The 71,677-nt window shown below is 45.1% G+C and overlaps 3 protein-coding genes across 5 annotated transcripts; 2 read left to right on the forward strand and 1 right to left on the reverse strand.

The window, feature by feature from the left end:
- The first annotated feature begins 2,323 nt into the window (after positions 1-2,323).
- Positions 2,324-9,462, forward strand: FICD (FIC domain protein adenylyltransferase). Its single transcript, XM_003832530.5, has 3 exons — positions 2,324-3,620; positions 5,174-5,532; positions 6,653-9,462. The coding sequence occupies exons 2-3, from the start codon at positions 5,232-5,234 to the stop codon at positions 7,726-7,728; spliced, it is 1,377 nt and encodes a 458-aa protein (XP_003832578.2). The 5' UTR covers positions 2,324-3,620; positions 5,174-5,231; the 3' UTR covers positions 7,729-9,462.
- Positions 9,463-10,438: 976 nt separating this feature from the next.
- SART3 (spliceosome associated factor 3, U4/U6 recycling protein) lies at positions 10,439-49,392 on the reverse strand. 3 transcript variants are annotated; one of them, XM_003832528.6, is made up of 19 exons: positions 49,064-49,392; positions 37,323-37,449; positions 36,117-36,221; positions 33,365-33,549; positions 32,653-32,704; positions 31,254-31,378; positions 27,139-27,294; positions 26,273-26,411; positions 25,696-25,803; positions 24,915-24,992; positions 24,721-24,779; positions 23,566-23,675; positions 20,429-20,541; positions 19,411-19,487; positions 18,346-18,514; positions 14,314-14,768; positions 13,673-13,825; positions 12,534-12,724; positions 10,439-11,853 (listed from the first exon to the last, which is right to left on the reverse strand). In XM_003832528.6, exons 1-19 carry the CDS (start codon positions 49,373-49,375, stop codon positions 11,676-11,678), a joined length of 2,892 nt encoding a protein of 963 aa, XP_003832576.2. In that variant the 5' UTR covers positions 49,376-49,392; the 3' UTR covers positions 10,439-11,675. The 3 variants fall into 3 exon arrangements, with proteins under 3 accessions (XP_003832576.2, XP_034790301.1, XP_008956208.2); XM_034934410.3 differs by having other exon boundaries at positions 32,653-32,725; positions 49,064-49,376; XM_008957960.6 differs by having other exon boundaries at positions 32,653-32,758; positions 49,064-49,376.
- Positions 49,393-50,817: 1,425 nt separating this feature from the next.
- Positions 50,818-57,583, forward strand: ISCU (iron-sulfur cluster assembly enzyme). The gene is made up of 5 exons (XM_003832526.5): positions 50,818-50,949; positions 52,495-52,608; positions 53,536-53,646; positions 55,405-55,483; positions 57,039-57,583. The coding sequence occupies exons 1-5, from the start codon at positions 50,836-50,838 to the stop codon at positions 57,122-57,124; spliced, it is 504 nt and encodes a 167-aa protein (XP_003832574.1). The 5' UTR covers positions 50,818-50,835; the 3' UTR covers positions 57,125-57,583.
- Positions 57,584-71,677: the final 14,094 nt, after the last annotated feature.

A 71,677-nucleotide genomic window follows, 5' to 3' on the forward strand; every position in this document is an offset into this window, starting at 1 on the left:
AGCAATAGAATCCGACTCTGCCAGCAAGAAGCGCTTGACTGCTGTTCCTTAAACATGCAGAAGGGTTTTTTGTCTTGTTTTGTTTTGCATAATGGACATATTTCCCATGCAGCCACTTTCTGGGTTCTTTGTCATGTGTCAAGGTAAGCGTTTAGAAAACTCCTCCGTGGGCCACGGGGAGGCAATTTTCACCTAATACAGAATGCTTAAGATGGAGAAAGCCAACTTTTCAATATCGCTTCAGGGACCATATTTTGTGCATTCAACACAGCTGAATGCAGACAAAGTCGAGAGTTAAAATTGAGTGTAAACTCCTGACAAGGAGATTGAAGGAGGTAAGTGATGTCAGGTGAATTACTGCCCCCTGGTGGCCAGACACAGTAATGGGCTCATTTTGCTGTAATAGTCCTTTGAGTCTTTTCTTCCTGCGTTCCCCTGCCGTCTTCCACTACCGGCTACAAAGGGGTTACAATCTGGCAGCCCTGGAAAGCCAGCCGGCAGCCATGCCAACTGCCTTAAAATCTGGAGATACTGCTTAAAAAATCTAGGCCTCACATTTATTTTGAAAAATTGAAAACTCTATCCACTTTTAGACTGCATCCCAGCTAATAAATACGGGTTCGAGCTGAGAAGCTGCTGCCCACTTTAGACAAGGCATGTGCTCTCAAATCTGCCACGCTCCCCACCTCTACCTATTGTCTCATGGCCAGGAAGTTTTGCTCATTAGCAGTTCCTGCATAGCCTCTGGATTTACTACTGGTAGCCTAAGCTAATTAAAGAGCTAACAAAGAGAGGAGGGTGCCTTTAGAAGCAGAGGATTACAGTGCTTTATACCTGGGTGTGGACAGGGGTCCACTAGTCCCGTAATACCCAGCTCAGTGAGGATAAGTGACTTGTTCAAGGTCACCCAGCTAGCAAGCAGTGGGCCTTGCATTTCAACGCACATCTGTCTGACCCCAGAGCTTCACTGTTTTCTAACATACTAACTGTCACCCATAAGCTGACTGCCTACCAGGCCCTCCTCTGGGGAAGGTTTTTACAATGACATTACTACTTGGGCCATCAGGAAGTGCAATTCAGAGGACTCCAAGAGAAAAATGTTTATGACCTTGGTTGAAAAGATTAAAAACGAGAAGCCACCAAAATAATCACCACCCTGATTTTGTTCCTTAAAAACTATGGATCTTCTGGCCAGGCGCGGTGGCTCAAGCCTGTAATCCCAGCACTTTGGGAGGCCAAGGCAGGTGGATCACTTGAGGTCAGGAGTTGAAGACCAGCCTGGCCAACAGAATGAAACCCCGTGTCTATTAAAATACAAAAAAATTAGCTGGGTGGGGTGGCACACGCCTGTAATCCCAGCTACTCAGGAGGCTGACGCAGGAGAATCGCTTGAACCCAGAAGGTAGAGATTGCAGTGAGCCAAGATCACACCACTGCACTCCAGCCTGGGTGACAGAGCAAGACTCTGTCTCAAAAACAAACAAACAAACAAAACAATTAGCCTGTGTGTGCCTGTAGTCCCAGCTACTAGGGAAGCTGAGATGGGAGGATCACTTAAACCCAGGACATGGAGGTTGCAGTGAGCCAAGATCACGCCACTGCACTCCAGCCTGGGCAACAGAGTGAGATCCTATTTCAAAAAAGATAGATAGGTGTTAGATAGGTAGGTAGGTAGATAGATAGATAGATAGATAGATAGATAGATAGATAGATAGTTTGCTCTGTGCCAGATGTATAGAATCTCATTTCACCCTCACATAAAACCCTGTGAAGTGGTAATATCATCACACTGTGCACAGTTTACAGAAAAGCCTAGACAGATGATCAACAAGATCAAGTCACTTGCTGAATGTGATTCAGTTTGCAAGTGGCAGAGCTGGGATTTGAACCCAGGGCTGTGTGACTCCCAACAGTGACACCCCACAACCACCACCTAGCCCTGCCTCCAAGAGCAATACACGTCACAGAGGAGGTCAGATCTTGAAGCATCAAGCCTTCTGCAAATCCTGAACTGGATGCCAAAAGCAAGGTAGGCTGTTTGTCCCCATTTTACAAGTGGGGAAAGTGAGGCTAGGAGTAACGTGCCCAAGGTGACACGGAGAGTAAATGGCAAAGTCTGAATTTGAGCTCAGGTCTCTTTGACTCCCCAGAATCTGAACTGCTAACTTCTAAATGCTTAGCGTTTCTGGGGCACCTCCCTAGATGTTTAATTTCAGTATTTGTGGATTAAGATGGAGGTTTCCATTCTCTGCTTCAAAGAAAAAATTTCTCTATGGGAAGCCAAAAGAACTAGCCAGCTCCTTCTGGAGAGGATACAAATTAAAAAGTCAGGGAGAACCGAGGGGGTGGCTTGCGCCTGTAATCTTAGCGCTTTGGGAAGCCGAGATGGAGGGAGAGCTTGAGGTCAAGAGTTCGAGACCAGCCCGGGCGACATAGCGAGACCCTGTCTCTAAAGAAAATAAAAAATCAGAAATAGGTCGGGCGCGATGGCTCACGCCTGTAATCCCAGCACTTCGGGAGGCCGAGGCAGGCAAATCTTCTGAGGTCAGGAGCTCGAGACCAGCCTGGCCAACATGGTGAAACCCCATCTCTACTAAAAATACACAAATTAGGCGGGCGTGGTGATGCGCGCCTGTAATCCCAGCTACTCGGGAGGCTGAGGCAGGAGAATCGCTTCAACCTGGGAGGCGGAGGTTGCAGTGGGCCAAGATCGTGCCACTTCCCTCCAGCCTGGGCAACAGAGTGCGATTCTGTCTCAAAAAAAAAGAAAGAAAGAGAGAGAGAGAGAGAGAAAAAGAAAGAAAGAAAGAAAAGAAAAGAAAAGAAAAGAAAAGAAAAGAAAATTCGCCGGGCATGGTGGCATGCACCTGTAGTCCCAGCTACTCGGGAGGCTGAGGTGGGAGGATTGCTTGAGCCCAGGAGGTGGAGGCTGCAGTGAGCTGCAATTGCTCCACTGCACTCCAGCCTGGGGACACAACGAGACCCTGTATTTTATAAGAAAAAAAAAAGTTGTTTAAGTCAGGGAGGAAAAGACACAGAGAGGAAAAGCGTAAAGAAGAAGGCGGCAAACTCAGCAGCATGGGGTGGAGGCTAAGAACAGGGGCTGCGCAGTCAATGAGGCTAACCGGGTGAAAGGGTGAAAAGCATCAGCATCTTCATTTCACAACCGGGAAAAATGAGGCACACGACAGCGGCTCCAGGACGAGGAGACCCGAGGAAAAGCCGCCGTGGAACTTCCAGTTTCCGGGCCCGCCACCTAGTGTGCCCCAAATCCGCACGCCCGTCGGGTTTCCAGCACCTGCTCCTCCTGCCTGTGGCCTAGGCCCCGCCCCTCCCGCTGCTTATTGGCTGCTACGTGAACGAGACAAACGCAAGCAACAACCAATGGGAGTGGCCCACGGCGCGTCTTTCTCGGGGAAGCCGACGCGGACGCGGGAACCCGGAAATGCGAGGGAAGGACAAGTGGGGAAAGCCAATCCGCCGCGACGAGGGCTGCGGGCGGTTCAATGGCAAGTCGCCGGGGGCGGGGCCAGAGGCCGGCGGAGAAGGAGGACCCGGGAGCCGGCGGCCCGGAGCTGGGAGCGCGGGGAAGGCGGTTGGGGTTCTGACAGCTGCGCGCGGTGAGAAGGGGGCAAGCCCTAGGGGCTCGAGAGGATGAAGCCGGGAAGGGTGCGACGGGGCCGCGAGCCCTGGGCGGGGTTCGGGAAGGGAGGCTCTGCAGTCTTGGAGGGGACTCAGAACGGTCCCCTCCCATCTCCGGGCCTCAGTTCTCCCTTTCTAGGGAAGTGTAGGGGAGAGATTCGCGCCTCCCAGAACGCACTCCTTCCCCGCACACACCCCTGGCACCGGCGAACTGCCCCCTTTCCTTTACCGCCCCGCCCAGGAGCCTGTCCCCTCGGGAAGCCCGCCCAGACCCCTGGACCCGCGCAGCACTCCAGGCGCACCCCTATTAAAGCGCACCCCAAGCCATTTCACATGTTCTGTGGCAATGGGCCAGGATCCCCATGAGACTCAGAACCCCGTGATCCATCAGTCATTCCCGGGTCAGGACCAGCCCAGAGCAGGTGCACAGGCCCTGCTTAGTAATAAGGTAGAAATCGAGACCTGGGGACCGGGTTCAGAGGCCCTGGGGTTTCCTTCCGGATGCCTCTATTTACCTCCTGTGGGCCTTCTGGAATTTAACTTATGCTCTCTGTGTCTTGGTTTCCCTTGTCTGTAAAATGGAGCTAGGGGTAGCTCTTCCTTCATAGGGTGGCATGAGGGTGAAACGAGGCAATGCGTGGCCAGTACACTGCTCAGCACCTAGGACACCATAGTTGCTTAATAAGTGCTTATTGTCAGCATAGTGTTTGCATGCCTGGCCCCACCTCCACTCCCACTGCCAGCCTCAAGCACATACAAGCCGTGTTGTCACTGAGGCCAAGCACTGTGGCCCACAGCCTGAGTTCCTTTCGAGATGCTCGAACTGCTCATCCTCTTGATGGGGTCCCTTCTGGACAGGCCAGAAACGGAAGGCCAGAGAGGGGAAGGGCACTGTGGGAGCTGTGGCTGAATATCAGGGTGAGGGCAATAAATGAGGCCACCCAACAATTGTGCTTATCAAAGATTGGGCGTCAGAACTGCTGTGGCTGATCTGCCTGGGTGTCTGTCAGTCATTTATGTCCCAAATGTTTGACATATGTCCACAAATCCAGTGTTTGTGGTCAGAAGCCACAGGGATATATGGGAAGGAGGGACACTTTAGAGCCGTGGGGTTCCTGAGTTCAAGTCCTAAGGCTGTCACTTGCTCCCGGCGAGACTTTCGGCAAGGGACTTCACCTCTCTGAACCTCAGTTCCCTCACCTGGAGAGGGGTGAAAACATCAGCTCAAGTCGTTGAAGATTGCAGGAGGTGACCCATGTGAGGCATTTGGTGCTTAGCACACGGCCTGGATTATGGCAGGTGCTCATTAATTGTTGGACCACAGCAGCGTTTTCACATTCATACTGCCCAGGAGGTGGCACCAGTCCTTCTAGGCTGGCCCCTCCTCTAGTGAGATCCAGTCCTTGACTTGCCCCCACCCCATCTCTCTAGTGAGCTAAAAGAGCAGAAGTCTCCAAACCCATCTTCCCAGCTGAAGTCACACTGTGTCCTGAACGTGTCTGTTTCTCCTGCAACTCTTGGCTCCTTGCAGATCCTGCTCTCTCTCAGCTGCCTGTGGACATGTGCAAAGGGCCCTCTCCTGAGTCCAGATGATGCTCATACCAATGGCTTCAGTGATGGCGGTGACTGAACCGAAATGGGTCTCGGTCTGGGGCCGCTTCCTCTGGGTGACGCTGCTGAGCATGGTGCTGGGGTCCCTGCTGGCCCTGCTGCTGCCGCTGGGGGCTGTGGAGGAGCAGTGCTTGGCTGTGCTCAAAGGCCTCTACCTGCTCAGGAGCAAACCGGACAGGGCGCAGCATGCCGCCACCAAGTGCACCAGCCCATCCACGGAGCTCAGCATCACCTCCAGGGGCGCGACGCTGCTGGTGGCCAAGACCAAGGCCTCTCCAGGTAAGACAGACTGGCCGTCTTCCTCAATGCTTGTTAACTGGACAGACAGACATAGAATGTGTCATGTCCTGTATGTGGGGCATCGGGGTATTGTGAACAAGTCAGCCCAGAGCTCCTAGTATAGACAAGGTGACGTGACTGAGACAGTGTCACAAGTGTGGTGATGGGGAAGCATAAAGGGCTGTAGGAGCATACCAGGAAGGCTCCCTGGAGGAAGTGACACCTGAGCTGGGACCCAGTTGTTAAGTAGGAGTCATCCAGGGTGAAGGGCATCCAAGGAAAAGGACTCCAGGCAGAGACCAGAGGTTAGTTGTCATAACTGACATAACTGTCGTAAGAGAGCCTGGGGGCATTCGAGGAACTAAAGGAAGTTGAATGTGTGGGGCTGATCCTCAGGTGGCCGAGAGGGGCCAGGACAGGAGGGCTAGGGCTAGAGCAGGCTCCCCACCTCCACCAGTCCTCTGTGGTGGGGACTGAAAGTACATTGTTAGATGGTGGTGGCATCCCTGGCCTCTCCCCATGAGATGCCTGTAGCACTCCCTCCACCTCCTCAGTTACGACAACTAACCAGGTCTCCAGACGTCACCAAATGTCCCCTGGGGCACACAATCAAACCACTGGGTTAAAAGAGTTAAAGAACAGTCCCGGGATGGTGAAGCCCCCAGGGTCTAGGAAGAGTGGGGAGTTGTTAACGCCTTTGGGCCTCCAGGGGCAGGAACCTGTGTCACCAGCACAAGATGAGCTGGAGATGTAGGAGAGGGCCTACATTGGGAGCCCACAGGAAAGGCCCAGCAGAGAGGGCCCAGGCAGAGTAAATGCCTAGAACTTTCTATGTCCAGAAAGCAGGAGGCTAGGAAGCCAAGGAGGTGCCTCCCAGAATATAAGAGAGTGGTTCTGGGGACACACGGATAGTGACTGCATACCACCACACGGCTGGGGGAACAGAGTGGTACTGGGCATGTTGAGTACACACGATGCGGCTGCAACAAGCTCCCCAAGGCCAGGGACACAGGCTGGTCATCATGGTTTCCTGCGGAGACCAGCACAGGGGACAGCCCCCCTGAATGTCCTCTGCCCCCTAGCCTCCCTCCCTCACAGCGCTTCTTTGGCTCTCTTCCAGCGGGTAAGTTGGAAGCCAGAGCTGCCCTGAACCAGGCCCTGGAGATGAAGCGCCAGGGCAAGCGGGAAAAAGCCCAAAAGCTCTTCATGCACGCCCTCAAGATGGACCCGGACTTCGTGGACGCGCTCACCGAGTTTGGCATCTTCTCGGAAGAAGACAAGGACATCATCCAGGCGGACTACTTGTACACCAGAGCATTGACCATCTCACCCTACCATGAGAAAGCACTGGTCAACCGCGATCGGACACTGCCTCTCGTGGAAGAGATCGACCAGAGGTATTTCAGCATCATCGACAGCAAAGTGAAGAAGGTCATGTCCATCCCCAAGGGGAACTCGGCTCTGCGCAGGGTCATGGAGGAGACCTACTACCATCACATCTACCACACAGTGGCCATCGAGGGCAACACCCTCACCCTCTCGGAAATCAGGCACATCCTGGAGACCCGCTACGCCGTGCCCGGGAAGAGCCTGGAGGAGCAGAACGAGGTCATAGGCATGCATGCGGCCATGAAGTACATCAACACGACTCTGGTTTCGCGCATTGGCTCCGTCACCATCAGCGATGTGCTGGAGATCCACAGGCGGGTGCTGGGCTACGTGGACCCCGTGGAAGCCGGCAGGTTTCGGACAACACAGGTCCTGGTCGGACACCACATCCCTCCCCATCCGCAGGATGTGGAAAAGCAGATGCAGGAGTTTGTACAGTGGCTCAACTCCGAGGATGCCATGAACCTGCACCCGGTGGAGTTTGCAGCCTTAGCCCATTATAAACTCGTTTACATCCACCCTTTCATTGATGGCAACGGGAGGACCTCCCGTCTGCTCATGAACCTCATCCTCATGCAGGCGGGCTACCCGCCCATCACCATCCGCAAGGAGCAGCGGTCCGAGTACTACCACGTGTTGGAAGCTGCCAACGAGGGCGACGTGAGGCCTTTCATTCGCTTCATCGCCAAGTGTACTGAGACCACCCTGGACACCCTGCTTTTTGCCACAACTGAGTACTCGGTGGCACTGCCAGAAGCTCAACCCAACCACTCTGGGTTCAAGGAGACGCTTCCTGTGAAGCCCTAACCCTAGAAATCCTCAGTGACAAAGGCTGTCCTGAGGTAGGAAAAAAAAAAAAACAGCATTTCTAGAAACCTAGTCACTTCCTAAAGCAAAAGGAGAAACATTCTTTACCTCCAAATGTTTTAGTTTAAAAAAAAAAAAAAAAAAACTAAGTTATGAAGCCTTGTCTCTAAAATAACTTATAATTCAACCAAGCTATTTATTTTCTTCTTTGGAGCAAGCTAGTCAGTATTGTATGGTGTCTGCTGTGTCTTGCCAGTGGCCGTGCTTTAGGGGCAACAGTGCCACCGTGTGACCAGAACAAAGGTTCTGGAGCAGAATTTGCACTAAGGTGGAGGAGCGGCCAAGAGGTGTGGGACGGGGCCCAGAGCCACTGACATAACTCCTCCAAGTGCTTCTCTGAAACAGGCTGAGAGGTTCTGTGACTGCAACTGGGAAGTCAGACCCAAGTCGCAGCTGAGAGAAATGGTTGAAAGCTCACTTTCTCAAGGTTTAGTAGTGGTGACTAACTTCCAAGCAAACTTCATAGAAGAGAAAATGAATGCTGACATTCCTTACTTACCTGCAGGAAGACTTTTTGAGCCATAGTTTGCAAACTTTAGTGCCAGCAGCTGTTTTTTTTTTTTTTCATATTGAGACTATTTTTCTAATTAAGAATAGGGGGTAGCCATAAAGAGCTGTTTGTTGGAGGGGGAAACATGGTGGGCGGGCAGTTTGGTTTTCTTTGTGTATCCGCGTTTCTCTCACACTTCATTTGTAGCAACTCAGGCCAGATGTTTTCGTCTGAAATTCTCTGGGCTTGTCATTCCACCCGTATCGTGCTGCAAACCAGGTGTTATGCTAGTAGGCATCTGCCCTCACCCCTCTGCCTGAGTTTTCTGTAGGCAGATGTTAACCTGAGAAAACAAGTGCCATGTGGACACCAAGTAAGCATTTTTCATAATGAATTAGAGCACCAGTTTCTACTGAATGGAGCAAAAACCTTCAGCCATGGCCAGGCTGCATCCCTTTGGTCCTGGAGTTTCATCTACTTACTGCCTGGACCCCCACCTTCCATGGTCTTTGCACTGTCCTGTGTCCCATCCCCCTGGGAGGCAGAAGAGATTGCCTCAGAGTGGCCTTATTTTTCTCGCAACTTGTGAAATGATGTAGTGCTCTATGTAATATGGCCGAGTTTCCAAGCTGTCATCCAATGGAAGTAGAATCTTCTCTTTGAATCATATGGTACAGGTGCCAATATGACTGCTGCTATTTAGAGTCAGAGTGGTGGAAGTCACTGGGTCCCTTTCCCAGTGACAGAGCCCATGATGTCTAACACTACTGCACTTTGTCAGTGTGTGAGTGATGGCGAATACGCAGTGTTGTCTCTTTGATTTGGTAATTCCGTTCCTGACAGTAATGAGGCCACTGCTCTAAAGTAGTTTATACAGTTCTTCAGTTGTATAAATAGCACAGAGTAGTTTTTGAAAGGTTAAGAAAAATAAGTGAAAAGACATATACGATATATGAAATGGCTCCAAATGATAATTATTCAAACCTTTATAAAATATGTTTTCATACTCTTATGCTGCCAGAGGTGGTACTTAAAACTCTTCTCGTCTTGGTTTTATAAGCACACCACGGAGGTCTGACAGATGTGCTTGCTTCTACTATAGAGCAAGAGAATTTGCACTTTAGCTATATGTGAAGGATATTATTTTAACAAATTCCTGATTCTAATAAAGTTATTTTATTACATGAATGCTTGAGACTGTCTTATTTGGGAGATGTTCCCATCTGTCATAAGGGCAGTGGGGGTATTCTGACCTTTAGCCCTATTCATAATACTGTTCTGGGAGAGCAACAGATCCAAGATGGTGATTTCCATGGGCAAGAGACCCAGAAGTTGGATAAACCGCCTACCTAGGTGGACAAGGATGAATTACTGATTTTTTTTTTTACTAACAGTCAAGTAACTGAAGTAGTTTTTCACATTTCTATTTATCATCAGTTCTGGATTTTCTGGGGAAAACACACAAACCCACTCATGTAGTCCTGGAAATCCATTTCTAGAACAGTCAACACCCGGAACCTAACTGGGTTCTGCTCAAGCCTGAAAAGGTTTGCCCCTGTACCAAGCCTGGGCTGACATCTGCAAGTGTGACATTAAGGTCAGAATACTGGCTGCAGGCAAAGCCAAACCGTTAATGTGAAGCAGCAAAAAGTAAGGCCACACTCACCCATAGTGATATTCAGGGCTCTTCATGTGTCAGGTCCCCAACCATGAGGGCTCTGAGCTACCCAAATCATCACACCAGCTGAACAGTCGATCAGCCTTCCAAGCAGCATCACAGAGAACACTGCAGGAGGAACGCGTGGGACAGCAAAGGTTGTTGCTGCTGTCAATAGCCGCCGCTTGAATTTAATTCAGAAGTAAAGCCTAGTAAAAAGTTGGTTTTGTATAAAAAAGAGATGGAGGGGAACCTACATTTTAAGACTTAAGAGGCTTACCAACCAATAATTTACAGGGAGGAGAGCTGATATTTGTAGGAAGGTGGAAATTTGAGTGGACAGTTGATGACATGAAGGGCCTTTCAGTCCTCCTGAGACACCTGCCGCAACATTACTGGATGAGCACAATGACATCTGGAACGTGCCTCAATATAACAGAGGGTGGAGGGGAAACAGACATGAAGGAAGAGGGGCTGGGAGTTGAGGAATGCTGGAAGCTGAATGGTAGGCACACAGGAGTTTATTTTACTGTTCTGTCTACTTTTTAATCGGTTATATTAAAAAATGTTAGGTTAAAAAAATACAGAAAACCCGACTGATGCACAAAAACTTAAACTTACACAACAGATAAATGAGGAGTTGATTCCCATGACATATACAAGGATTCCCTGACGTCTTTCTCCAGAGTGTCTTAATAAAGCAAGCTTCCCCTACTGAACTGGCCAATGCTGTTTTCAAAGCAGTAAATATTATTTGATAAAAGATGTGAGGTAAAAAAGCTCAAAAGCTCCAATGTCAAACTGCTATAAAATGAAGACACATCACAGCTGGAATAATTTAAATCAAAGTGACAATGGGATTTGACTTACAAAAGTTCTATTTACACATCTATTAGGTAAAGCAAGGTACACCCACTTCAAAACACATCTGTATGTGAATGCACATCTGAGTACCATTCAGCAAGAAGTTTTGAAGAGAACGTCAGTTTAATAAAGCTAAATGGGGAGAATTGAAGTTTGCATTTGACATGGTATTAAACAAAACCAAAGGGCTGAAACTCATGTTTAGACAACACAGGTCACTAGTCACTAGGCAAAGAAAACAGTCCACAGCAGGTGGCACAAATAATTCCTATACAAAACAAATGTTGCAAATATTCTGCTTTTAGGAAACATGAAACAATGGCTGACATGTCATTTACAAACACATAATATAAAAATGCACAGCCCCATTGAACAAAACTCCAGCAAATGTTTTATAGCTGACTTCCCTCAGACCCACCCCCACAAGAGGCCATTCTGTGAATTACTAGCATCTGCCATTTCATCTTTTAAAATTAAAAGAATGACGGGCACATGTGCTGTGCAGGGTGGAAGAGAAGTGTCATACAAAAAGGGGCCGGAGCTGGCCAGAAACATTTGGACAACTGTGTCTCAAAAACAGTGTGTTCTCGTTTCACTTCTGTGCCTCAGTCTTTAAGATACAAAACTATCTCAGGACACCACATCCTGGGCCCAGCCTGCAGAGTGGTCACTTTTCTGCCACTGCCCTCAATATGAGGGAGCACTGAAAGGCTCTTGACTTAGAACCCATTCCCCTTTCTGTCTAAAGCCGAGGAGCCATCTGTGGTTGCGAGCAGGCAGCACACCAGGCCTGTCCATCCCCAGTGCACTGCTGGGTGGTGGGAGGTCCGCCGGGCCAGAGTGAAGTAAGGCATTTCCTGTCTCCCAGCGTCCCGTTCACTTTCTCAGAAACAGCTTGGCAAAATCGGCATTGGACATCTTGGGTGCCTCGGTGGCTGCTGGGGCGGCAACTGCAGGAGCTGCGGCAGGGCCGTTCTCAGCCTGAGGAGCTGCAGCACTTGGGCGCTGCAGGGCACGAGGCAGTAGAGACAGCTGCGTCCTTCCCTTCCCCCTCCTAAAAGAGCAAACACTGAATGGACCTTTTGAAGCAACAATTCGTGGCCCCTCATTTATTTGTGAAAATAAGCCAAGACAGTTTTAATATAACCAGAAGTTAAAAGGTGAAAAAAAAAAGGATAAGATAATCCCTGCCTCCTTAATTCTGTTTATGAAGTAAAAACTGCTTCAACAGACTTGGCCTTGTTCAGTTTTGGCAAAGATCAACCCTGAGCACCAGTCACACTCAGAGGGGATCAGTGTGACTATCACCTCTCAGACCTCACCAGTCACCTGGCAATTCTGCTATCTCCTCCTCATCCCAAACCAGCGAACAGCACAGCTTATGTGGATCATAGCTAGGGCCGTAGACTGGCACACACATGGGTATGAGATTTCTTTGTAAACACACAGATCCAACTGGCAAAGGGGACTTTAAAATAATCACTACCTTATTTCTGTCTGAAATAAATGACAAGTGTAAATTGGCCAGTACCAGGCAGAGGTCAGTGCTTAGGCTTGCATCCTGCTCTGGACGCCTTGCTCCAGTGGAACCACAGTGATTACCACAAGGAACAGCACATCTTGGCTTTTCTGTCCTAACAGGAAGCTAATTCATCCCGGGTTAATCCCCCCGTGATCCATGAACTGGTGCCAGCCAGGACGAAGTTTGCACTAGTCTACCATGCAAGCACTTACGCTCCGTATGTCTGCGGCAAAAGCATGGGGCCACCTGGTGCCTTCCTGGTCTCCGGCTTCTCTGGAACTTTCCTCTGAGGAGGGTTGCTGATTGCCACTTTGATGATGTTCTCTTTGATAGTCATGCCGTCCATCTTCATCACAGCCTGCGATGCCTGGGATTCATTTTCATACTCCACGTAGGCCAGGCCCTGGAAGAGGCAAGATCCAGAACCAAGTCAGATCCCACAGACTGGGGACGCAACCTCCTCCCGCAGGGCAGGCACTGGGCTTCCTCCCGGAGACCAGCAGACCAGGCCACAGCAAACGACCCACCAACAGGTTACCTTTCCCACCACTGCATCCTCTGTCTACAGGCTTATTTCCCCACCCTACTCTCCTTCCCGAGTGCTGCTACGCACTGTAACTTCAGATAACCCTTCCAAGTTCAGTACACCTTGTACGTGCTGCAGAAGTAGAAAGAAGGAAAAAGACAGATGGACCAGTACAAATCCAGCAAATAAACCAAGAGGTGGATGGGACACAGGGCCAGCAGCCCAGGTGCCCAGGTGAGCCCTCGTGTTTCTGTGCCTTCACCCGCTCCCTCATTTCATCCTCTTTTTCTCTCCATTAACCTGGATAAAGGGGAGGGAGAGTGGGCAGTGGGTAGACAGTAATGAAACCACTTACTACTCAAAATGGGGCACAAAAGGACTTAGCAGGAGACTGAGGGGGCAAGAAGGAAAGGCAGGAGAAGAGGCACTGCAATGGAGGGACTCAAGGGGCCTGGTTGGAGGCCCCAGAGAAAGAGAGGCCTGGGACAGAGGGAGAAGGCTGCAGGAGGGCGCCCACCCCAAAGCCCGTATGCTGCTGGTCACAGGGCTTCCCCCAAGCCCCACAGCCAGGGGCCATAGTGTGGTGAATTCATGATCCTCTATTTCCAAGTGCCTTATTCTTTTTAGTACAATTAACTACAAACAGGTTAATCTGACTCCAAATATAAGTAGAGCTAAGTGTGCAGATCTTTCTGTGAAATTAACTTTTGTTTCTCAGCAGACAAACTAGGAACCCATTCTAGAGGTTAAATCATCTTTGAACAGATACAGAAACGAAGTTTGCCCAAGCCTTGAAGACAAGGCACAATCTGCTCTGACTCTGACCTTTGGTTTGCCAGCCCGGTTGGTGACCAGCCTGAGGTCCTTCACGGTGCCATGAGCCTTACAGATTTCTTCTAGTTCCTCTTTAGTACAGGAGAAAGGCAGGCCTGAGATGAACAGCTTGTGTTTCTCTAGGGAAGTGCTGTACCTGAACACCTATAGGAAGAAGGAAGACAGAGAAAAACCATGATTCGAGGCATGACCCAGCTCACCTGACTCCTCTGACACCAGCCTTGTCCCCATGAGCAGCCCAGCCAGGCAGACTAGAGCCAAGCCATGCTCTGAAACTTGTTAATGGGGCCACCGGAGCGAGTCACTTAACCTCTCCAGGCCTCCATGTCTTCCTCTGTAAAACGGCAAGAATAAAAGTAACCATTCACAGAGTCTCATGAGGAGTCAATGAGCTGACACACATAAAGCATTCAGCACAGTCCCTTGTCATTACTAAGCACCCGGCAAGAAGGAGCCATGCCATGACTCAGACCTCAGTCAACAGGCTTAGGATGGACCTTGGCTCACAAGGAAGTTTAGATCCAAACAGAGCGTAAAACTTCCATGTCTATCCTAAATATCACTGCTGCAGGAAGAAAGTGCCTGTCTAAAGCAACCACAGATGAAAGGCATTCTTTTTTTCCATAACCTACCTTAAAATCGGGGTTTTTGCTCTTATCCACACAGGGGGAAACAAACATTGGCCTCCCTTCTACACTTTTCCGGTCCATCTCCAGTGCCTGAAGGGCTGATTTCTCTTCTTTAAACTCCACATAGCAGTAGCCTCGGAAATCCCCACGGTTGCTGAAGATGGGTCGGATCTGGACCACCTCCCCACAGGCCTCGAAGAGTGGCCTGAGCTTCGCGTCCGGCTCCTGCATGCTGTAGGGCAGGTTGCTGACAAAGACGGTGATGCTGTCCTTGCTGCTGTCGTGCAGCACCTTGGGCATGTCCCTCTTCAGGGAGGCTGCCTTCTCCTTCTGCTTCGAAGGGGGCTCCACATCTACAGCAGCACATTTCCCAGCGGGCCCTGCTGCTACTTCTACATTTTGTGTTTCTCCAGCTGCAGGGATGCTGTTCTCGACCCTTCTGCGTTTGGAAGGCTGCTCTACAGGTTTTCAAAAGAAAAGTAGCCATGGTTAACTGTTACTTCTCTTCAGGGAGCTTGAACAGAGGTGTGAAGTGAAAGTGCTGTGACAGCTGCATGTGACACTCACTCCCTCACCAGATTCAGAGGGGCAAGCACCACCCTGAGAAGTCTTTTGTGATCCGCCTGACCTGTCCCACGACTTTCTGTGCCCCAATTACACTCGGGTAAGTGGGCTCAATCAAGTGGAAGTAATAACATAAATCCCCATTGTCCACTCTTAATTATACAAAAGGCCAGTGGATCTCAAAGTTCAGAAGGCAAATTCCAGGGCCCCTCTCCTACAAAGCCCAGATCAGCAGGGTTGGGATAGGACATGAGAATCTGCACTGGAAAAGCACCCTAGTGACTGATACCCGTGCCCCAGGGAGCACATTTTGGAAAGCACTACAAAGGATCTGTGGTTTCTAAAACACTTTCAATATGGCCTTGTGTCCTTAAGAGAGCTTAACCACAATCTTCTACTGCAGTCTGTCCTCACCACTGCCTCCAGAGGGCCAGTACTGAAGCTCAACAGACATCAGCCTCCGGCAAACAGACCTCCCCATCAGTTCACCCGCTGCCTTTCCAATGCAACGTAAGCCCTGCACACTGCTACTGTATTCAAGAGTGTCCCTGGGCTGGGTCCAGCTGACTGGCCCACCTACCACTCCAGCCTCCTCGACCACTGCCCCATCCCTCTCTAATGCATCTGAGGTCAAACCCAATTATCTGCTGCTCACAGAAAATGCCAGGCTGTGCTGTGCCTTCAGGCTGTACTAACATTGGCTCCCTGTCTAGCTCAGACCTTCCCTTCTCGCTGCCACAGTCACTCGGTCTTCCCCCTGGATGCCGCATCTCTTCCCCCACAGTCTTCCTGGTACGAAGTTGACCCACTAGTGCCTTCTTTGGCCTCCACCAGTATTAACAATGCCATCTCCCACAGTCCTGATCACACGCCACGCCCTGATCACACACCACTGCGGTCACACATCACATTTGTCTTATTCTGCTAAACTGGGAGGCCAGTGGAGCAATGAGCCATCCTCAGTCATTTAGGAAAGCCCAAACAAGGTGTGCGAGCAAGGTCAACTCAACGATGGATGACTCCATTCCCAGTTCTCTCTGGCTCACACATCTGTATTAAGAAAGTATACAGAGTCCTTTCAAGTCCAGAGACAATTCTTTTTTTTGTTTTGTTTTGTTTTTGAGACAGTGTCTTGCTCTCTCTCCCAGGCTGGAGTGCAACGGCATGATCTCTGCTCATTGCAACCTCTGCCTCCCGGGCTCAAGTGATTCTCCTGTCTCAGCCTCCCGAGTAGCTGGGAAAACAGGCACCCGCCACCACAGCCAGCTAATTTTTGTATTTTTAGTAGAGGCAGGTTTTCACCATGTTGGCCAGGTTGATCTTGAACCCCTGACCTCAGGTGATCCGCCCACCTCAGCCTCCCAGAGTGCTGGGATTACAGGCATGAGCTACCGCACCCAGCCACCAGAGACAATTCTTTACCTTGACTGACTCTCTGAAATAAATATGACCCAGAGCTGCCCGTCCCTGAAATTACAAGGGTGAAAGAAACACTGCTGGAAAATTCCACTAAGTCAGAACCATTAAAAGCAGGGCCAAGGCCAGGTGCAGTGTCTCATGCCTGTAATAACAGCACTTTGGGAGGCCAAGGCGGGAGGATCACTTGAGGTCAGGAGTTCAAGACCAGCCTGGCTAACATGGTGAAACCCCGTCTCTACTAAAATACAAAAATTAGCTGGGCATGGTGGCTGGCAAAGTGTAATCCCAGCTACTTGGGAGGCTGAAGGAAGAGAATCACTTGAACCCAGGAGGCGGAGGTTGCAGTGAGCCGAGATCACGCAACTGCACTCCAGCCTGGGCGACAGAGCGAGACTCCCTCTCAAAAAAAAAAGTAGGGCCAAGCCTGGCAGGTCTGTGCAGGGTTGGGGCTGCAGCAGTGGTGCGGGATGCTAGAGCCTGAATGGAAGGAAGAAGACGGGCAGGCATGGGGCAGTGACAGGGACCCAGCAGCCTAGATCTGGAAGCCTGAGTGAAAGAAGCAAGGGTGTCCGTGCAGGGCCGTGCCTGGCCCCGGGTGTGGGAGACCAAACAGGGTGGGGATGGCACATATGAGAAGGGGAGGCAGGCACAGGAAGTTGATTACATACCTACAGGGGCCAGGTGGAGTAACTGAGGATGCTGAGAATAGAGGGAGCCAAGTTTCTCAAGGTCAGAGAAGGGCGTGACACAGCTGGGCACAGTGGCTCACACCTGTAATCCCAGCACTTTGGGAGGCCGAGGCAGACAGATCACTTGAGGCCACAAGTTCAAGACCAGCCTGGCCAACATGGCGAAACCCGATCTCTACTAAAAATACAAAAAATTAGCCAGGTATGATGGTGCATGCCTGTAATCCCAGCTACTTGAGAGGCTGAGGCACAAGAATCATTTGAACCTGGGAAGCGGAGGTTGAAGTGAGCCAAGATCACCCCACTGCACTCCAGCCTGGGCAACAAAGCGAGACTCTGTCTCAAAAATAAATGAATAAATAAATTTTAAAAAGAGAGAGAAGGGCATTGCAAGTGTGAAGGGGAACCCTATGGTGTTAGACCGGACTGGAGGTATTGGTGTGAAATCATGACTTTCAGTATATACAAATAGTTACACAAGTAAATATGGTCATAAATATGTGTACACATGCACACGCACGCGCACACACACACACACTCCCTACCCTTGACCACTCAGGCCTGGGAACAATAACCAACAGCAGTGAGCACAACTAGCACCTTCTAAATACCACTCATCACTCAAAGGAACCTTGGAGAAATGATGGATTCCAGGGCTGAGTTATGGAAAGTATAAGATGACCCTTGGGTATTGTGTGCTAGAAGGTAAGGAACTGATGAAAGAACAAGGGGACAGGTCAAAGGGACATAGAAGCCTGTGTGAAGGAACTCTTGCTAGCCAAACCTGGGATAAGCAGAGAATCAGCATAAATAATTCTCAAAAGGGTCGTCACCAGCGATGGAACAAAGCGAATCACAGTCCACCTGATGGGACTCAATGGGCAGGCCACAGGAGCACTTGTGCACTATTCCTGCCCGAGATGCATGAGTGGAATCCAATGCTTAGGGAGCATCAGACACACCCAGGCTGAGGGGCACAACACAGCAACTGGCCTGCCTCCTTCCAAGACTGCAGGTCATCAGAGTAAAAAAAAAAAAAGCTGAGGAGTGCTCCAGACTCAAGGAGATCCAGGAGACAGGACAACTAAACACAATAGTGCATCCTGAACCGGATCCTTTCACTACAAAGGACATTATCAGGATAAATGGGAACCCATAGCTCATTGCTAACCCCGGCTCTGATGGCTGCATTCTAGTCATGCAGAAGAGGGCCCCTTGTTTGCAAGACATACACCCTAACAGTGATCAAAGGGTAATGGGTATCAAGCTGGTAACGGTTCAGGGAAGAAAGTTCTTCGTACTGTATTCGCAACTTCTCTAACTTTAAGACGTTTCAAAACACAATTTCTCAAGAGCTCCTTACCTTCTTCATCATCGCCCCACTCTTTCTCATCGTCCTCATCTGCTCCGCGTTTCTCTGGGCCTCTGATCTTTTTCTTCTTTTTTAACGCTTTCTTCTCGGCCCGAGCTCTTTTCCGTTGTTCAGCCTTTTCTTCTTCTTGCTGCACAAGGGCTGCTTCCTTCTCTGCAGCCTAGAAAAGTGGGAAGATGATGCATCGCTGGATGTGGCAATTACATTCACTGTACTGATTTGTCATGAAAGGGGAGAAGGAGTGGAAATTCATTACTAATGAAAAGCAGAGATCAGGAGAAAAACGTGGACAGGCTCACGGCTGTTCCACACCAGGGCTCATTCAGGTTTGTTGGAATTCTGGATCTGATGTCTCTGTTACATTAGCAATTTCCTCACCCTAATCATTACTCACCAAAAGGAAGGCAAAAAAATCCATAAAACTGGCCGGGCGCGGTGGCTCACGCCTGTAATCCCAGCACTTTGGGAGGCCGAGATGGGTGGATCACGAGGTCAGGAGATCGAGACCATCCTAGCTAACATGGTGAAACCCCATCTCTACTAAAAAAATACAAAAAATTAGCTAGGTGTGGTAGCGGGCACCTGTAGTCCCAGCTACTTGAGAAGCTGAGGCAGAAGAATGGCGTGAACCCGGGAGGCAGAGCTTGCAGTGAGCCGAGATCATGCCACTGCACTCCAGCCTGGGCAACAGAGCGAGACTCCGTCTCAAAAAAAAAAAAAAAATCCATAAAACTGAAGCCCTAAATAAGTTGGGGTGTTCATGTTCCACTCACTAGGCTAAGTGAGGCTCTTCTTTATTCTTTTTCATCAATTCTCGTAAATTTTAGAGCCAAAATTCCCTCACTAAATGAAACAAGTACTTAATATTGGGGCTGATGTTTTAGAACAATCTAAAAATGACACAAGACAGGTTTAAGCATTGATCTAAATATTTTAAAATTAATACTGAGTAAAAGACACTTAGGAAAATGTAAAACATCTTGACAAGAAACATCCATACCAAACTGAGCCAAAATAGCTACCAGAGGTGCCAATGACTTCAAAGATTGTCATTACCTTCATTCTCTGCTCATTGACACGAGCTAATCGGGTTTCAGTTTTCTGAACAGCTATATCCCAATCTTCTAAAGAACCTTGAAAGAAAGAGAAGCAAAACTTTCACTCTTTAGGATTTTGAAGGATACAATCACATAAATTTTTCTTAATTTCTCTGTACCTCCAGAAGAGATCTCTCCCATCAAACAATAAGAAAATGTAATCCCTGTAGGCTTGAAGTTCAGAATTCAAATAGTCCTTCTAAGTGGGTTTAAAATGTCCCTTTCCTTTCAGGAGAGACTTGAAAACCAGAATATGATCTATTAAGGGCTCTAAATGGCAAAGAATATGAAAACGAACGTTCTAATGCAAAAGTACATTTATATTAAGACTGAAGAATTTTAAGAGGTACTCAAATGTTGAGGCATTTATTTCTTATTTTTTGGTGGTCTTTGATTGCCAGTTCTGAGGGGTCCATACCCAAAATCCAGACCAATACCCACAGATAAGTTCACATTATTTTTCTATTGGTTCTAGCTAACACTGAAGGCTCTGAAATTTAACAAGGGATGCAAAGGACACATTGAGCCATTTGCCTCTCCAAGCTCCTTTGTTGGATAGATGTTGTACTAGAGCACAGTGACTCTCAAAGGAGGGATCCTGCCCATCAAGAGACATTTGGCAATGTTAAGAGACATTTCTGGTTGTCATGTTTGGTTGTGGTGGTGAAGCTGCTACTGGCATTTCAGGGCTAGAAGCCAGGGATGCCCCTAAACATTGTATAACGCACAGTCCCCCCCACAAAGAATTAGAACCCTGTGCTACAGTGACATCACAGAGTCCTCCTTGTAGCTGCAGAATTTGAGAAGAGCTGCAGGAGGACTCATTTTCAGGACACTTGTGACAGTCTAATCATAGGGCACCACCTAAGGTGGCAGCGTAAACACAGTCTGTCCCCAGACTGTAACCAGATGCTCCTACTTGAGACCAAACAGCAAATGGGTTAGGCTCCAAGCCAGAAGAGAGCTGGGGGTCCCACCTTCTGTCCTCTCCATGGTGAGTAACACTTCGCAGACGTGCTCTGGGTAGTCACTGGTGCACTGGACGGCCCGGTGCAGAGCCTTCCGGCAGTGCTGGGTGTCACCATGCGCTCTAAGGCAGAAAACAAAAAGTTGCTGCCACCAGGACACAAAGTGGAAGGCACTCGAAGGGAGAGGCCGTCTTCTCCCAGGTAGAAACTCACTCTTCAGTAACTCTAGCTTCTGAGAAGACCTTAGCTTTCAGATCTATCCATGATGCTTTCTCCTTCCAGAGTCTCTACAGTCACCTACGAAGTATTTCCCTGAAGCACTCTCTCCCTCAGCCATGTAGGGGCTACTGGAAAGTGTACCTGATATTGTGATCTGCAACCAGCATTCTGCCTTTACAGCATTCACATGTGCGGCACATGGCGGGGGAGTCCAACAGCTCTCTGTAACCTGATACAGTCCCCAGGGAAATTTTACTATGGCGTCCTACTGACAGGAGAGATGAATCCAGGGTAGTGTCAAATTTCATACCCAGAGTCAGATCTTTTTTTTTTTTTTTGAAAGGGAGTCTCGCTCTTGTCACCCAGGTGGGAGTGCAATAGCACGATCTCGGCTCACTCCAACCTCTGTCTCCCAGGTTCAGGCAATTCTCCTGCTTCAGCCTCCTGAGTAGCTGGGATTACAGGTGCCCACCACTACACCCAGCTAATTTTTGTATTTCTAATAGAGACAGGTTTTCACCAGGTTGGCAAGGCTGGTCGCAAACAGATCCTTTTTGTACACTGCTAATCACAACAGCTACACAATTCTGCTAATCATAACTGTTATGCAACAGTGTATTCATATTTGTTTTTAAAACATTTTAAATATACATAATTATATATACATATTATGATGCTCAGAATAAATTCAGAGCACTGGTTCTCAAAGTAGGATCCACGTACCCCTGAGGATCTCCCAGAGCCTCTCGGGGGCCCTGCAAAGTCAAAACTCCTTTTATAATAATACCAAGACATTGCTGGACTTTTTCACTGTGTTGACATCTTCAAGACAGTGCACAAGTAATGGTGGCCCTTAGCACAAATCAAGGCAGTAGAAATCTTTTTAATGCACTGTGTGATGAAATACTAAGTACACTTAAAGCCCTTCTGCATACTGAAGTACAATGATTATTGCCAAAAAAAAAAAAAAAAGCATATTACTGTTTGAGTTGCAAGCTAATCAAGTCATTTTTTTCAAGGACACCATTTTTACTTGAAAGGAAACTTGAGTGACAAACCACGGTCAGTTACTCAGACCTGGGTATTTGGCAGACATTTTTGAAAATTAACAAAGTGAGGCTGCCACTCTGGGGAAAACCACTGACATTATTTGTTGCATGTGATAGAATTCAAGCTTTCAAGTGAAAATTAGAATTTTGGAAAACTTGTATCTGCCACCACAAGTCTGACAGCTTCCTACTTAAAATACTTTTCAACTAAGATCAATACAGATACGAACAAATACGATTTTTTAATACTATAGGATGAAATATGTCAACATTGGAAGAGCTGCATGATTTAGTGAATTGGGATTTTTCCAAATAATGTCATAGAATTGTGGCATCAAGTAAAAGATAAAATAGACAAATGGGTATTACTGTAACAGACTCTGTCAATATGGTTTCAGATTCCACATGCAACACTGAAGTTTTGCTATAATATGTATGAAAGAAGAATACCCACAATTATCTGAAAATGCTTCTAAAATACCTTTCTTTCCTAACCTCTTCAATGAAAACAACAGATCACAACAGACAGAATCAGTAACAGACATGAGAATTTAGCTGTCTTCTCCTAGGTCAGAATAATTTGCAAATAAATATATTTGCAAAAATAGAAAACACTGCCACTTTTCTCACTATATTATTTTGGGGTCTGGAAAACAGTCACTGCTCAAAAAAGATATTAATGTTAGATAATTTGTTATATTTAAATAAATTAAAATGTTTTTTAGATTTCTCAATTTATAAATTATAAATATCAATAGATATAACTCACATACATAAAAGTTTTTTGGGATCCTCCAGTTTTAAGAGTGGAAAATGGATCCTGAGACCAAAAAAATTGTGAACTGCAGATCTAGGGGGATATTCAACAAACTTTAACAGTGGTTATCTCTGGGGTGGGATTGTAAGAAACTGTCACGTTTAGCCGGATATGGTGGCTCATGCCTGTAATTCCTACACTTTGGGAGGCCGAGGTAGGAGGATCACTTGAGGTCAGCATGACCTACATGGTGAAACTGTGCCTCTTCTAAAAAAAAAAAAAAAATCCAAAAATTAGCCAGGTGTGGTGGTGCACGCCTGTAATCCCAGCTACTCAAGAAGCTGAGGCAGAAGAATCGCTCGAACCCAGGAGGCAAGGTTGCAGCTGAGACTGCACCACTGCACTTCAGCCTGGGCAACAGAGTGAGACTCCCCATCTCCCCCGAAAAAAGAAAAGAAACTGTCGCATTCTATCACATATTTTTGTAAATATTCTAATTTGGGCACACAGTGTTTTTTAAATAGGGAAAAAATCTTCAAAAAAGAAAACCCAGCAATGTAGCAATGTTATGCAATGAACAACGTTCAAGACAGACTGAAAAGTCGGTCACATTCTTTATGTTTTCCCCATGTTATAAATATTGTTAGGCCTATCTTATTTCGTTCAAATAGTTTTAAAGGCTTGTAACACATGCATGCTATAATTGCCTTTTCATTACAAAAAAATTTAAACATAGAAAAGTCTCAAAGAATGGGTCATGGTTATGACTGGGTCAGTAATTTGAGTTTTTTTTCTCTTAGCTTTTTAGTATTTTCTGCTTTTCTATAAAAGCAAATATAAAAAACAAATAGCTCCAAAAGGTCAAATAAAATATCATGCCCAAAAATCAAGACAAAAACAAATTAAAAGAAATGCATGGCTATAAGAGTTCCAGGCACAAAATATCATGTCTGGTTCTCTAGCCCTGCCCATTAAAAATGTACCCACTACTGAAAGAGACAGAATGAAAGAAAACAGCCCAGTTCTAAGGAGCTAGTCCAAGCTGGTAGGAGTCAGCCAGGAGTGAAGACAGGTGCACAGCTGACAAGCACTGCCTCCCTCCCCACCCCGAGATCAGTTACCTTTCCAGGTTGTAATACTCTAGCCACATGTTGGCGTACTTGGCATTTCCTCTGGTCATGATGCTATCCCAGAGTTCCCGAGCTTTCTGCATGTTATTGCACAGTCGAGCCTAAAGTGCATCAGCAGGCTGTTAGGAGACCTGAACCTTATGACGTCGACACCCATCATACAACACACTTCCAACAGACACACATAAAAAGCACCCCACAACTATTAGTGTTACAGATGTCCCTGGGCATTCCCCAGGCCTCCCTCCAGTGGTAAACGACCCAGCCCAAACACTTGAGCCTTTCTGCAGCCACGAGCTAATCTACCTATGTTTCCTGAGAACCGAGAGAGGGAGCGCACGGTACTTACTCGACAGTACTAGATAGTCATGTTTTTTATTTTTATCAAGCTTAACTACAAGTGTTTGAGAGACAATGTTAAAAAAAAAAAAAAGACTGATCTAGTATTAAATGCACACTCTGCTACTAATACTTACAAACTGTGACTTGGGCAAATTACTTAACCTGTAATTCTCAGTTTTCTCATCTTTAAAATGGTTAAAAGATAAGCATCCCATATAAAAACTACCTGACAAATGTTAGTTTCTTCTATCTGACGCTCCCTCAGAGGAGAAAACATGATTAGAATTGTTACAATCCTACCTGCTGATCAAGGGAGGTTCCGTGTCTTACTGACCTTGGTCTCCCTGACCCAGTAATGACATTCAAGTGATCATATCCTCTAATTACTTGTCAAATCATCTGTCTTCTACATTAGATAGAAGCCTTACTAGCAAAGGAATTCTATCTGTCTTATTCCCACAGCACCTAGTACAGTGCTGACAAACAGTACACGCTCACTGTGCTCTCACAAATGAAGCAAAGAGACAGAGACAGAAGTAAACGAGTGAATACCTAGCATCTAAACATTTACTGCACAACTTCTAGCTGGGAGCTAGTATTTTCACCAACATATTTACAAATATGTGTCAAGCTACGTAAATAACATGAATCCTTGTGAAGCCTAGACCATTACCTAGGTAATAACATAAATCCTTATAGAGCTTAGGCCATTATCTGGGATTCTGACTCAATTTTAATTAAAGTTTAATAGGATGCTATTAAACAATGGTGGATGAAAGTGCTAGATGTGTCAAAAACATTTACCTCAATCCTAGCCCAGTTCTGCATAATCACGCAGCTTGGATCACCACTCTCATTGAAACCTTCAAAAACAGAATTAGTAAAATTAGAAAGGAACTTGGAGACAAATAGTCGCTGGCTGAAAAGGTACATCAACCAGGAAATAGTACAGACAAGGAAATACAACTGGGCAAAACCACAGGCTGGGGCATACTTACGCTCTTCCACCTCCTGCTTCAGATACTCCAAGGCACGAGTAAAGGCGGCCCTCAACTCCTCCAGCTCTTTACTGGAGTCTAGCGGAAAGTGCAAAAAAAGGCTTTAGGAAACCACATAGCCTGGCTTTGTTTTATTTTTTATCCTATGCTGAAACTGCCTGGAGACCCACTATGTACCTGGCATCATGCAAGGGACACAGAAATAAAATTGCCAATTCCTGCCCTCATCACATAGTTGGGGAGAAAGAAATTTGAACAGAATAGAGCATGGACAGCGTGGTGAAAAAGGCAAACACAGGGTGCTGTGGGGGGGGAGTCTCCCCCAGCTGGGGTGACACAGGCAAACAGGAGAATGGCTAAAGGCTACCTGTATGAGGTGACAGCTGACATGAGTGTGCAAGTACAAGTTAGGGGTTTTCTGGTTGTTTTGGGGGGGACATGAAGGGGCAAAGGATCCCACAGAGGTACAAAGATTTTTCTAAAACACAGCAGTCTTATTTCAAGAAGTATTTAGGATAAATAAAAAGACCTGAAAGGAGAAATGAGAGCTAAGACTAAAAAGGCTGGCAGGAGCCAGTATAAACGATTACTCTCTTGCTTTACAATCCACATCATGACTTGTTAAAGACAGAAATTGCTAAGATTTCTGGGGGAAAAAGTCACCAATACCTAGTCTACATCATTTGCCCAATCACAATGTATCTGGGGAACTGGGACATCTCGCCAAAAGTTGTATTAAGAACATGTTCAGCTCTAAAGTGAAAAACATGTGCTTAAATACCTTGTTTGAAATCAACCCTTCTCCTCAGGTAATCAAGGTATGCCTGCCAAATCTCCACATAATCAGTGGCCTGGATGAAGCCGGCATTCAAAGCTTTCTCGAAGGTTACTGGAGTTGGAGAAAAGTCAGGATTTGTTACCAATTCAAATGGAAACTAATAGAAAGTCACTACATTCTACTGACTATAAAACACTACATGACTTTAAAGACTAATAGATGCAACAGAATGAAATGAGCTAGACAGGAATGTTGAAGACAGAAGTTGCTACAGCACTCTACAGACTGTGTTCTAGAAAAAACTTCCTCCACAAGACGCCCTGCAAGAAGAGTTCCAGATCAAGCAAGTTTGGAGAAAAGACTACAACTTCTTAGAAAATACAATGAATATTAGCATGTTAAAAAGCTCTAAGAAGCCACAAATATAACCAGTTCATCTCTCACTCAGAGCCCTTTTTGTCACTACACTCCATAACCCAAAGAAAACCCCAGGGAACACTGATGTAATGACTTTGTCACCGCTCTCTGTTTTTCACTTGGGACAAATAGCTTAGAAGTTCTCCCACAAAAACATCCGCACCAGAAATTACTTGATGATCAACTCCATGTCTCTCCATGGCCAAGAGGTACCGACTCCATAAGGCAACTGTCCAGGGGCAGTTTCTAATAGCGCGGTTATGTACAGATAAAACCAAATCCTTTACTTTCAGTTGTCGATCCTATGATAAAGAATTCCAGAGTTAGGAAATTACACTTTATTAAGCATTCACCATCAACAAGACATTGCCAGCACGATCAAGTGATGAAAGAAATGTCCTTATAAACGTCTCTTGTGACCTGGTTTCCTCAACAACAACAAAAAAATCACTAAGGGGAGTGGAGGAGAAGGAGAGGAGCAACTTACAGGTTAAAACAGCCTTAAAAGACGTCAGCCAACCCTACTGGATAGACCTCATTTGGATCCTTTTATACATACACACTGAAATATTTTATATACACATACTGAAATATTTACCAACGAAATATCATTTCTGGATTTGCTTCAAAGTAACACAGAAGGGACAAGTAGGTGAGACTACAGATCAAAGTAAACTAAAGCTATAATTGTTACTAATTGTTGAAGCTGGGTGAGGGGTACAGAAGTTTCATTTTACTGATCTGTCTTTTATATGTTTACATTTTTGCCATAATAAAAAGTTAAAAGAAAAATATCAATTTGTTATAAGTCCTCAACACAGACAATATGCTAATTTTACTTACAGTTAGTGACCATTTTTAAATAACTTGAAACACTAAAACTTTCTAAACGAGTTGGCAAAGAGGAGAAAAAGCGGATGGAGGAAAAGCAAGAGTAGGGCCATATGCAACAAACTCCTGGCACTCTTACTGATTTTAAGTAGATTCTAAATTGGCAAAAATAAAATGAAATTAGAACAGTGATCTTACTAGGTACTGACTGTAACGGATCCATAAGTCTGGGACAAGGCAGTTCTCGACCAGGGCGCGCTCAAAGATCAACTGAATGCGAGCAGGATCGCCAATTTTCATCTCAAAATCGATATATGCTTGATATTCTGCCAGCCTTGGTGCCTCTGCCTGCAACTGGAGTACAGGAAAATTGTATTGAATTTAGTTACCGGCAGGAAGCACAACACATCTGCAAATAAAATAAATTTTGGCAAAACTGGCTACAGTAACTATGAATCGCCAAATCCTCACTCTCAGAACCACTCCACTATGGCCTCTACAACTTCTTGAGCAAAACAAGAGTCTTCTCATCTGGTCCAAAGTGCCAGTTCATGGCAGTCATTACAAAGGCTCCATAAACCCTTTTCTAAATCCATTCCTAGACCACAGGGAATTAAGTAGCCCATCAATCAGGAACTGAGTGAAAGAGCAACACCTTTGCCAGTGACCACTGTTAACCACCCTTCCAAACCAGAAGTCATGTTCTTGGGCTACTGAGTAGAGTTAATACAACCAAACTGGAAAATTTTGGTGCCTGATGCTATTTCAGGTTTCTTATTCCAAATATCAGTTCCTGGAAGAATGTAGATAAATGCAGAAGATGAAGGCAGCTGTGCTGAATGTTTAATGATCCAAAGACATACAATCAAATTCTTTTTAGAAAAAAATCTTATTCGACATGTTTTCTCTTCAGGCACATTTTGCTGATGGCCATGACATAACTGAATGATTGAAGTTTTGGGAAGCACAGGTACATGCAAATCATTTACACATGAAAAAGAAAGGATGAAGCAGTGCAGGAGAGTAAGAGAACACACAGACTCCATACGTAGAAAGGGGATGTTTCAGGGCCTCCATTTCCAGTAACGAGGAAGAATTAGTTACCCAGACACACTGTACCATTCAAAACAACTAAAACTGCTAAATTAAATATAATATCTTCTTAAAAGTCATCAACAAACTGGCAAAGAAACAAGAAATACTAAGGACTAAGGACAAAATCTAAATGAGGGTGGCAAGCTAAGTAAACATTAACCTTTTGCTGGCTTGACGTATATTAAGAATCTGACCTTCACAATCCTATTGTTGGCAAAGAAAGATAGAAAAAAAGAGTAAAGAAGCCCAAAAAACTTCAAGCCAGTCCACACATGGACCTACTGCAGTGAAATTAGAGGACAGCAAACCAAATCAATGAGATCTTAAAAGCAGTCAGACAAAAAAAGTGACTACCTCTGAAGAAGCAAGATTTATACAAACCGCTGACTTCTCAACAGCAAAAACAGACATCAGAAGACAGAAAGATACAATCAATTGCTGAGAGGACACATTGTCCGTCTAGAATTCTTTTGCTGTTGTCGGTCTAGAATTCTATAGCCTAAGAAAATAATTTTCAAGAAGGGAAGCAAAGACCTTTTTGAACACAGAAAATCTGTTACCAGCAAATCTCCCTCGCAGGGGACTCTAAAGGTCAAGTGTTGAAGACACTGGACAAATTCATAATATTATTATAAAGCTTTACAGAAAGACAAGATATAAGTAGCAGAAACCTATACTATGTTCATAGATTGGAAGATGTAAATTCTTCCCCAAATTGATCTCCAGCTTCAATGCAATTCCAATTTTAAAAAAAAGATTTTAAAAATATAACTAGAAAAGCTGATTCTAAATCCGATGGAAGCATTGAAGGCAAAAAAAAAAAAAAAAAAAAAAAAAAGCCAAGATCCTCTTGAAGAGGAAAAAGGTGGATGGGACTCACCCTATCCAAGAGCAAAACATTATAACTCTCATCATTACAACAGTGTAACATAAACCAGTGGGACAGAACAGAAAATCCAGAAGAAAGACCCACACATAAATGGACAGCTAATCTATGACAGATGTGGCACTGCACATCAGTGAGGGGAAGAAGGAATGATCAAACTCAGTACTAGAACAACTGGTTCTCCATATGGAAAAATGAAACCAGACACGGTCTCATACCACTCAAAAATCAATCCCAGGTGGATGAGGGCCTAAATATGAAACAGAAAACTATAAAACTTTTAGAAGAAATTAGAGCTAAGTAGGGAATATTTTTTAAATAAGCACAACAAAAGCACAACCAAAAGGGAAAGAATTTTAATCTAATTGGATTTATCACTAAGAACTGTTCATCAAAAGACACTGTTAAAAAATAAAAAAGTGAAAAGGCAGTTGCAGTGACTCACGCCTGTAATCCCAGCCCTTTGGGAGGCTGAGGCAGGTGAATCACCTGAGGTCAGGAGTATGAGACCAGCCTGGCCAACATGGCGAAACCCCGTCTCTACTAAAAATACAAAAATTAGCGGGGCTTGGTGACAAGGGCCTATAATCCCAGCTAATTGGGAGGCTGAGGCAGGAGAATCGCTTGAACCTGGCGGGGCGGAAGTTGCAGTGAGCCGAGATCACGCCACTTCACTCCAGCCTGGGTGAAAGCGAAACTCCAGTCTCAAAAAAAAAGAAGTGAAAAGACAAACAACTGGGGAGAAAATCTGCAACACATACAGCCTAAAATAAGACTTAAGACAAAGCACTCCCACAAATCAATTAGAAAAAAGATACATCAAAAGGGAGATGGGTCAAAGACTTTTTTTTTTTTTTTTTTGAGACGGAGTCTCACACTGTTGCCCAGGCTGGATGGAGTGCAGTGGCGCGATCTCGGCTCACAGCAACCTCCACCTCCCGGCTTCAAGCAATTCCCCTGCCTCAGCCTCCCAAATAGCTGGGATTACAGGCGCCCGCCACCATGCCCAGCTAATTTTTTGTATTTTTAGTAGAGACGGGGTTTCACTATGTTGGCCAGGCTGGTCTCAAACTCCTGACCTCGTGATTCGCCTGCCTTGGGCTCCGAAAGTGCTGGGATTACAGGCATGAGCCACCCCGCCCGGCCCAAAGACTTTTTTTTAAGAAATAGGGTTTTGCTTTGTCGCTTAGGTGACAATGCAGTGGCATGATTACAGCTCACTGCAGCCTTGACCTCCTGGGCTCAAACAATCCTCCTACCTTCGCCTCTGGAGAAGCTGGGACTACAGACACATGCCACCAAGCCCGGCTTTTTTTTTTTTTTTTTTTTTTTGGTAGAGACAGGGTTGTGCTACGTTGCCAGGCTGATCTCAAACTCCTGGGCTCCAGCAATCCTCCCGCCTTGGCCTCCCAAAGTGCTGGGATTATAGGCATAAGCCACTGTGCCCAGCCTGAACACTTTAACACGCACAAAAATTTGAATGGCCAATCCACGTGAAAAGATGCTCAACTTCATTAGTAACCAAGAAAATACAAATTAAAACTACAATTTCAAATTCATCAAATTAAGTAAAATTTAAGTATGTCCAATATCCAAGATTGGCACAAGCAACGAGAACTCTCAGATACTGCTCACAGCAGTGCGAACTGATAACCTGGAAAACACTTTAACATCACCCTATGATCCAGCAAAGTCATTCCTAAGTACGTATTCTAGAGAAACTCTTTTTCATGTGTACAAGGAGATACACACAAGAATGTTCAGAGTGGCGCTGCTCCTTCTCCTAGCAAAAAACTGGAAATGACCCAACTATCCAGCAACATGGATAAATACATTGCAGTACACAGACAACTTTACAGCAGTGAAAACAAATGCACCGGAATTATACTTAGCAACATGAGTAAAACCCAAAAGCATGTTCAATGAAAATAAAATATACAGCATGATTCCAATATATAAAAGTTCAAAAGCAAGCAAAATTAAACAATATATTAATTAAGGATACTTTCATAGCTTGTAAAACTATAAAGAAAAGCAAGGGAATGATTATCACAAAAGTCAGGAAAGTGATTACCTCTCGGGAGAGGGAGGAGGAGGCAATCGGAGAGGGGCACATAGGAGACTTCTAAGGTACTGGCAATGTTCTATTTCTTAACCTGGGTGGTAGGTACATGGATGTTCACTTTATTATTAGTATGTAAACTGTATGTATACATTTATACACTCTATATATTTCACAATAAAACATTTTAAAGATACTGTTTAACTCGCAACTATCCATCAGGGAAAGGTTTGTAGAGAGACGTTTACTATAAAAGAAGCCAACACTTACCAGTGCTTCTTCATAGGGTTTATATTTCTCCAGCTGCTGTAGTGCTTTGTTATAGTTCTGAATTACTGACTCTGGTATTGGGTCTTCTGACCATTCTTCATACTCTGCAAATGTGGCCTCCATATCTATTGAAAGATGGATTCAGCCCCGTGGGTCTTGCCATTGGGCTTTATCAACCCAAACACAGATTAAGCCATGAGACTCAGGTGCCACTAGCCCCTCCCACATCTGTGGCATGGCAGCTCTTACTGATCAAATTCTGATTTCTGCTGAGCCCAAACCTGTCTGTAGAATCTGTCTTAAAACAATGTCCCAGGCAACCCTCCCAGCTAATTAATCAGTCAATGACACTAGTGGCAACGATTTAACAACACTTACCCAGTGTTACCTATGTTCTACCACTTCACATCCATTAACTCATTCAGTCATCCCACTCTACAAGGTAGTCTATTGTGATCCTCATTTTGCAGTTGAGGAAACTGAAGCAGAGGGTTCAGTTGCTCGTCTACAGTTAATGGTAGAGCAAGGCTGTGAACCCAAGCAGTCTGGCTCAAGTTCGCACTCTAATCATTATGCTAGGTTGTTTCACGCTGGTAGGTGAAATCTGCAAGCCGGCTCAGCTCTAGTGTTTTCTGCATGATACCCAACCATTTGATTAGACGACTACTTTATAACTTGTTAAATCCAATAAACCATGAAGAGAAATAACATGTGGGCTCCAGTAAAGTTGCCCAGAGGTTCTGAGTATGTACAACACATGCCCGTGTCTAGGGAACAAACAGAACAGCCATGCCAAACTCTTCCCATACTCAGAAAAATCCTCCCAGCACGCACACACTCATAGCTCCAAAGACTCAAAGGCTTAGATTGCCAAAATGTATTTACCAAATAAGGAAACTCTTTACCAAACCCCAAGAAACTCACTTATGAGTATTTCCAATCAACTGCACTTCTGAACCAAATCCCTCCCATAGAGGAATGATCTAAACTCATGTAAAATTCCTGCTGTTATGGAAGAGGTTACTTGTGAAGAGAAAATGATTATAATGGAACTCTTGTTCAATGAAGTTTCCCCAAAAAATACAGGTGTCATTCACTATTCCTTTCAGAGACCCTATCTCTGCCTTTCCAACTAGGTCTCAAAGGAGAAAAGAGCTCTCACCTGGGAGTCAGGGAGTCTGGCTTCCAGTCCTGCCTCTGACCCTCACAACCCTCTTAAGCACTAACATTCAAGATGTTTTTACCAAGGACCTCATCCAAAGAGACAATATCCAAGGAGAGTAAGAACACCAGCTTTACCTGCCTCACAGGATGGTGGGAAAGGTCTAACTACATGTTGTTCCCCAAAGCATTTTAAAAACCATAGAGGGCTGGCTGTTGACATGTCAGTTTCTCTTACCATAGAGTGGGATCGCCAACTGTCGCCGGAAAAGACTGTGGACTTTCTCAAGCTGTGAATCAAAGGTTTGTTCCTGGTCAAAAGGGGAAAGGAAGCCAGCTACGGGCTAAAGAAGCAAATTAGTAGTAAATGACAAACTGTGGTTCTTTCTTTTTCTTTTGAGAAGGGTTCTTGCTGTCACCCTGGCTGGAGTGTGGTGGTGTGATCACAACTCACTACAGCCTCACACTCCAGGCTCATGCAATCCTCCCACCTCAGAGTCCTGAGTAGCTAGGACCACAGGCATATGCCATCATGCCCAGCTAATGTTTTAGTTCTTGTAGAGATGGGGTCTCACTACATTGCCCAGGCTGGTCTTGCACTCCTGAACTCAAGTGATCCTCTGGCCTCAGCCTCCCAAACTGCTGAAATTACAAGCATGAGCCACCGCACTTGGCCAACTCTGGTTCTTTCTACTTCAAAAAATATCTCAACAAATTTTCAGTTCAAGCTAAAAAAATTTATACAACCTCTTCCATACATATTGTACCAAATGCTAGAAGGGGTATAAAAAAAGGTTATCTATCACCCCACCACTAAGGGATTGGCAAAGACCATTTTGTTAACTATATGAACTGCAAGATTCATCATGGACATGTGTTTCAAAATAATCCTTCCAAGGAGACTTACAAAGACAGCCCCAGCCCGTTCAGAGACAACCACAGGTACTCACCCGAGCAGCTTCCACAATCGCACTTTCAAACTCTCGGTAAGCCTCCCAGAGGGCGAGTCCTTTGGTCATATGTAAACCAACAGACGAGAGAGCCCTTTCAAACACGGAGCGAACTTTCTCAAGGCCACCTTTCTGACCAATCCCACCAACTGAGTACTGGCCATACTCTAGCCAAATGTTAGGACCTAAAAATAAGAAGTGTTCAATTAGTTTGGGATATAAAATACCCAAATATCAAAACTGATGCATAACAAACGAAATGTGCCTACCACAAAAGTACTCAGACAGCAGCACTAAATGACAGTGAAGGCCTAACAGCAGAGATGACCATAAAGGACTAAAAAACATTACAGTCTGGGGAAGACCATAGATCCTCAGAAAAAGATAAATGGTGCTATTAACAATGCCTGTGAGAGAGTAAGAAGGGGGTAACAGGATCATCAGAAATCATGGGAACACCATGCACTGCTAAAATTATCAGTGGCTCTAAAAGACTCATGGGCCACAGAGCAGAGGTACAGGTATAGTTTTTAAAAACACATTTGGCCAGGTGCGGTGGCTCACGCCTGTAATCCCAGCACTTTGGGAGACTGACGCGGGAGGACCACAAGGTCAGGAGATCGAAACCAGCCTGGCCAATATGGTGAAACCCCGTCTCTACTAAAAATAGAAAAATTAGCCAGGCGTTGTGGCAGGCACCTGTAGTCCCAGCTACTCAGGAGGCTGAGGCAGGAGAATCGCTTGAACCTGGGTAGGGGGGAGGTTGCAGTGAGCCGAGATCGCACCACTGCACTCCAGCCTGAGCGAAAGAGTAAGACTCTCTCTCAAAAAAAAAAAAAAAAAAAAAAAACACACATATAATATAGTTTTATATTCATAAAACACCTCTTATTTTCATTATTCAGATTATAAACCAAAAAACTGTGAATTCTTCTTGGCTCGTAAAGATACACAAAAAATTCTCTATCTCAGAACAGTCTATCTGGTAAGTAGCAATGCTTCTCACAGGGGGACTGCTCCCATTGGGAAATCAACAAGGAAGAGGATACAATATCTGAAAGGGGAAATTGTTTGTTTGTTGAGACAGAGTCTCGTTCTGTCGCCCAGGCTAGCATGCAGAGGCATGATCACGGCTCACTGCACCCTCTACCTCCTGGGTTCAAGCAATTCTCCTGCCTCAGCCTCCCAAATAGCTGGGACAACAGGAGCATGCCACCACACCTAGCTAGTTTTTTGTATTTTTAGTAGAGATGGGGTTTCACCGTGATAGCCAGGATGGTCTCAATCTCCTGAACTCGTGATATACCTGCCTCAGCCTCCCAAAGTTCTGGGATTACAGGCGTGAGCCACTACGCCCAGTCTGAAAGGGGAAATTTTTTTAATGCTTTTTTTTTTTTTTTTTTTGAGACAGAGTCTCACTTTGTCGCCCACGCTGGAGTACAGTGGCACAATCTCGGCCCACTGCAACCTCCGCCTCCTGGGTTTAAGCAATTTTCATGCCTCAGCCACCTGAGTAGCTGGGATTACAGGCCTGCATGCCACCCCGCCCGGCTAATTGTATTTTTAGTGGAGATGGGGTTTTCCCCATGTTGGGCAGGCTGATTTCGAACTCCTGGGCTCAAGGGATCCACCTGCCTCAGTCTCCCAAACTGCTGGGATTATAGGCATAAGCCACCATGCCTGTCCTTAAAATGCTTTTTTTTGAGACAGAATCTCGCTCTGTTGCCCAGGCTGGAGTGTAGTAGCACAACCTCAACTCGCTGCAACCTCCACTTCCCAGGTTCAAGCCATTCTCCTGCCTCAGCCTCTTGAGTAGCTGAGATTACAGGTACGTGCCACCATGCCTGGCTAATTTTTGTATTTTTAGCAGAGACGGGGTTTTGCCATGTTGGCCAGGCTGGTCTTGAACTCCCAACCTCAAGTGATCCACCAGCCTTGGTCTCCCAAAGTTCTGGGATTACAGGCGTGAGCCACCACACCCAGCCTTAAAACGCTTTTTAAAAGCATTTTGTCCACAGCATTGTCTGATGTGGTCCCCAATTCACATAGAGAAAATATTTAAGACAATTATACTATATACAGGGGACGGTAAAGAGACTTAAAGGGAGGTGAGTCTTCTATACTTCACTTGCACTGGTAAGATGTCAATACCAGCAGGCGAGGGAGGTCTCTGTGGAGACAGAACAGCTCTGTATCTGGACTGCAGCAGTGGTTAGATGAATCTACACATGTAATAAAATGTCTTTTTTTTTCCCATTATTCCAAGGTCAATTTCCTGGTTTTGATTTTGTATTACAGAAACAAGATATTGGAGGAAACTGGGTGAAGGGAGTACACAAGACTTCTCTGTACTATTTCTGCAACTTCCTATGACTCTATAATTACTTCAAAATAAAAAGGTTTTCTTTTAATGTTTTAATCTTTTTTTTAAAGCATCCTGTCCAAAACCTCTAAAAACCTATTGAATGTATAAAAGATCAGTGGAAATACCATGTAAGTTCTCACTGTCAATAAATCCTGAGTGTGAGTGTATTCATTCCCTTACTACAAGTGCTTCTTCCACTTTTATTTTAAAATTAAACTTCCTCAATTAAAGACCAAAGACAATGATAAGACAACTCAACTTAAATCTTGCTAATTGTGAAACTAACGTTCCCTTTTCTGGGTAGCAACATCTCATAATATAGTCCTCAACAGCAGACTGATATATATGACATTGCCAGATATCCAAAAAAAGTCCACGGGAACTTACAAATGTAATCCTTCACGGCTTTCTCAAAGAGGTCATACACATGCTCTCTGTCCAGGCCATCCTGGGCCATGCTGATCTCGTCATGCAGCCACTCCAGCCAGAGCTCTATGAGACAAAAATACTTCCCGCATTAATATCAAAGGGTAGGCTAAGCGCAGGGACTTTACCAAGAGACATCAGCATGCAAACGTTTCATCCATCTTACACAACCTGGCGTTGTTTCCAGAAATTCACTTCTTAAAACCTGAACTAAGCACATAGGAGGTTTTATGCTTCCAAATAAGATCAAATCACTAAAATCATAATATCCTCCACCTGTTAGACATTTTATATTTTGCAAAGCACTTTTCTCATTCAGTCTTTATCACAATCCTGTAAGGTTGGTGATAGTAACACTAATAATAATGACATCTATCTAAGGATGACAACATGCCAGGCATGTGTTAAGTGTTATACGTAGAATAGCTCATCCTATACCGTCATACATTACAATGCAGAAACTACTGTTGCCATCATTTAACTGCTAGAAAAACTGAGTCTTAGAATGTTTACATAATTTGCTTAAGGTCACACAGCTAGTAAAAGATGTAGCCAGGAATGAATCTAGGTCACCTGACTCCAGCATCTACACTCGGCAGTTATGCTTTGCAGAAGGGAAAAGGGGCAGAGTGGGATCTAGGACCAAAGTGTTCTAAGTACTGCCCAAAGATCACTTATTAATATTCATGAAGATTGAACTACAGAGTTGTTCAGTGCAATTATGTTTCTAATAAGCAAATAAGTAGAAATAACCTAAATGCCCAACTATTCTGGAACAATTAATGTATGAAACATTTACATAAAAAACTGTCTGTAAAAGTTTAAATATATTTACAATTTTCTGGTTTCAAGAGAATGGTTCAAATACATAAATAGTGAAATGGGAAATACAGAAATGAAAGCCAAGCTTAATTACATTACAAATGTTTACCATAACGTTAGAATAAAGAAATCAGAATTCAAAATCCGTGTTATATGATCATAACTACATTTTGCAAAAAACTACAAGGTAATAAACTAAAAATAGCTAACTCTGATGCGTTTTCTTCTTTCCACTACACTGAACATTCCAGGTTTTCTACAAGGAGCATGTCCCACTTTCAACATTGTAAAAAATGTGCAAGCCTTGTTTCTGTTTCTAAAAGCAGCCTGACTGCTGAAGCTTACCTTCAGTCAAGGGAAAGATTTCACTCATCTTCTGGCGGGCCATCCTCACCTTGGTAAGCTCCCCTTCCAGCCTGAGCAGTCTGATCAAGTCCACATGGCAGTTGTAGTCATAGACGTTGATAGACAACTAACAGGAAAAGAAACAAGTTGAAATTTAAAACACCATCATCAAGTAACTTAGCTTTTGTCACTACTGGTAACTACACATGTACCTGCCACAAACAAAATAAATGTGCTGAGAAAACCACTGAAACAGCAACCCAGCACGTACCCACAGGTAGAAGACAAAACAATAAAAGAGGCTTTTGTAACAAACATAAAGCTCCCTCAAATCTGTTACAGTTCCTGTTAGAAGACATTTGGGTTCTCTTGGAAATAAAGGAGGCATTCTAATGAAACAAATAAAAAGTATGTGACCTTAGGTAAGTTATTTACTTTCCTAAGCTCTATTTCCTCATCTATAAAATGAGGACACTACTAGTTTCTAGCTCATACCAGGTCTTCCAAGGATTTAAAAAATTTCTACTGTTACACTGGTCTTTAAGAAAAACTAAAAAATAAAAAGGTAATTTCATAACGTCCTTTAGCACATGTGAGGTACACTGTAAGACCTCTTTTATTTTACTAAATAAAAAAGATGGAAGCCAGTTGTGGTGGCTCACATCTGTGATCCCAGCACTTTGGGAGGCTGAGGCAGGTGGATTGCTTGAGCTCAGGAGTTCGAGACCAGCCTCAGCAACACAGTCAAACCCTATCTCTACCAAAAATACAAAAAATTAGCCAGACATGGTGGCGTGCACCTGTGGTCCCAGCTACTTGGGAGGCTGAAGTGGATCACCTGAGCCTGGGAGACAGAGGTTGCAGCGAGCCGAGATCACACCACTGCACTCTAGGCCTGGGTGACAGAGCAAGACCCTATCTCAAAAAAAAAAAAAAAAAAAAAAAAAAAAGATAGAAATCCCTATTAGAGAAACAAGAGTGGCAGCAGGTTGGTATCTGTTGATGCTGAGTGACAGGTACATAAAGTTTTATTTGTACATTTGAAACTTTTCAAACTAAAATTATTTTAAGTTACCATATATCTGAGACAAAGAAAAATGAAAAATATGTCACTAGCAGACCTACCCTTGAAGAATAGCTAAAGGAAGTTCTTCGAACAGAAAAGTTAAAAGAAGGAATCCTAAAGCATCAAAAAGGAAGAAAGAACAGGAAGAGCAGAAATACGGGAACTACGACAGATTATCCTCCTCTCCTCATGAGCTTTCTAAATCGTATGTAATGGAACAAACATTGTAAGAACTTCTGATACCCAACACAGTATTATTTAAAAGTGGGGATGGAAAGAGAACTGAAATGGAAGATTCCCACACTTCATTCAAGTGGTAAAACACTGATACCATGTAAGTCAACTCTGTATATTTTAATACCCAAAGCAACCACTGAGAAAACTATTCAAAGCAATTACACTAAAAATCACCTTAAATAAATCAAGATGGCTGGGCATGGTGGCTCACACCTGTAATCCCAGCACTTTGGGAGGTCAGGAGTTCAAGACCAGCCTGGCCAACATGGTGAAACCCTGTCTCTACCAAAAAATACAAAAAATTAGCTGGGTGTGGTGGCACATGCCTGTAGTCCCAGCTACTCAGGAGGCTGAGACAGGAGAATTGCTTGAACCCGGGAGGCGGAGGTTGCAGTGAGCAGAGATACAGCCTGGGTGACAAAACAAGGCTCCATCTCAAAAAAATAAATAAATAAATCAAGATGAAAATCTAAAAAATATTCAAATAATCCACAGAAAGGCAAGAAAGGAGAAACAGAAGAATGAGAAACAGAAAATAAACAGAAAATAGTAAAACGGCAGGCTTTGGTCTGAATAAACCAACAATTGCCTTAAATGCGAATGGTGCATATATGCTAATTAAAAGGTAGATAATGGTAGAGTGGGTAAAAACACAACCCAACTATATGGTGAGTACAAGAAATTCATTTCAAATTCAAAGACACAGGTAAACTGGTTGAAAGGAAAAGGACAGAAAAAGATAACATGCAAGCATTAATTAAAAAGTTGAAGCGGACATATTAATATCACATAACGTAGACTTCAGAGCAAAGAAAATTACTAGAGATGAAAAGGATTATATAATGACACATAATAATAAATGGATCAATCTACCAGGAAGACATAACAATCCTAAATGTGTAGGAACCAAAGAGCGCTTGAAAATTCATGAAGCAAAAACTATTACAGAGCTCAAAGAGACACAGCAGCAATTACATTTGGCAACTTCAACATCTCCCTTTTCAGCAACTGATAAAACTACTAGACACTTGAATATGTTGAACCTGGTCAAAAAGAAGATGAATAAAAGAAAAAGAAAATTAGACAAAAGCAAATTAAAAAATTTTTAAGTTTTTAAAAAGAAAGAAAATTGTTTAATTTTTTTTTAAACTAGGCAGAACAGGGTTATAGAAGAACTCAATAACGCCGTCAAAGAACATGACCTAATTTATATAGAGAACAGCCCACCCAACAATACAGAATATGTATTTTTCTCAAGTACTTACGGAACATTCACTGAAGCCATATCCTTGGCCATAAAACAAACCTCAACAATTTAAGAGAAATGAAAACCATGCAGAGTATGTTTTGTGACCATAATGGAATCAAATTAGAAACCACTAACAGTAAGAAAATCTCTGAACACGTGAAAATTAAGTAATACACTTCTAAATAATCTGCAGGTCAAAGAGGAAGTCTCCAAGAAAATTTACAAATTAAAAAAAGTGAATGAAAATGAAATTGCAACAAATCAAAATAAGTAGGATGCTACTAAAACAGTACGGAGGAAAATTTAAAGAACTAAATTCAGTGTATAAGAAGAATTATACACCATGACCAAGTGGTATTTATTCCAGGTTTGCAAGGCTAATTCAACATTTAAAAATCAATTACTGTAATCCAGTGTATCAAAAGGCTAAAGAAAACTCATGGTATCAATAGATGCAGAAAATGCATGTGACAAAATCCAACAACCATTCATGGTTAAAACACTCAGCATGTTAGGAATAGAGGGAAACAACCTCAACCTGATAAAGAGCATCTATAAAAAATCTATCCCATAAGTTGGAATATAGGGTTACCTTAACATCATTCCTAATGGTAAAAGATTGAACACTTTCCTCCTAAAATCAAGAACAAGGCAAGGATGTCTGCTCTCACCACTCTTTTCCAACAAAGTCCTATAAGTTCTAGCCTGTTCAATAAGACAAGGAAAAGAAATAAAAGGTATACAGCTCGGAAAAATAAAACTGTCCTGATTTGTAGATGATATGGCTAAGTAGACAATCTTAAGGAACCAATTAAAAAAAAAAAAACTCCAAAAATAGTGAACTGAGCAAGGTCACAGAATATAAGATAAACATACAAAAACAAAAAAAAAACAAAAGAACATGTGGAAACCAAATTTAAAGACATAGCACCATTTACAATCACTCCAAAAAACCTAAATAATTAGGTGTATATTTTAAAAGTTTACAAAATCTGTATGCTGAAAATTACAAAATGCTGAGGAAAGAAATCAAAGACCTAAAAAAAGAGACACTTCATGTTTATGGATTGAAAAACTCAACATAGTCAAGAAGTAAATTCTCCCTAAACTGACTTACAGGCTTACTGAAACTCCAATTAAAATCCCAACAAGGTTTTTTGTAGACCTAGACAAGCTTATTCTAAAATGTATATGGGATGGCAGAGGCCCTAGAATAGCTAAAAATGATCTTGAAAAAGAATAAAGTGGGAGTAATCACTCTACCTGATTGATACTAAAACCTACAATACAGCTACAATCATCAAGGCAGTGTGAGAATGGCAGAAAGATACATAGATGAAGAGAATAGAACCCAGTAACAGACCCACACAAATATGCCCAAATAATTTTTGACAAAAGCAATGCAACAGAGGAAAAAAAAGGCATTTTCAAAAAATGATGCTGGAGCAAATGGATATCCACAGGCAAAACAAATAAATACACCTTGACCTAAACTTCACGCCTTACAGAAATAACTCAAAATGGATCACACTTAAATGTGAAATGTAAATATAACATCACAAAATGTTAGGACAAGAGAAAAATTTCAAAGCAACATCAAGGATCCTTAAGGTAACAGAACTGATCTGTATCTTGACTATATCAATGTCAATACCCAGGTTATTACATATTATAGTTCTGCAAAGTGTTATCATTGAGGGAAACTGGGTAAAAAGTACACGAAAAATCTCTATTATTTCTTACAAGTGCATGGAAATCTACAATTATCTCAAAATAAAAAGGTGAATTGTTTAAAAAGCTTTTGTTGGGATATAGGGATAATTTAAGTCTGTACACCAAGACTTCATTAGTATCTACTCTTCCAACATCTGCCACATTTTAGGAATATTTCCCTCTCCAGAGATAAAAGATTACCTACGCTGCATTCAAATTACACTCTACCATCTGACAACATACCCTAATAATCCAGGTACTAGCTATTTAATTAAAATACAGAAAGACAGCCAATGAATATGATTACTTGAACTTTAGGATAAAAATCTTAACAATGAAGTAGCCAGTGAACCTTTAAATGGAGTGGGGACAAGGACCAACCATTCAGAGAATACAAATATGAAGGATTACGGGGTTTTGTTCAAGTGTTTAGATTTTAAACAAGAACTCATTATCTTTCTCTACTAATTATAATAGTAAAACCCTTCCATGGCTTCCCAGTATCCTAGGAACAATTTGCAAATCCCTGCCTCATGTGCAATCCCAGCATGCTGGGCTCATCTCTCCAGCTACATCTCAAACCACCGGCCTCTCAACATGGCAGCCAGCTTCGTGTAACTCAAACATTCCAACGTCTCTCCAACCTCAGGGCTGGGCACCTGCTGCTCCTTCAGCCCAGAAGGATCTCTCACCTTCTCTCTGCCTAGCCACCCCTTTTCATACTTCAGGTATAAACTTCACTTCCTCAGAGGGCGCCCCCGCCCCCAACCCCGGCCCCCCTCTTATGCCACTCTTTCTTAAGTAGCCCCCTATATGCTGCAAGCTGTTTTCCATCTCATCATCGTGTTTATTTCCATCATGACCTAAAGGCTTCATGGGATAAGTACCTTGTATGTCTTATGCCTTGACTTGGTTAGATTCTTGACCTACCTGGCACACAGAATTCAATAAATTACATGTCAATCTCACTCAAGAGCACTAATACAAAAATCCTAAATAAAATATTAAAAAATCAGAAATGTATAAAGAGAACAATACATAATGATCAATTTGGGTCTATCCCAGGAATGCAAGGGTGTTTTTACACTACAAAATCATCCAGTATAATTTTTCCACCATCAGATTTGAGGGAAAAAAACATGATTACCTCAATGAAGAAATAGCATTTGATTAAAACATCCATTCATGAATCAAAATTAAGAATTAGCAAACTAGGAATAGAAAGGCACTTCCTTAACCTGATTTTTAAAATCTGCAATAAATATATTTTAATAACATATTTATATTTATATATTTATTATATTGTTTATTATATATTTATATATTTATATTTAGTAAATTTAATAATACATTAAAATTCCTTTTAAAAAACACAAAAAGCTTCCCAGTATCGCCTTCTATTTAACCCTGTACTGGAGGTCTGGGGTTTTAACAATGAGACAAGGAAAAGAAACAGATATAGAGAAAAGAATGAGAACTGTTAATTATGGTCAGATGATATCAATGTATAGTAAACCAAAACTCATCTACAAACAAATCATTTGGAAATAACAAACAAGATTAGCAAAGTGACAAGCAATACGAGCAATGTATAAAAATCAATTATATACAAAGAGACAAATACTGTATGATTCCACTTATATGAAGTATCTAGTCAAATTCATAGAGACAGAAAACTACAATGGTAGTTATCAGGGGATTGGGAAGGAAGGAGAAGGAGAGCTGTTTAATTGGTACAGAGTTGTATATATGCAAATGAAAACTTTGGAGATCTGCTTCACAACAATGTGACTATACTTAAAACTACTGAACCATACACTTAAGAATAAGATAGCAAAGTTTACGTTATATGTTTTTTACAATAAAAAAATTACATTTCTATAAACCAGCAAGCTTTAAAATGTAATTTTAAATAGGATAGCATAAACATCAAGCACTATAAAGTACCTAGAAATACATCTAACAAAAGATGTGTGAGACCTGTATGGCAAAATGTTTTTAAACTTGATTGAAAGATATTAAAGACTTGGCCGGGGGCGGTGGCTCACACCTGTAATCCCAGCACTGTGGGAGGCCGAGGCAGGCAGATCACTTGAGTCCAGGAATTCAAGACCAGCCTGGGCAACCGGGCAAAACCCCATCTCTACAAAAATTGTAAAAATTAGCTGAGTCTGGTGGCACATGCCTGTGGTCCCAGCTACTCGAAAGGCTGAGGTGAAAGGATTGCTTCAGCCCAGCAGGCGGAGGTTGCAGTGTGCTGAGATCATGCCACTGTACTCCAGCCTGGGCAACAGAGCAGGACCATGTCTCAAAAATAGAAAGAATATTCAATACCTAGACGAATGGAGTTATATGCATATTCTGGGTTAGAATAATCATTATGGCAAAGACGTCAATTCTCCCCTAAATAATCCATAAATTCAATGCAATTCAAATTAAAAAACCAACAGGGTTTTTCACAGACCTTGACAAAATAATTCTAAAATTTATATGAAAGAGCCAGAACACCCTGCAAGGAAAGAAAAAAAGCAGGTAGGAGGATTTGTCTTACCAGATAGCAAGCCTTAGCAATAAGTTAATCAGTGGAATTGGCACAGGATAGACAAACTGAAGAGAGAGCCCAAAACAGACCCATGCAGTTGAAAAACACTATGGCTCAGGTGGCACTTGCTGTTTCAGCTAAAATAAATTCACAACCTATGACTGTGACCCCCAGGTTGAAAAACAGTGACTTTGAGAAACTCTCTTTTTTTTTTTTTGAGTCAGGGTCTCACTCTTACCCAGGCTGGAGTGCCGTGGCAGTCACAAATCACTGCAGCCTCAAATTCCCAGGCTCAAGTGATCCTCCCGCCTCAGCCTCTTGAGTAGCTGCTACTACAAGCTCATGCCACCACACATAGCTAAATGTTTTAAATTTATTTTTTGTAAACACAGGGTCTCACCATCTTGCCCAGTCTGGTCTCAAACTCCTGGGCTCAAGGGATCATCCTGCCTCAGCCTCCCAAAATGCTAGGACTACAGGTGTGAGCCACTGCATCTGGTGAGAAACTCTTGTACATGATGTGAACTGCTTTGTATTTATCAAATTACATGCCAAAAGATAATAATCAATTACAGATAAGAACATGATCTCTAAGTTTTAAATCTTAAGACTTTTAGCAATGTTCTCCTGCTTATGATTCATAAAACCTGACAAGCTGAACTCATCCGATGATCACATGATAGGCTGAAAAGCACTGGACCAGATCAGGACACAAGTGTTCTAATCCCCACTTGTTCTGTTTCCTCATCTGTACCATGAAAGAGCTGGGCTAAAGCTCTGGTTCTTAAATGGGCTATCATGACACACTGATGTTTCAAAATCACCTATCAAGTGTGTCACACAAAGTAACCGCAGTTTGGGATGTTTGAGAAGTGAAGTTTGAGAAGGATACACTTTCTTCATTAAAGAACATTCAAGGCTCTCCCCACCACATCACCAGTCTGAACTCACTAGAGTGTGCTTGCGGAGCACAAACAGGAGTGGGAGAGCACTTGCTAGTCAGTGTCACTAATATCTATGCATGCAAGTGCCCCTCACATGAACACCATGTGTAGATCAGCAGAAGAAAAAGGTATAAAAGTTGCTAAAGTCAAGAAGCTGACTTTTAAGGTGTGGCTTTTGGTGTAAACTTCTGATTTTTAGGGTAAAATGATGAAGATACTATATGTGGACAAGTACTCTGAAAGTACATATATTAAATACATACTGAAATGCACTTAAAAGAGCTATTTCCACATAGTTCAATCTATACTGATAAATGAGTACATATGCTGGTCTATTCTGGTCTTAGAACATCATTAATGACATAGATTTTTTTTTTTTTTTTTTTTGAGGTGGAATCTTGCTCTGTCACCCAGGCTGGAGTGCAGTGGTGTGATCTCAGTTCACTGCAACCTCTGCCTCCCGGGTTCAGGCGATTCTCCTGCCTCAGCCTCCCGAGTAGCTGGGATTAACAACATAGATGCTTTAAAGGAAACTTAACCAATCACAAAATGATCTGCTAACTGATTTAACTCCCTAGCAATGTGAAAAATGTGTTATACCTAGCTGTACTAGAATGGGGGAGAAATAATAGAGAGGACTGATGGAAAGAAAACAACTGGTGCAATCAAAGGCAGGGAAGGGAGAATGGAGCAGCACCTATTATGCGCCAAACTGTGCCAGGCGCTTTACGCACATTGTGCCATGCCCCACAACAGTCCCATGAGGAAAGCACTATTACAACCTTCATTTTACTAACTGGGACACCCAAGACTCTGCGAGCTGAAATAACTTGTACAAGGCCTTTCCACTACTCAATGGAAGGCTTGGGTTCAGGGTTGCAAAGCCATAGTCTCTGTACTGCTGCACTGACAAATCTGCCGAAGCCACCATGAAGTGCCACTTTTAATTTCAGCGCACAAACACATATAATGGAAAATATTTGCTTTTGTTAGACAGATACCACAGCAAACTGCCAGCTTCCATAAAATATCATCAAGGCCACGTGCAGTAGCTTGCGCCTGTGATCCGAGCACTTTGGGAGGCTGAGGCAGGAGCATCACTTCAGCTCAGGAATTCGGCACCTGCCTGGGCAACATAGTAAGAACCCATCTCTACAAAAAAAAAAATATTTTTAATTAGCCAGGTGTGGGGGTGCATGCCTGTAGTTCGAGATACTTTGGAGGATGAGCTGGGAGGATCACTTGAGCCTGGGAGGTCCTAGCTGCAGTGAGCCATGATCACACCACTACTCCAGCCTGGGCAAGAGTGAGATGCTCTCAAAAAAAATAAATAAATAAACACTGAGGGATGAGAACCAGAACTCTCAAATATGGCAAGGCCAAGTTTCTCACAGACCTATTTGGAAGCAATTCATCATTATGCTCCGCCATAAAAGCAGTTACAGCAGGAAGAAGCAGCTGTGGGATCAGGATGAGGTGGGTGGGAGGCTTGGAGAAACTGGACAAGTCCATTTCTAGACCACAGGACAAAGAGGATAAGGCCAGAGGGTCTTCAGTTCATCACTTGCCAGGTCCTATCCTGTGTGGTCACATTCTAAACTCCACCCCATCCTTGGTGATCTGTGGCAGGACAGGCAACTGCAGAGTACTAGTGGCCAGAGACCTCTGCTCTCCCCTTTCTTGCTCTTTAGCAAGCTGTGTACCCTCACCAAGGACTTAACCTCTCTGGTCCCAAATCTCTCTTTCCCCACCTCACAGAATAGGCTCATCGAAAGGCCCAGGACTAGCAGTCTGAAGAAATGACATCAACAAGGGCAGGGACACAGTCAATCTGGTACCCAGTGTCACGCTGTGTTTGCTGAATGAGTAAGACTAAATTAGCTTCAGCACACTTATTTATAAAAAGTAGAGGGCGGGCGCGGTGGCTCACGCCTGTAATTCCAGCACTTTGGGAGGCGGAGGCGGGCGGATCACGAGGTCAGGAGATCGAGACCATCCTGGCTAAAACGGTGAAACCCCATCTCTACTAAAAATAGTAAAAATTAGCCGGACTTGGTGGCGGGCGCCTGTAGTCCCAGCTACTCGGGAGGCTGAGGCAGGAGAATGGCATGAACCCGGGAGGCGGAGCTTGCAGTGAGCCGAGATCGTGCCACTGCACTCCAGCCTGGGCCACAGAGCAAGACTCCGTCTCAAAAAAGAAAAAAAAAAAAAAGTAGAAATGCTAACCACCTGCCAACCCCAACAGGTTCCTCTGACAATCAGATGTAATGGGTGGGACAAGCTATACCAATGGATGACATCACTATCTCATAACAAAAATATCAGTGCCAGAGAGAGTATTATAAGGAAACTGACACTCAGTAAGGTTTAATGAGTAAACTAGATTAGCAACTTCACATTCACTGAGTGATTTCACATCCAGTGTGGCATCTAGTCCACATTTTAAGTGTAAATCCCACTATGAATAACTTAAAGGAAATCATTTCATCATTTGTTCTGAACCTCTGTTTCTTCATCTGTAAAAAGAGAATGCGGGCCGGGCGTAGCGGCTCACACCTGTAATCTCAGCACTACGGGAGGCCAAGGTGGGTGGATCACCTGAGGTCAGGAATTCAACAGCAGCCTGACCAACATGGTGAAACCCCGTCTCTACTAAAAATACAGAAATTAGCCGGGCGCAATGGTGCGTGCCTGGATCCCAGCTACTGGGGAGGCTGAGGCAGGAGAATCGCTTGAACCAGGGCGGCAGAGGTTGCAGTGACACGAGATGGTGCCATTGCACTCCAGTCTGGGTGACAGGGCGAGACTCTGTCTCAAAAAAAAAAAAAAAAAAAAGAGAGAATGTGCTCCATCTCTTCTGTTTGCCCCCTCCAAAAAACACCCTACCCTCTCCTCCCTGCCCTGTGTCCCCGAGTATAGACCTCATGTACAGGTTTCCTGGCTCTCCAGCTTCCAGATGGGTCTGCCCAGCAGGAGGCACCAGCAGAAGTTTGGTGGGAAGAAGAAAGAGAGGTCAGGGTATTTCTTCCCCCACCTCAATCCTTGACAGGAAACTGGGGCTGCTTCCCTTGAACAAAGTTATCAGCAGGTCTCAGGTGCCCTCTCCACACAATTCAGATCACACCCTTCACCCCTTCCGGCCCAAAGATGGACACCAGGTTCTGGAGTTATCAGCCATGGGATACTAAACTTTCACTCCCGATTTCCCTACCCACACCTTTATTGACTTTCTCTCAGATCATCCTAATTTAAATGTGCCACCTATTTCCTGCTGAGATCCTGGATTATACAGTAGATATCACCACCTCATAAGGTTACAAGTGAGAGACCATGTTATGACTAGATGCTAGGCACTGAGCTATGGTTACTGTTACAACAATTATATTATGCAGAAATTGTTGCTCCCAATCTGCAGATAAGGAAGTCGAGAGGGTGAGAGAAATTAAGAAATTCTTACAAGCACATACAAGAGTTGAATAGCTAGAACTGAGGCCTTAACCTCCAGAACCAGAAACCTTTCCATTTCTATTATCACCATCGCGGTCAATATTTTTCTTACCACAAGTTTCATCATCGCCGTCATTCCTACATAACAAAATAACACTCTCTTGCGAATGAGTTTATTTCTACTGTTGGACGTGTGGTTAAGAGTGGGAGTTCTGGAATGGGATCAAAGTACAAGGCCTGACTTGCAGAAAGTGTTATCTTGAGCAAGAGACTTTCCTCCACGAGCCTCAGTTTCCTCCAGTAAAATGGGGATAGATAACAGGGCTTCCTTCACAGGGTCGTGGCGAGGATTCAATGAGATAACGTTTGCAAGGCAATGGGCAGGCAGTAAGCACTCAAATCCGACAGGAGCTACTGTCACGAAAAGCGGGTTTGCAGCCTTGGCGGCTTTATCGCAGCCGAGGACTAGGGAGGCGGGCCAGGACATGGGGACCCGAGGACCTGAAAGACTGGAAGATGCCCGCTGCCCACCCCCGGGCCCACCTGCTCCTCCAGTCTCTCAATCTCCAGCTGGTTTTTCTCCTCCTCTTCGTCATATTCCCACTCGTACTCCCCGGGGGAGCTCTCCGCGGAGGAAGCCATGGCGTACTCATCCCCATCGCTCTCGCTCACGCCTTCCTCCTGCTGATCCCACGCTGGCCCCATGGTCTTGTATGTCGCAGCGGCCACAGCCCGCGATAACACCTTCCTCCTTGTCCTAGCCGCCTTAACCTCATCCTCCTCTCCGTCAGCCTTGGGCCCAGCCTTGGACTCAGCCTCGGGTTCTGAAGCCGAGGTTTCGGCCGCAGTCGCCATCTTGCGCTTCTAATGACTCTCGGGTCTTCCCGCGGCCGCGGAAGACCCGCTGAGGCAGAAGCTGCCCGCGGCGCGCGCCTTATCAAAAGCCCGTTTTCTTGCCATTGAAAGAGAAACTGGGAACTTAGATAACGGGAAAATCTCCACATACACTAAATTCACATTATTTTATACCCTTGTAAAAGCTCCCACCAGATAAAAAAACTCATTATAATGGCATGCGTTCCGCCACAACTTCGGACAGAAGTTGGGTCTTTGGGCAGGAAGTGGAAGCCATAGAGGAAGTCATGGAGCGAGAGTGATGTCTGTAGTGAAGAATTTGGCGCCATCTTGAGAAGGTCAAAGTGATTCTTCGATTAAATGCCTTACTTATCGCCTAGTGTGACCTGGCGCTTGGGTTTACTCTCCCCAGCAACTGCGCCTCAAACGCAAAGAAAACTGCAGGTCCTCGGGGAAGGATCGATTTCACCATTCAAGAGAAAAATCCATTTCCCAGATTCCTCCCCTTTATGTAAACGTCTGGTACCTAGTAGACGTTAAATACACGTGAGTTTTCCGGTTTTATAAGATCACATACTGCAAACCAACAGTAAATTACATTAATACGCATTTCTTTAGAAATTCTTAATTGCTAGGCACTGACATATAAATTGAGTTTGCTGTTTAGAGAGAAAAATAGACATATTCTTTTTTTTCAATCAGGACATGGTATTCGTTTCCTTCTTAAGCTTCCCACTTTTGAGGTAGGAAAGTATTGGTGTGTGTCTCTATCTCTACCTTGCTCCCTCATTAGCAGGCTTAATGGGCAGGAATTATGTCTGTTTTGCTTTCCGTTGGATCCCCGGGTCTAGTAGAGCGCCTTGACACATAGGTACTCGACACAGATGCTGGCTTCATGATGAAGCAATTGTCCTCGAATTAATACAAAAGGGAAGATTCAGACTTAGCGAGCCGGTACCATTCGTCTAGGGACACACAGCCAGGAAGGAACCGAACCAGGATTCTAACCCAGGATTACCCAAGTTCGAATTCTAATTGAACATAAGTCCTTAGCGACCTTGGACGGAGTTACTAAACTGCCCTGAATCTCGGCTTCCTTAGCTGCAAAATAGGGTTAGGAAAAGTGGACTCGGTGCTCCTCTGCGCCGCATTCCCGCAGCGGGCTTTGTGAAAGCGAACTTGAGCCCCACACTGCAGAAGCCTGAGGTCCTGTCTCAACCAGAATCCAGCACCCAGGACAAGCCCTCCAGCGACTTCAGACCTTCCCGCTCCCGACCCCGCCCGCCCCCGAGAGGCGTGGTCAAGGCGGGGCCAGAAGGCGGACGCGTGCACGGAGCGGTAAGGCGCAGGCGCAAAGCTTCGGTGACGACAGAGAGGCGCGCTCCCAGCTCGGAGCCGACTCGCAGACGCGCCCCGCCCCTCGGCGTCGCTCTGGACTGGCGCAGGCGCAAGCCGGCAAGATGGCGGCGGCTGGGGCTGGCCGTCTGAGGCGGGCGGCATCGGCTCTGCTGCTGCGGAGCCCCCGCCTGCCCGCCCGGGAGCTGTCGGCCCCGGCCCGACTCTATCACAAGAAGGTAGGGACAAAAGAGGCGACGCGCGGAATGCCGACTCGGCGGAGGCCTGGGCTGGAGGGGCGGCCGCGGGGTTCTGCGCAGCTAGGACTGGGAGCTGTCCCCTCCTACGTCTTTGCCCTGACTCGCTTTCCCTTGCTGCGCAGTGGGGCTCACTGCAACTGATAAACAACAGTTACCGCTCATCGGGCGGCGGCTTCCAGGGGGCCCCGCCGCTGGCCGCGACTTCGTGCGTCCCAATTTTAAATTCGCCAACAGCCCAGGAGGCAGGGTCCTGTTGGGACTTGTCTTTCTGAGTCCAGGGACAGACACACCCCCGGAGCGGGCTCCGGCTTCAGCCACTCCGCTGCCCTGGCCAGATGACCTTGGGCTAGTCACTGCGCCTCTCTGAACCTGTTTCCCCAGGTGTAAATGGGGGGCTCTCAGCTGTCCCTTACAAAGGATACTGTGCGTGGAGTCCTGGCATGGTTCCTGGCACATAGGCCCCAGCACGAGGAGACCGTTTCTGTTACTGCTTTAGAAGTGCATAGGGGAGTCAGGCTTGTAACCAACATGCGTAATGTTTTTGTTTTGTTTGGGGGGTTTTTTGGCGGGGAAGGAGGGATAGATTCATAGTCTGCAGCCCCTTGCTGTCTGGTGGCACAAAGTCCCCCAGACGTGAGACTCCCACTCGAGAAACAACTAAAGAATGCCATAAATCAACGTGGCACAAAAGGCCCCTACATTAGATACTATCCTGAGGTCCCTTTTACTTGGAGTCAAAATCCTTAGTCAGATGGGGGGAAAAGGGGACTGGAAGATCGGCGTGCTTACTACTAACCAGTAACCAAACCTCAAGGTTATTAAGGCCTTCTCTGTGCCAGTTCGAATGGATGTTTATTCTGATCTGGCTTCTGCCCTTTCTCCAAGGGCTTCTTCACTCCTCCCCCTCCCGGGGGTGTGTTTTGTTGAGGGTACACCCTGAAGAAACTTGGACTAGCAGCCTTTCAGCAGCCAGGGTGCGCTGCTGCACCAGGGTGATGACAGGCTGTGAAATACGGTAATGGCACTGTTTTTATTTTAAAAGACACATAAACGTACACATTCCATAGCATTGTTCCCTGTGTAACAGTCACCTTAAGGCTTCTAAGAAAGCTTTCCCTCCCTGGGCCATGGTTATTTTTAGAATTTTTAAATAGTAATCATCCTTTGAGGATGGATTTTATTTGAAAATAACAAAACTGCTGTTTGAGCCCAAGTCTGGTGATGTAGGTGGGTGAAAGTCAAGTATTTTTGTAAAAACCCTATGGAACTAAGACATGGATTTCACTGATTTTTTTTTTCTTCTAGGTATCTCAAATCTGTGAAGTATTGTAGAGGAGACACAAAAGGAATTGGGGGTCACAAATGGTTCTCATTGACATGAGTGTAGACCTTTCTACTCAGGTGAAATTTGGTATTTAGTGATTGCCTGCCAGGTTCAAGATGCTGACCGAGGAGCTTACCATCAAACCAGAGACCAGTACCAATAGAGAGTGAACATGATTTATCTTAACCCTCTCATTTTAGGTTGTTGATCATTATGAAAATCCTAGAAACGTGGGGTCCCTTGACAAGACATCTAAAAATGTTGGAACTGGACTGGTGGGGGCTCCAGCATGTGGTGACGTAATGAAATTACAGGTATGGCTAGTGTTTTTTAATAGTGATAACAATAATCCCTTTAAGTTTACAAAGCACTTGCGCATTTCACTTGGTCTCCATCTTTATTCCTGTGAGATCTCCAAGCATTTCACTTGGTCTCCATTCCTGTGAGATGGGATGAGTCCATGTTAGATATGACTGGAGCAGGGCCTCAATCGTAGCTCTCCTGCTAGGCTAGTGTACTATGCCAACTTTTTCCAAAATAGAAAAGTAATCTCATTTTTGTACTCACTGTATCAGTTTAAATTCCAACTTCAGCCAACTAAAGAGTTTTGTGAATTTTACTGATCAAAGGAAAATCCCAGTGAGCTAGCAGTCCCCAATGAAACAAGAAACACAGTAAATTAAACCTGTCCCCAGATTGGGGGAAACATGAAAATAGTGTCTAGTGCTTTGGGTAAACTGTAGTTGTAGCGCCAATCTGCTGCTTCATGGTGAGTGGGCAGCTTGCCAGAGGTCTTCATACCTATCTTGGAATACAGAAACAAAACAGGAGGAAACCACTAAATGTAATCTGCTGCCCAAGAAAAAAGTATTAACCAGAGACCTTTATTGTGGACTCTGTCAGTGTTTAAAGAGGCAGATTGCCCCAGCAGCTGTGAGCAGACTTCCACAAATAGAAGTTCATAGCCAAAATGCAGGCCAGAGTCACAAAACAAAAGAATATTGGAGTGGAGGGACATATTTTTCAGCTGATCTTTGTCAGTTGGGCCTGGATAGTTGTCCCTGCATTTCACTTTTCATCACTGAGCTCTTTGAAACAAGGCAAAGTCAGTAATTAATGTCATCACTTAGTGTGGAAAGCAAGCCCAAAGCCCTTGGGGAAGGCCCCGGTGAACCTTCGTGAGTGCCAGGTTCCAGAGGGTGGTCCCAGGACTCACCACTTAACTCTTGTCTCTTTTCTAGATTCAAGTGGATGAAAAGGGGAAGATTGTGGATGCTAGGTTTAAAACATTTGGCTGTGGTTCCGCAATTGCCTCCAGCTCATTAGCCACTGAATGGGTGAAAGGAAAGACGGTAAGGTGGCTCACAAATCTAATGGGTCAAAAACAAGTAACCATGATTTTTTTTTAATATTCTAAATTTTTAAAATTTCTCCTATGCAGATGTTGATTATATTATCATTTCTTCAAATTGGGAATTATGGATCATTCTACTAGGTGTTGTTTGGGTTTTTTTCTTGTTGATCATTTTTATTTTTTTGTTTGTTTGAGTGTTAATTACATATAAAAAAGATCCTCACCTGTCCCTCTAACAAAATAGAATTTAAAAGAAATCTTTGGCTTTCTCTAAGGTTACCAGTGCTCTTATAATTTCTCAAGTCAGAGAGTTGTTATAAGGTAGTTATTTTCTTGTTTATTTCCTCTCATGTTTCAGGAAGGGTTCTAGGTGGCTTTCAAGAATTGGTGAAATAAACTAGCCTGTGTTAAAAGAGGGATTAAATAATCAAAAAGGCAGCAAGGGTGGGGGCAAAGTGAACAATGAAATCAGAACAGTGATCCAGGTGGCTGATCGCAAGCCCTCTAAAGGCAGAGATAATAAAGAGCTAGAACTTCTTTTTCATCCCTTTGTCTCCCAAGTGTCTTTCCCTGGTAGCTGCAGAGGTCAAAGGTCCCAAACACAGTGAAGAGCTGGACTTTCTAAAATCCAGTTGCTGTCAAAACCTCTCAGAAAAGCCAACCAGCAAGGCACTCATCTTTGCTGCCCCAAGGGACCAGGTTCAGGGAGCTGAGTCACAGAGGAGCATGCTTGGAAGCTGGCCAGCTCCACAGCAGAGCAGTTTGCCAGGCCACGTGCCACCTGCTTCCTATGGCTCACGGCCTTCTGGCTGGCAAGCCCCTGCGGGCCAGGAAGCTCAGACCTAACCTGCTGTGGCAGGAGGTAGCTCTGAAGTGATTTGTCAGGAACTGTCCTCAGGTGAAGGGAGAAATGAGACAAGGCACTTTTGCTCCCAGAACCTGGCCCTTAGGGGACTGTGAATTGTGATCAGAAAATGGGAGAGAGGACATTTCTTTAACCTTGAGATCTCCCATCTGAGTTTCAGGAGCAGAACCTGAATCAACCAAGAAGGGTTAGCAGAATTGGGAAACTGAATGATAGACATAGTCAAAGAGTCTGGCTGTTGGGAAATCTGGTTTTCTGTAAGGCAGTGGGGCACTGTTCTACATGGGCAAGGATCTGCCTGCCTCACATTATACCCCAGGGCTGTCAACCAGACCCCAGGCATCCTCTTTAGTTGATCTGGAGGAGATGCTCCTATAGGCAAAGGGGACACCAAAGAGAGCATTCAGCCTGACTCGGCTGTGCCACTGCCACTGTGCTACTTACCTGACATCTTCCCAACCTCTCTGATGCCATTCGGCACTTCTAGTCAAAAGGATTTAGGCTAACATTTCGTATGAGGACATCGGAGAAGCTGATATTCACAAAACCAGCATAGGAAATCACTACCTTTTAAGGAAAAGATTCCTGTTACAGGCCACAAGCAGATCCCTAAGAGACTTCTCACAGGTTCCACCCCTGACTTAGAGAAGTGTCTGGGCTGTCTTTGCTTACCCAAGCCAGGCAGTGCAGCTGTGTGTACTTCATGCTTGAGAATCCCAGCTGCAGCTTTGATAAAGTGGGAGTCCTGAGAAGACCCTTAGCCGTTTGAGTTATTAAACAGAAATCATCCCCACCAACCCTGAGAGCCTCTTTGGCCTCCCTTTTTTATTGTCTGGCCCTCACAAGATAAAGTGTTGCTAAAACTGCCCATCTTTCCATTATGCCTCTCAGGTGGAGGAAGCCTTGACTATCAAAAACACAGATATCGCCAAGGAGCTCTGCCTTCCTCCCGTGAAACTGCACTGCTCCAGTAAGTCTCTGCTCTCCATACCAGTCAGCTGGGACATTTGGCAGTAATTTCAACTTGGTTTGCAACAGTCCTTTTAGATCATGGAGCCCACGTTTGTAACCCTCAGAATTAGAGCTCATGAGTCTGTCCTTATAACCTGCAGAGGGTTAGAGCCCCCATGGTCTCACATTCATCCCTAAGAGAATCATGCCAGAAGGAGGTATGCACCAGCCATCATACTGAGCACTTGATGGGCGTAACTTCTAAACCTCACAAATATCCTTGAGTGCACAGTAGATGTCATTACTTCCCTCTTATGGATGAGGAAGCTAAGGCTTGGGTTGAGACGCCCACATCACATGGCTAATAAGTGGAAGAGCCAGAATTTAAGCTCCAATCTTTGATTTCAGAATCTGTGCTGTTTCCAGCAGAGGAGAAAACTCAGCTTTCGCCATAATCCTGTTTCCTGTGTATTTCTTCACTTCCTGTCTGGATGGTATTCCTGTCGGGGTCTGCATCTGTATATATGGAACAACTAAGCCCAGTTGTACAATGTCCCCCTCCCTGCTATCCTAAAAAAAAGCCCAGATGCCTTAAGACTTGTACTTGGCTTTCCAGTTTGGTCTCTGTATTAAATCTAATGCTTTTTCCATCATTTCTTAACCTTCTCAGGGAAAGAAGGAATGAGAAACATTAGCCTTAATGCATCGATGGAGGTTTACTAACCAAATTAGTTAAAAATCAGCAGAGAGTCAGGCCTCTTGCCAAGGTAATACTCACAGCAGAAGAGCCAGGTGCCGGGGCAGACACACTAACTCATTCTTCAGGAAGCCTGGTCAGACCTAAGTTCTTTCCACTTGATCTGGAATTTTAAGTACCCATAAAGAAAGGTCATCACTTGTAAACATTTTCACATGGTTTCAGGAAATCCCCAGCCCTTTTATTAGGCCTTTTTAGGTACTGAAACCTTTAGCTGATGTTCTCTGTTATTTGCTTGCTTTCTGCTGTCATTCCAGCTCTCTGTTTTTATTTTCCCCATAGCCTCACTTTGAATATTGACTCCTAAATAAAAGTGGTCAAACTCTCGATCACTAGAGGGTGATGTGGCAAATGCCATCCCATCAACAGATTGACATAATCTTTTTTCCAAAGGGCATGTCAACTTTTTTATCATGACAAGATTTTGTCCAAAGCTAGACTTTGATGGGAGCAGGCAAGACATTTCCTGTGTCCCTACTATGTGTCAGACATCTTCTGTAAGTCCCCACACTATCCTGGCAAGAAAAGCATGATTATCCCAGTTCTATAGAAAAGAAAGTAGGGTCAAAGAGGCTAAGGAACTAGCCTGGGATCACAGATTTTTAACCCTAGTCTGTCTCCAGGATCACCCGCAGGAGTAACTCAGCTCAGGAAGCAGCTGCTGACGTGCCCGGCAACTCCTCACCCCAGCTTTCTGGCTTGGTTACTCCATTAGTCCCCACCAGCACCACTTCCTCCCAGCTCTTAAAGATTCTATTCCCAAGTCCATTTCTTTCACATCTAGAAACTTAGGCTTCTTTCCTTCCATTACTTCCAGTGCTGGCTGAAGATGCAATCAAGGCCGCCCTGGCTGATTACAAATTGAAACAAGAACCCAAAAAAGGAGAGGCAGAGAAGAAATGAGCCCTCCCTCGGCGAAGCCTCCAGCAGGCCACACCAGCTGTTTCCCACCTGCTGTGCAGTCACCTTAGATGTTCAGAAGCCGCTTCCTCTCCACTGAAGAGCTATGAGATACGCACAATACTTGCTGTTCACGTTATGACTCTCATGCAAGCAAAATACACAGTTTCATTGTTCTGAATCCTGTGGTTTCTTTCAGCCCACTTTTATCGCCTTAACCTAGTTAATGTATATTTTGAATTGTGTGTATGACCTCAGAACTGAAATTGATAATGAAGTTGCAAGTTTTGATAGCCCGTGAAGTGCATAAGTATCTAATTTTACCTGAATTGATTTGGGGGGAAATTACCAGTAGAATGCCTTGGTCTGAATATTTGATAGAACCAATTGTTGTACATAAAACAGATCTGCGCATATATATATATATATATGTATAAAAAATAATAAAATAATGGAAGATGATGGTGTTCTCTAGTAAGCCTTGTCTCTTGGGCCCATCATTCACCCTGAAGTGGTGCCCAAAGCCCCTTGGGGTTCCCAGAGGTTGGACCGCAGTGACATACACAGCTCTCCAAGCAAACAAAGACAAATATACGTAATATTTTTTGGAACAAGGATGAAAGGAGATGATTATCGCTTGTCATTGTTCTTTGTGTGATAGTAGTTGAAAGCTCAAAGTAAGTCTTGAAGATTCTTTCTGTAATTTCACTGGTTGCTCAAATCTAAAAAGCATTAGCTTGGCACCCTAAAGCGGTGGACCAGATACATGAAGAGCACCTCGGGAATGAGTTTAAAATGCGGATTTCTAGGCCCAAGTTTCTGACTTCTGTCTGGGCAGGTAATTCCAGAGCCCCTGACTTTTAAGAACCTCTTGGGTTTTTTGTGGTCGTAGATGAGCCAAACTTTAGGGAAGAAACTTCTGAATGCTGTGTTCTGCATAGATGTAGTATCTTAAGTGGTTCGTTCTGAACTATCTGTACCTGCATAGTACACCTAAGGTTGTTTAAAAAACACTCATCCAACCGGGCGCAGTGGCTCACACCTGTAATCCCAGCACTTTGGGAGGCCAAGGCGGGTGGATCACGAGGTCAAGAGTTCAAGACCAGCCTGGCCAAGGTAGTGAAACCCCATCTCTACTAAAAATACAAAAATTAGCCAGGCATGGCGGCACGCACCTGTAATCCCAGCTGCTCGGGAGGCTGAGGCAGGAGAATCACTTGACCTGGGAAGTGGAGGTAGCAGTGAGCCAAGATCACACCAGTGCACTCCAGCCTGGGAGACAGAGCAAGACTCCGTCTCAAAGCCAAACAAACAAACATTCATCCCTGGCTTGGGCATAAGTCTAAGCACGGGCCCTCCTACCCTGATGTCTCCCTATTTTTAGCTACCCATAGTCATGCAAATCTCAATAAAGGATGCCCTATCTTCTAGTGAAAATGGGTTATTGAAATATTGACTGCCATAGTCTCAAATGTTCAGCTTCAAAAGTAAGATGTGTTTGTTTTTTCTGGTGGTGGTTTTTTTGTTCAGGTATAGGCTGGCTGCCTCTTAAATATACCTCCCTTGTTTTTTTTGTTGTTGTTGTTTTTTGTTTTTTTGTTTTAATGCTCTGGGTTCTGGTGGAGGGCACAGAACTTCAAAGACTGTTCCTTCTGTAGTCTGTGAAGGCAGCCACAGACCAGGGCCTTTATAGGAATCTCAAATTAGAACCCTGGGTAGAACCATGTAAAATTGTCCTGTGTGGCATGTTCTGCAATTTAATTCACAGTCCCTCTAGACTGAGCTTGTCTCTCCCTTCTTTATTACATGTGGCACCACCACAATTCCCCACCACTTTTCTTTGTGAGTTTTTTTATTTAAATGAGACATTTCTGTCCCAGTGAACATCCTCAGAATTGAACATCAGGAGGAGCTTATAAACAAAGCAATATTCCCAGAAGAGCCCAAGTCTCTAAACGTGGTTGTACTGCTAAAACAAATGGATATTTTTTAAATTCGCATTAAAGACACTCTTTCCCCAAACAAATCTAGTTTGAGCCACATGAGGGCATCATGTGCCCTTCAGTGAACTCAAGTCTAGGGGTTTTTGCAGCCTCCAAATAGGTCTTAGCATCTCTAAATAAACCTGTCCATGGAAAACCTCCACAGATAAGTTAAAATGGTCTGTCAAGCACCTGTGCTCTGTTCCAGGCCCTTACATCTGTAATTCAGTTAATTCTCATGACAGCTGCCTGCGGTGGGCATTGATTCAAACAAGGACACTGGCTCAAGAGGCCAACTGACCCTCAGGCCAACTGGCTTGATTTGAGTGACCCAAAGCCCATTCTTCTGCCTCACCCCTCCTGGCAGAACACACTAGGGATTCAAACTGCACATCAGAGGCTCACCTGTGCCTTGAACATTCAATGAAGAAGCTGAACCAACACAGGTTGAGCCTGATGCATTCTCTTGGCCAACTGGCTGCCAAGCACCATGGCCCTCACGCCAACCCTGGCTCCCACCAGGAGCCTAATTAAATCCTGATGCCAAGTTAAATCCAATGCTCTGGAGGTGGGGCCTGGGCACTGGCATCACCTGATGGGCTGGGTGGGTTTATGGGCAGATGGATGGATGGGGAAGCAGAGGCTCCGAGAGGTGAAATGACTTGCCTCAAGGCACACAGCTAGGAAGTGGTAGAATTGAGCTCTGGCTGAGGTCTTCTGCCCACCTCCCACCCTCTCCTGAGTGCCACACTACAGCTATGACCACATCTCGGATGTAACCTTTCCTAAGTGTGATTCCTGGACCAGGGCCACCCGGGACCACATCCAAATGCACAGTTCTAGAACCTCACATTAAGCATTGTCTTGTAAAAACTACTTGGCCCTAGGATGAGTTTTCTTAAAAAGACAAACAAATGAGGCACACTTCTCGATACTTCACGCCCTTTGAACTTGAGGCAAGAGTGCAGACCTTGTGTCTATCCTCACGACAGAAGAGACGACTTCTAGGTCCCACCAAGTTTTGGTGGTGTTAGAGGGCCCCTACAGATGAGTTCCAGCCCCAACCAAAGATGGACGTGGAGCACATCCCCTGCCAATGGCTCTTTGTGGCCTGTGTGCTTGCTTTCCCCACCCTCCGAGATGACATCAGCCAACCCCTCAAAAGGCCACCTCCCCAGAGAAGATCATCTCCACCCAGGGAGGAAGCAGCAGGGCAGAGTGGAGTGAGCTTGGAGTGTTGAATCAAATGCTGGCTACCGCTGTGTGACCCTGAGCGAAAGGCTCAACCTCCCCAAGCCTCAGTTTATTCATCTGCAAAATGGGAACGATAATAGTACTTACCTGATCAGGTAGACCTGACAATTAAATGAGATAATACATGGAAAGCACATGGCACACAGAGTTCATTGTTGGCCAGGTACAGTGGCTCATGCCTGTAACCCCAGCACTTTAGAAGGCCAAGGCAGGAGGATTGCTTGAGCCCAGCAGTTAGAGACCAGCCTGTGAGGCAGGAGAGGTAGTCAAGGAAGCGACCATGTCCTCGAGATGCAGCATCTGTGATGACTGTACAGTCAACACAATAAGCCTCAGCATTCACGTTGTAATTGAGCTCACTCAAGCAAAGCTATCTTCAGTAGGGACTTTCCCCTCTAGAGAGCGTGCGCACTTTGATTTAGCTGTCCTCAAACTGACCCTTTGCTCATTAAAAGAGTAAAAAACACACCCCTAGGTGGAGATTTAAGATGTGAACGAGACATGCAATGTATGAACAAGCACGTACAGCTACTGTGCGTGGGCACCGAAAGGGCCACCCAGAACATGCTTACTAGTAACACCTCTCTCAACCCCTTATGAATAATCATGTAAAACCCCCGCAAAGGGAGTCTCCCAGCAATAATCAATGCTGTCCTTACGAGCAGCCTGCCCTAAATCCTGTCTCTCTCAGGGTGTCCTGTCCTTTCTGTACCTAACTTTCAAAATGTTCTTTTTCCTCTGCAATAAATTACTCTATGCTGCACCTCCCCTTTGCTGTGTGTCTCTTGTCTATATTCTTTTAAACTAAGAAGGCAAGAACTGAGATCTTGCAACAATTGTCAATACTTGGGCAAGATGGCAAGACCCCATCTCTACAAAAAATAAAAAAACTAGCTGGCTGTGGTGTCATGCACCTGTCGTGCACACTATAGTATCATGCACCTGTAGTCTCTGCTACTTGGGATATTGAGGTGGGAGGATCCCTTGAGCCCAGGAGTTCAAGGATGCAGTGAGCTGTGATGGCACCACTGTCCTCTAACCTGGGTGAGAGAGTGAGACCCTGTCTCTTAAAAAAAAAAAAAAAAAAAAAAAAGGGAAGGAGAAGAAGAAAGAAAGAAAAAGGAAAAAAAATAGTTCATTGCTGTTATGGTGGTTCTCATTATTACAGGTAACACTTCAGCCCTGACTACATACTAGGCACTGTTGCTGGGTGTTTTGTATATATCAGCTCATTTGCCTCACAAAAATCCTAAAGTACTATTAATATCCCATTTTACAGATAGAGAAACTAAAAGGTAAAATGATGTGTCAGCAAATGGTAAGATCAAGATTCTAGCTCAGAGCTGTTTGATCTAGAGCCCAAGCCCCTGCATGCTATGACTGTACTTTCTCTACTGCTATTTTCACTATTACTATTTGCATTGGTAGTATTACAGGCACACCTCAGAGATGTTGCAGGTTCGGTTCCAGGTCACTGCAATAAAGTAAATGCTGCAATAAAACGAGTCACACAAATTTTCCCAGTGCATATAAAAGTTATGTTTACACTAAACTGGAGTCTGTTAAGTGTGCAATAGCATTATATCTAAAAAAAAACCCAATGTGCATACCTTAATATAAACATAGTTTGTTGCTAAAAAAAAAATGCTAACAGTCATTGGAGGCTTCGGTAAGTCATTATCTTTTTGCTGGTGGAGGGTCTTGCCTCAATTTTGACAGCTGCTGACTGATCAGGCTGGGAGTTGCAGAAGGTTGAGGTGGTTGTGGCAATGTCTTTTTTTTTTTTTTTTTTTTTTTTGAGATGGAATCTCGCTCTGTCGCCCAAGCTGGAGTGCAGGGCTGCGATCGATCTTGGCTCACTGCAAACTCTGCCTCCCAGGTTCAAGCAATTCTCCTGCCCGAGTAGCTGGGATTATAGGCATGTGCCACCATGCCTGGCAAATTTTTTTATTTTTAATAGAGATGGTGTTTCACCATATTGGCCAGGCTGGTCTTGAACTGCTGAACTCAGGTGATCCGCCCTCCTTGGCCTCCCAAAGTGCTGGGATTACAGGCACGAGCCACTGCACCCAGCCATAATTTCTTAAAATAAGACAACGCTGAAGTTCGTCACTTTGATTGCCTTTTCCTTTCACAAAAGATTTCTCTACAGCCTGTGGTGTTAGTTGATAGCATTTTACCCATGGTAGAACTTCTTTCAAAATTGGAACCTATTTTCTCAAACTCTGCCACTACTTCACCAAATTTATTTCCTTCCTTCCTTCCTTCCTTCCTTTCTTCTCTCTCTCTCTCCCCTTTCTTTCTTTTTCTTTCTTTCCTTTCCCTTCCTTCCTTCCTTTCTTCTCTCTCTCTCTCCTTTCTTTCTCTTTCTTTCTTTTTCTTTCTTTTTCTTTCTTTCCTTTCCCTTCCTTCCTTCCTTTCTTCTCTCTCTCTCTCCTTTCTTTCTTTCTCTTTCTTTCTTTCCTTTCCCTTCCTTCCTTCCTTTCTTTCCTTCCCTTCCTTATTTTGAGTCAGAGTCTTGCTCTGTTGCCCAGGCTGGAGTGCAGTGGCACAACCTCGGCTCCCTGCAACCTCCATCTCCTGGGTTCAAGTGGTTCTTGTGCCTCAGCCTCCCAAGTAGCTGGGATTACAGGCGTGCACCACCATGCCCAGCTAATTTTTGTATTTTTAGTAGAAATGGGGTTTCCCCGTGTTGACCAGGCTGGTCTCAAAGTCCTGTCCTCAAGTGATCCACCTGCCTCAGCCTCCTAAAGTTCTGGGATTACAGGCATGAGCCACCATGCCAGGCCCACCAATTATACTTATGTAATGTTCTAAATCATTTATTGTTCTTTCGACAATGTTCACAGCATCTTCACTGGGAGTAGATTCCATTTCAAGAACCATTTTCTTTGTTTATCCATAAGAAACAACTCCTCATCTACAGACTCTAGTTCTAATTCTAGTTCTCTTGCTATTTCCACCACATCTGTCGTGTGGATTCTCTCTCTGTCGCCAAGGCTGGAGTGCAGTGGTGCGATCTTGGCTCACTGCAACCTCCGCCTCCCAGGTTCAAGCAATCCTTGTGCCTCAGCCTCCTGAGTAGCTGGGATTACAGGTGCGTGCCACCACACCTGTCTAATTTTTGTATTTTTAGTAGAGATGGGTTTTCACCATGTTGGCCAGGCTGGTCTCGAACTCCTGACCTCAAGTGATCTGCCCGCCTCCACCTCCCAAAGAGTTGGGATTACAGGCATGAGGCACCGGGCCCAGCCAAAATGTGTTGTTTAATTTTAATAGAGATGGGGGTCTCGCTATGTTACCCAAGCTGGTCTCGAACTCCTGGTCTTAAGCTATCCTCCTGCCTTGGCCTCCCAAACTGCCAGGATTACAAGTGTGAGCCACCGCACCCAGCTGAAAATTTGTTGTTTAGTGTAGTCGTCTTCGTCAGTGATCACAGCTAGGTCTTCTGGATAACTTGATGTGATTCTCCATCAGCACTTGCTGCTGCCCCTTGCACTTTTATGTTATGGAGATGGCTTCTTTAAACTTCATGAACCAACCTCTGCTAGCTTCCAGCTTTTCTTCTGCAGATTCCTCACCTCCATCAGTCTCCATAGAATTGAAGAGAATTAGGGCCTTGCTCTAGATTGGGCTTCGGCTTACGGGAATGTTGTGGCTGGTTTGATCTTCTCTCCAGACCACAGTGATGTGCAATCCACAACAGCAATAAGGCTGCTTTGCTTTCTTTTTTTTTTTTTTTTAGACAGAGTCTCACTCTGTTGCCCAGGCTAGAGTGTAGTGGCATGATCTTGGCTCACTGCAACCTCTACCTCCCGGGTTCAAGCAATTCTCTGCCTCAGCCTCCCGAGCAGCTGGGATTACAAGGCACGTGCCATCATGCCAAGATAATTTTTGTATTTTTAGTAGAGACGGGGTTTCACCATCTTGGCCAGGCTGGTCTTGAACTCCTGACCTCGTGATCCACCCACCTTGGCCTCCCAAAGTGCTGGGATTACAGGCATGAGCCACCGCGCCCGGCCAGCTGTTTTGCTTTCTTATCGCTTGTGTGTTCACTGGAGTAGCGCTTTCAGTTTCCTTCAAGTCCTTTTCCTTTGCATTCACAACTTGGCTAACAGGTGCAAGAGGCCTTCCTTTCAGCCTGTCTCAGCTTTCAACATGCCTTCTTCACCAAGTGTAATGATTTCTAGCTTTTGATTTAAAGTGAGAGAAGTGCAACTCTTCCTTGAACACTTAGGAAGCCATTGTAGGGTTATTAACTGACTAATTTCAATATTTTTGTATTTCTCTAGGAATAGGGAGGTTACAGGAGAGGGAGAGAGGGTAACAGCTCATTGGTGGAGCAGTCAGAATATACACAACATTTACTGATTAAGGTCACTGTCTTACATGGGCACAGTTCGTGGTGCCCCAAAACGATTACTGATGCATGATGAAAAGGTTTGAAATATTATGAGAATTACCAAAATATGACACAGAGACACAAAGTGAGTATACACTACTAGAAACACAGTGCTGATAGACTTGCTCAAGACAGGTTGCCATAAACCTTTAATGCATAAAAAACACAGTATCATGGAAGCACAATAAAATGAGGTGGGCCGCAGATTACCATGACTAATACTAACTATTGGTCCTATTACTACTATTGTTGCTACTGCTACTATGAACTATTTTTAAAATATGATCACCTCAAGGCTTCCAAGCTCTGGTGTCTTTGGCATAGAACCAACCCTCACAGTCCAGCCTCCAACATTCTGCAAAGCTGTGGCCTGTCTGCATCCATGCAGGAGCCACCCTGACGTGATTTCTGTCACACATGGCTTGACAGGCAAGCTCATCCCACAGCGAGTGGCCAACCACGGGCCACAGCTATTCCCCACACCCATTCTCTAATACCACCACCCCGCCCAGCTATCTTTGGAAATGTCACATTAGACACTCCAGCCCATGGCCTCACCTCAAAGAAACCCAACTCCCAGAATAACTCCAAAAGGCTCCCCAGGTGAGAACAACTTTATTATCCTGGAGCTGCTGGTGCAAAGGGACTTCCAGGGGCCTCCCATCCTGCCCCCAGGACCTCAGTCCTATCCGTCAAAGGAAGCCCCAGCGGGGAAATGGGGCTGGATTCCCTTCTGCCCCAAACCTCCTCAATAGGCAGCCCTATGTCACTGGCCCCTTTGGGCAAGACCACAGGACATTAGGGAACGACTTTGGGCAAGGTCTTGGGGGCTCAGGTTCTGATCCCAGCTCTGCTGTGATCTCTCCATGTGACCTTATGCAAGTACTTAAGCTCTCTGAGCTTTGGTTTTTCTTTCTGAAAAATCAGGAGACAACTAGCTCCTAAGTCACGGATTATTGCGAGGATTAAATAAATTATCCCATGTAAAGTGAAAAAAGCACAGTGCCAGGCATGTAGTAGGTGTTCAATAAATGTTGGCTATCATCACCATCCTCACCATCACCATCACCACCACCACCATTACCTTCATCATCACCATCCTCACCATCACCATCACCACCATTACCATCATCATCACCATCCTCACCATCACCACCACCACCATTACCATCATCATCACCATCCTCACCATCACAACCACCACCATTACCATCATCATCACCATCCTCACCATCACAACCACCACCATTACCATCATCATCACCATCCTCACCATCACCACCACCACCATTACCATCATCATCACCATCACCATCATCATCATCACCATAAAAAATCATCAGCTCTGCTGTAGTTGTTATTGCTACCAATCCCTGCTATGGACTAAGGTATATCCCCTCAAAATTCTTATATAGAAGCTTTAATCCCCAATGTGACTATATTTGAAGAGAGGATCTGCAAGAGGTAATTAGGGTTATGTGAGTTTATAAAAGTGGCATCATAATCTGAAAGAACTGGTGGTCTTATAAGAAAGAACTGGTGGCTCTTCTTATAAGGCTCACACCTATAATCCCAACACTTCGGGAGGCTGAGGTGGGACGATCGCTTGAGGCCATGAGTTAAGGACTAGCCTGGGCAACATAGCAAGACCCCATCTCTAAAAATGAAAATAGCTGTGTGTGGTGGTACAAGCTGGTAGTCCTAGCTATTCAGGAGGCTGAAGTGGGAGTATTGTTTGAGTCCAGGAGGTCAGGGCTGTAGTGAGCTATGATTATGCCACTGTACTCCAGCCTGGGTGACAGAGACCTTGTCTCAAAATAGCAAAACAAAACAAAAAGGAAGTCTCTCAGTGTGCACTCACATGAAAGGCCATGTGACATGTGAGGACAAAGTGACCATCTATATGCCTGAAAGAGGAGGAACCTTCACCAGAAATCAGACATGCCAGAACCTTGATTTTGGACTCTGTTGTGTAAGCTACTCAGTTTGTAGTATTTTGTTATGGCACCTTGAACACTAATACAATCATCACCATCATCATTATCATCATCATCACTATCATCATCATCATCATTGTCATCATCACCATCATCATGAACATCGCCATCGCCATCATCACCACTATCATCACCACCCCCATCATCACAACTCCCATTATCACCAGCCCCATTATCACCAGCCCCATTATCATCACTACCACCATCACCATCACCATCGCCATCACCACCACCACCACCATCACCACCATCACCACCACCACCACCACCACCATCACCACCATCACCACCACCACCATCACCATCACCACCATCACCACCACCATCACCATCACCACCATCACCATCACCACCACCATCACCACCCCCATTATCACCACCCCCATTATTACCACCACCACCATCACCACCCCCATTATCACCACCCTATCAACACCACCACCACCACCCCCATCACCACCACCACCACCACCATCACCATCACCACCACCACCACCATTACCACCATCACTACCATCATCACCACCACCACCACCACCATCACCACCACCACCACTAGCACCATCACCACCACCATCACCACCACCACCACCACCACCATCACCACCACCATCACCATCAGCATCACCACCACCACCACCACCATTACCACCCCCATTATCACCACCACCACCATCACCACCCCCATTATCACCACCCTGATTATCAACACCACCACCATCACTATCACAATTGTTACAGGGTGGATTCCCCAGGAACTTGATCCTGAGATGGAGATTAGCAGGGAGGTGTTTATTTGGGAATGTTCCTGGGATCAGCACCTATGGAAGGGGGTTAAGAAACCAGGATTGGGCAGAGGGAGGAGACAGGATGCAGTGTAGTCCCAACAAAGGCTTCGGTCAACACCATGGTGAGCTCTAACTCAGATGGTCCCTCCAAGTTGTCCTGCACTGGGGCCTCTATCACTTACAACCTATAAAGTTTATCACTCTATTGGGTTCAGGACATCATCTTCCCACTCTTTTTCCAAAGGAGATTTGCACTTTACAAGAAGAGGAGCTAAGGACAATGCTTACACCAACGAATAAACCACTGGAATTCCAGGCATCTGTTGGGCTCACTGGGGGCAAAGAGTTTGTGGGAGCTTCTCACACTGTTTCATTGGCCCTTCAACCCCAGAATCTTGCTCACTTTCCCACAATAGCAGGGCCCCTAGGGACCATCTCCCATCAAGGGGGTGTTCATCCACTCCAACCCCCAATGACTCTGGACAGGGTAGCCCTTCTTCCTGGCAAAAACTGCTTGAGCAGTCACCAGGCTGTGAGTCTCCTCTTGTCTGTTCCCATCCTTTTTCTCCAAAGCTGACGCAGAGGACAAAATGCTGGTGTGGGTAAGTCCCCCTCTGGCTGAGTTAACTGAGCCGAGGGCCTCAAGAGAGAGAGCCTGGGTCAAGGATGCCTGCACTGAGTGCCTGCAGGCAAGCACGGGCCTCTCTCACTTGTCCTTCTTGCTTGGACAACCCAAGGGGTTGTTTGCACGACTAAAGGAGATCACATGGAGAAAGTGCCCAGCACAGCCACGCACACAGCAGGTGCTTACGATGCTCATTTGCCTGCAAGACAGGCTCTTACCGTGGTGCAAGGGAAGGAGTCAGGAGGCAGGCAGTCTCCTGCTCAATGCTGAGCAACAGCCTTCCACCGAACCTCTCTCTTTGGCCTCCAAGACCTGACCTGACCGGGCTCTGCCCACCTCTGTCCTCACTTAGCCCCCTCCTGTCTCAGCAGCCTCCCTGCTGTCCCTTAAATTCACCCAGCTCAATCCCATCTCAGGGCCTTTGCACTTGCTGGTCCCACAGCCTGGAGCCCTGTTCCCCGGAGCTTCACAAGGCTGCCCCCTCCATTCAGGTCTCATCTAAATGCCATCCCCCAATTAGGTTCCCGCAACCATCCAGCTAAATAGAGACACATGCCTAGTCACTATGCCATCACACTGTGCATTTCATTCACACCACAGATCACGCTGGATTTATCTGGCTCAGGGAGAGAGCACCTCTGAGGGGTCACTGTTAAATTTCTGATGCCTGGGAGAGTAACTACATAAAATAACAACACAGGAGGTGCTCCTTACACAATAACAACACAGGAGGCACTCCTCATACAATAACAACACAGGAGGCGCTCCTTATACAATAACAAAGGAGGTGCTCCTTATACAATAACAAAGGAGATGCTCCTATACAATAACAGCACAGGAGGCGCTCCTTATACAATAACACAGGAGATGCTCCTTATACAATAACGCAGGAGATGCTCCTTATACAATAACGCAGGAGATGCTCCTTATACAATAACGCAGGAGATGCTCCTTATACAATAACACAGGAGATGCTCCTTATACAATAACAACACAGGAGGTGCTCCTTATACAATAACACAGGAGATGCTCCTTATACAATAACACAGGAGATGCTCCTTATACAATAACACAGGAGATGCTCCTTATACAATAACACAGGAGATGCTCCTTATACAATAACAACACAGGAGGTGCTCCTTATACAATAACACAGGAGATGCTCCTTATACAATAACACAGGAGATGCTCCTTATACAATAACACAGGAGATGCTCCTTATACAATAACAACACAGGAGGTGCTCCTTATACAATAACACAGGAGGCGCTCCTTATACAATAACAACACAGGAGCTGCTCCTTATACAATAACACAGGAGGCGCTCCTTATACAATAACACAGGAGCTGCTCCTTATACAATAACACAGGAGGTGCTCCTTATACAATAACAACACAGGAGGTGCTCCTTATACAATAATAATACAGGACATGCTCCTCACAGAATGATAGGGAGTGCTCCTAATACAATAACAGCACAGAGGGTGCTCCTTATACAATGACAGCACAGGGAGCAGAGTAGAGAAGGGTGATGATGCTCCTGAAAGTCTCTTGTTTGCCCCAGGCCCTCAGCCATAGTCAGGGGCCTGGAGAAAGCTCAGAGGCAAGAGATCCATTTCTAATTCCCTGGGCAAATCTCTCTCCCTCTCTGTATTCGCAGTTTTCTCTGCAAACCGAAGGGATTGCATGTGATGAACCATATTTCCTTCCAGCTCAAACAAAAAGATTCCACAGACTTGGATAACTTCTCATTTTAGCCAATAACCAGCTCACGCCAGAACATGATTCATCTCTGCTGATTCTGCCTAGCAACCAGGCCTTCTCCCCACATCCCAGATCAACTCTCCCCCAAGAAAAATTCCTCGCCCATCACACACCCGCCCAGCCCCCAGCGTCCCGGAGAGGAATGCAAGGCTTCAAGATCCCCTCCTCGCCTGTCTGCCAGCAGCATTTTAACTCAACCTCAGAATGTCTCCGACTCTGTCTGGAACAACTGGGGGAAGCTGTGCCCCTCCTGGGATTAGCACAGGAAACAGCAGCAGAAGTGAGGCTGGTGAAAGCGCTGACCCAGCATGCGGAGATCATTTCTATTCTGATGCCTCACCCTCCTCTTCTGCTCCCTTCCTCAGGCCTCTTACAGTGTCTGCATTTGAGGGAGGGAGGAAGAGATGGGGCAAGTGAAAGAAAGGAAGGGAGGTTCCATGCTTGAGACAAAACCAGCTTGTTCAGACTGCCTGAGGGTGTTTTTATCCAGTTTCCCACAGTGAGGAAAAAAACTGTATCATCATTTTAGTAGATTTGGGTAAACATTTGATCAGCTTCAATACCCATTTGTGACAAAATTTTGGCAATCTAGGAAGAGAAAAGAATGTCCTTAACTTGATACAGGACACTGACAAGAAAACTACAGCAAACACCTTGTCCACTGGCAAACCTTTGGAAGCATTCCCATTAAGATCAGGAACAAGGAAGGGTGCTCACAACTACCACCACCATGACCACTATCACCACCTCCACTACCATCACCATCACCATGACTACCTACACCACCACCACCATCACCATCTCCACCACCACCATGATCACCACCACCACCACTACCATCACCACTACCATCACCACCATCATCACCACCACCACTACCATCACCACCACCATCACCACCATGATCACTACCATCACCACCACCATCACCACTACCATCACCACCACCATCACCATCTCCACCACCACCATGATTACCACCACCACCATCACCACCACCATCACCACTACCATCACCACCACCATCACCATCTCTACCACCACTACCATCACCACCACCATCACCACTACCATCACCACCACCATCACCACCACCATCACCACCATGATCACCACCATCACCACTACCATCACCACCACCATCACCACCACCACCATCACCATCTCCACCACCACGATCACCACCACCACCGCTACCATCACCACCACCATCACCACTACCATCACCACCACCATCACCACTACCATCACCACCACCATCACCATCTCCACCATCACCATCTCCACCACCACCATGATCACCACCACCACCATGACCACTATCACCACCTCCACTACCATCACCATCACCATGACTACCTACACCACCACCACCATCACCATCTCCACCACCAACATGATCACCACCACCACCATCACCACCACCACTATCACCATCTCCACCACCACCATCACCACCACCACCACCACCATCACCATCTCCACCACCACCATCACCATCACCACCACCACCATCACCATCTCCACCACCACCATCACCATCACCACCACCACCATCACCATCTCCACCACCACCATGATCACCACCACCACTACCATCACCACCACCATCACCATCACCGTCTCCACCACCACCACCGTCTCCACCACCATCATCACCACCACCACCACCACCATCATCACCACCATCACCATCTCCACCACCACCACCATCACCACCACCACAACCACCATCACCACTACC

The sequence above is a fragment of the Pan paniscus genome, chromosome 10 (assembly GCF_029289425.2).
Source record: "Pan paniscus chromosome 10, NHGRI_mPanPan1-v2.0_pri, whole genome shotgun sequence".
Taxonomy (NCBI): Eukaryota; Metazoa; Chordata; class Mammalia; order Primates; family Hominidae; genus Pan; species Pan paniscus.

Bases quoted from the DNA above. Each gene is read 5' to 3' on its own strand.
- FICD (XM_003832530.5), top strand. From the start codon at position 5,232: ATGATGCTCATACCAATGGCTTCAGTGATGGCGGTGACTGAACCGAAA. The intron at 5,533-6,652 runs GTAAGACAGACT...GCTCTCTTCCAG, and splicing joins CAAGACCAAGGCCTCTCCAG to CGGGTAAGTTGGAAGCCAGA.
- SART3 (XM_008957960.6), bottom strand. From the start codon at position 49,375: ATGGCGACTGCGGCCGAAACCTCGGCTTCAGAACCCGAGGCTGAGTCC. The intron at 18,515-19,410 runs GTAATGACAATC...CCACTTTTCTAG, and splicing joins TCAATGAGCAGAGAATGAAG to GCTGCAGAGAAGGAAGCAGC. The intron at 11,854-12,533 runs GTAAGTGCTTGC...TTGCTCTTTTAG, and splicing joins TTGCCGCAGACATACGGAGC to GAGGGGGAAGGGAAGGACGC.
- ISCU (XM_003832526.5), top strand. From the start codon at position 50,836: ATGGCGGCGGCTGGGGCTGGCCGTCTGAGGCGGGCGGCATCGGCTCTG. The intron at 50,950-52,494 runs GTAGGGACAAAA...CTCTCATTTTAG, and splicing joins CCCGACTCTATCACAAGAAG to GTTGTTGATCATTATGAAAA. The intron at 55,484-57,038 runs GTAAGTCTCTGC...CATTACTTCCAG, and splicing joins CGTGAAACTGCACTGCTCCA to TGCTGGCTGAAGATGCAATC.